General features: G+C 32.3%; 2 protein-coding genes and 1 long non-coding RNA gene across 3 annotated transcripts; 2 read left to right on the top strand and 1 right to left on the bottom strand.

The window, feature by feature from the left end:
* Positions 1–11,352: 11,352 nt before the first annotated feature.
* On the bottom strand, positions 11,353–13,501 carry LOC127737228 (mucin-3A-like). Its single transcript, XM_052247762.1, has 3 exons — positions 13,477–13,501; positions 11,560–12,717; positions 11,353–11,387 (listed from the first exon to the last, which is right to left on the bottom strand). The coding sequence occupies exons 1-3, from the start codon at positions 13,499–13,501 to the stop codon at positions 11,353–11,355; spliced, it is 1,218 nt and encodes a 405-aa protein (XP_052103722.1).
* Positions 13,502–35,939: 22,438 nt separating this feature from the next.
* On the top strand, positions 35,940–46,363 carry LOC127739374 (uncharacterized). The gene is made up of 3 exons (XR_008000420.1): positions 35,940–36,052; positions 37,230–37,310; positions 46,241–46,363. It is a non-coding gene; the product is annotated as an uncharacterized LOC127739374 (long non-coding RNA).
* Positions 46,364–46,603: 240 nt separating this feature from the next.
* On the top strand, positions 46,604–70,436 carry LOC127739372 (neuroendocrine convertase 2-like). The gene is made up of 12 exons (XM_052251072.1): positions 46,604–46,662; positions 47,085–47,173; positions 52,742–52,914; positions 53,737–53,940; positions 54,210–54,313; positions 62,993–63,102; positions 64,552–64,669; positions 65,377–65,681; positions 66,314–66,370; positions 67,566–67,814; positions 68,973–69,221; positions 70,235–70,436. The coding sequence occupies exons 1-12, from the start codon at positions 46,643–46,645 to the stop codon at positions 70,390–70,392; spliced, it is 1,836 nt and encodes a 611-aa protein (XP_052107032.1). The 5' UTR covers positions 46,604–46,642; the 3' UTR covers positions 70,393–70,436.
* The last annotated feature ends 1,653 nt before the right edge of the window (positions 70,437–72,089 follow it).

Raw genomic sequence — 72,089 nt, 5'->3', positions numbered from 1 at the left:
TATTGCAATTGCTTTTTTTAAATAAAGAATCCTAGAAAGTAAAAACATACTGTATGATAATTAGAACTTCTTTCGATGGAACACATAACTCGTTTTCCAAATAAAAAACGACAACGGTTGCAGACATGTTTGATCTTTCACCTTTTGTCTTCAATTGGTTTTCCAGTTGTCCTGTCTTATCTATATCAATTAAAAATGTTTTGATCTTATTGACTTGCCATACTTTATTCAAACAATTGACTTCACTTTTGAAAGTTCATTTATATTTTCAAAGTAATCGTTCCACGTCAACAATATGTCATTTTTCGCGACAAATCGATGATTACCATGTATAAATATGTTTACTATAACTGTAACGTGTGATTTAAATTCATTTTAATAATCATCGTTACTGATTACAATATGGTTCGATAACTCAAAACTTGATTTTGATATACTCGTTTTTGTTGACAGCTCAAACGGTTATCTTTGTGAATTTCGAAATCGATTATATCAAGAAAGTAAAGGAATAGGGTTTCCAGTATAAAGACGGGAGAAATCCAACATCCTTTTTTATGTAAATACCAAAAGAGAGAAGGACGGATTGTGATTTTCTAAATTCCATCCTTCTTGAATGATGTAGATATATATGTGGGATTTCCTTTGCGATAGTTTTTTGCTTTTGTTTTGTAATTGTTAGTTTACATTTTCTCGAACAACATCAATCAGTAACCAAATAGTGCGGTGACAGAAGTGTAAAAAATCGTCTAGATTTCGAGTTAAATCTCCCCAAATACACGCGGCTAAAAATTGTCTTAACTTAAAGACAAATATGTGTTCTTTATTTTACATCCTGTTGTAAGAATTTCGTATGGTCATAATTTTCTAAAAATCGTTTTAATGACTAGTAATATATTGGAAAGTTTGCAACTCCCCTTGTTCAAAATGAAATTTTGGAAATATTTGCGAACATTTGAATAATATATTTTTTTCCCTAGCCATTATAATATGTCAAAAAGTTTTATTCGGTATTCTATTCTATCCTAATCTATAAAATAAGTTAAGTTCTGACTGTTTAAAATTGAAGTCATTTTTAATGCAAATTCAAACACAAACTTTAGTTTCTTCTTCTTTCAATGTAGTAGTAGTAAAAACTATCCCATAATAGTTTAAGCATATAGTACTTCATAAAACTTTTACTGATAAAAATTTCAGAACCTAGTTATAAAAATGCCTGAAGATTTCAACGGAAAAAGTATAAAGTAAAAACTGCAATTTCACTACGGAACTTAATCACTTCCCTTTCATCACATTTTGTTCTATTATTTAACTCAATTGATATATGAAATTACTACTTTTTTCGCTATTATATACAAATATTTTCAATTAAGTGCACTAATATATGTAAAAAGTTTGTATATATATGCTCATATTTTATTTTTTACCATTATCCGTCAGAAACACTTGATCAGAAAAGTGTATTTATATAAAATCAAAAATAATTGGCGGATAGTTTCAGTTAAAATTCTGCGACATGTACAATTCGTCAAGTCCGTTGATGTTTTTTCTTTCAAGTCCAAGGAAAGGATGTAAGTTAGTGGTTAATTTCATGCATTGCATAATATGCCCCATAAAATCAACTGAAAGTTTGAGTACATTAACCAAGAAAGGGCAGTCGACTTTTGTTTCTGCAATGCACAAACGAGTGGATGAGTTGTACATCAAGGTTATAGATGAATTTGTTTCATTTGATAGCTGTGACTTTGGAGAAATGCAGGCAGTATACCATCGTTCATGCTACAAAAGTTACAACAGTATTCAGAATTGTTCTCCCTTTCTGAGTGAGGAAGATTCTAACCTGACGACAGACAATCATCGGACTGTTGTCTCCAAGATTCGGGTGTTTATACGCATTCTACAAGTCTGTGATTCGACTTGAGTTCTGGTACAATTTGTTGCAACAAAATGTTTCAGAAATATTTGAATCTCTGCAAGTTTGATCAGATGGACTTATTGAGAATGTTTAATCCGTGGCAGCAAGCAATTACGATAATTTGAGAGTAGAAATAGTTTATCACCCATCTTTTAAACTTCAAGCACTATATCTTTCTGGTTGCATTAGAGCACATTGGCTAGAAACGAAAACAAAACAAACATCTGAATCCCTAGAAGCAGAAATCACAGATCAGATCACGATACAGCTTTTACTAATCTTATATTGGCTATTAACAACGATTTTATTGTGAAAAAAAGCATTCCTCGTGACAACGTTACTTAATATATAAAGATATTTCTTTCCTACTGCAAGTTAAAATATTCTATTTGGAAACTACGTAGAAACACAGTTTTCATACAACCACAACAAGGTCAAAGAGAATCTAACATTATATTCAGTAGAAACACAACTACTAGGGATACCATGTCAACTGCTAGCTAATTAAATGCTGACCTCAAAATCTCTGAGATGCAGGCCTCTATTTCAACAATAAAAGACACAAATAAGGATCATATATACATTTCGCGGCATGTAAACTTAGAAATTGTTGAGTCAATTGTCACTGTGACCAAACAGTTATACTGCTTTACATTCAAGATTTACAAATGTATCATGAGTTTGGTTCAAACACACATTGTTGAAACAGTAAAAATGGCAATGGATTTTGTGAATTGTACAGTGAAGTGCGACTCTAATTTCAAGTATTGTCAACCATAAAATTGTGCGAATTCAAGATGCTGTGCACGTCCCGTGTGTTTCTTGGATGGGGTGGGGGTCTTGTTCAAGAAGGTGTTGATAACATTAATTTAAATACGGAAACAACAGATAGAGAAACACCTTTCAGTCAATGGGATGGGCAGTTGTTCAGGTCAGTAATATGGATACAAGATCATTCTTTCACATTCAGGCCTGAATTTTCATTTCTTTTCATTTCTCAACCATTATTGACTTGAAGCCGAGTTATATATCATTAGTATTTACTACCATGACATAAATGTCTATTGGACAAGATCATGCCATTAGGATCTTTGACCAACAACTGTTTGGGAAAAACAAATTCTGCATGTGCCTGTTCCAAGTCGGGACCCTGTAATTCAGTGGCTGTCGTTTGTTTCTGTATATCACATTTGTTTTAGTTCACTATTGGGTACGTTAAATCAGGCAGTTAGATTTTTGGTTTGAATTGTTTTACATTTGTCATTTCGGGGACTTTACGAGCCGACTATGTGGTATGGCTTTTACTCATTGTTGAAGGGCGTACGGTGACCTATATATATATGTTAACTTCTGTGTCAATTGGTCTCTTATGGAGAGTTGTCTCATTGACAATCATACCACATCTTCGTATCTTTATAGTGAATACATTTTGATAAAAGATATAACATATACAGTTAAGTCTGCCTCATATCATGACTTACATCTAGAAATTGACAATGAGGGTCGGTTGAAAACAAAACTTTACAACAAAAGAGATAATTTCAGCTTCCCATTGTGAACTTTCCTTTTCTATGTAGCAACATTCCAGCAGCGCCTGCATACGGAGTATATATTTCCCAATTGATACGATATTCCAGGTCTTGTATTTCCTAACATGATTTTCTTGATAGAGGGTTGCTGCTCACAAGGAAACTATTAAACCAAGAATTCCAAATGGTGAAGTTGAAATCATCCTTTTCGTAAATTTTATGGACGCCATCACGAGTTGGTTGACCGTTATGGAATAACCATTTCACAGATGATATCGGATATGTTCCTTTTGTCGTCAATTGACCCCTTTTCACCACGAATGTGACCTACCGAATTAGACTATTTATCGGGTTTGTAATAAAATGAGCAACACGATGGGTGCCACATGTGGAGCAGGATCTGCTTACCTTCCGGAGCACCTGAGATCACCCCAGTTTTGGTGGGGTTCGTGTTGCTTAGTCTTTCATTTTCTATGTTGTGTCTTGTGTACTATTATTTGGTTGTTTGTCTTTATATTTTTTAGCCATGGCATTGTCAGTTTATTTTCGATCTATGAGTTTGACTGTCTCTCTGGTATCTTTCGCCCCTCTTTTGAAGTATTCGGTACATTGCAAGGAGAAATAAGAGGCTCCAAGTAGCCTGTGTCACTCAACTGATATTTTTATTTTATTGATGCATAAATTAATGCAACCGTTATACCTTTGGTTTAGTTATAAGCCAAAAACTGCATTATATCCCTATCTTCTATTTTTAACCATTTCTGCCATGTTGGTTGGCAGGCTGGGTCATCGGACACAATTTTTAACTAAGATTGTGGCCAAGTTTGGTTAAAGTTGTTTCAGAGGGTTAGACTTTTATACAACAATTGTTAAAAATTTACTGTAAAGGGCAACAACTTCTTATGGGGTCAATTGACCATTTTGGTAATGTTGACTTATTTGTATATCTTACTTTGCTGAACATTGCTTTTACTCTTTATATAGTGAATTTAGCTGTGGCAAAGGTATAAAAACAGTCTAGTTTGAAAGGTTTTTCAACATAGAACAAAAAACCATCCAGACACTGTTTGAACTGTGCTGGATATTTCTAATGCGCGTGACCTTTTTTGGGTCGAACAACCGGGGACAAGACAAAATAACTACATCATCAATTGTGTTTATTAATAGCTTTCTCGAATCCAGAAATCTTCTCTTGGTAATATAATACATTATACTCAATACAGGGTCCTGCGTTGAAGGATACACTTTTCTGGAATTTTCAAGCTGGTGAAAGTTTTAGAATGAAACAATGCTGCAAGTTGTTTCAATGTAATATATATGGTAGTTGTACCCTACAGACAGAACCAGATATAAATGTACTTGTCTGAATGTTTGTTTTTCGGTAAGGAATCTGAAGAATAATCAATATTGTTCCCCTGACATCTTTTAAAGTGCTACTAGAATCACATATTACATTAGGAGTTGTTGTTTTCATGACAACATCCGTTTGACATCTGTGTTATCCTGGGCGACGTGTCATCCACTTTATTGGTTCTTTTTTAACTATTAGTAAATATGTAGACCACATGCTGAACCACTGTGCCCTCCTCGATTAGAATCACTTAAATACTACTCCAATTTGTAGAATTTAGTCGGATATTCAACACAAGCAACTGTCACAGTGTTAATCACAGATTGATATTCACGAAACTATCTCAAATAGTACAATTCGAAAAATACTTGAAAATTCAGGACAATAATGCAATTGTTCATAAATATATTGCATTTATTATATGACCTTAGATCATCGATTCTATTATTTCCACAATCTTAATAACTTACAAGAACAATGTCGTCTTTTTCAGAGACAGTGAACACTAGATTTGAACTAACTTGAAACGAGATAAGACAATTTTAAGTATAGGTTGGAACACATTGTAGTATTGTTTGTTTTTGTAATTCATAGGATTTCGGAGGATGTTTGACCACAATGTTAATAAGTAGATTGATTGATGCACGCAGGTGATAAATATTGAATATGTACGTGATGTACAAAGGACTTGAGCATACTAATGACATGAATAAGGAGGAGATAAACTTAGCGTTAAGTTTATCATTAAGCACAATAAATGTAAATGTACCAATTGATGCAAAATTATCGAGTTAAAAAATAAAACCCGAACGTCAATCAAATCAAAAATGACTTGTGAGGCAAAATTCATTAATGAAACGAATAATGGAGAGAAAGCTAAACATATTGGTCCACTAGCGTTTTAGGTGTAATACCGTAAGTTAGGAAATTTTCATTTGGGTCGTTTTCTCTTGAAAGGCATGTGTTTTATTTTGGTGTAATTTTGGTGCTTCGTCCAATTAAAATGATTAATTTTTGAACAACAGTAGTGAGCAAGCTCATTCATATTTGCCTTTATTTACCCGTTTATTGACAAAATATCATTGAATTTCTCAAACTAGAAACACGACAAAGTTAACTTAATGAAGGAATCGAATACAGATGCAATTGTAAATAATTCAGGATATAGTGGTTCAAAGCTGAAAGAAAATATGAAATAAGATCTTAAAACATTAAAATCACTTTTTAAATATATTATTTATTTCTGACAAATTTCATATGAAATAAATTTTAATCATATCTATTGCAGTACATGTTAATCTATTGACGATCAAGGATTTTTTTAATCCTTATGCCTCTGGCAGTATATGTTAATTAATTAAATTGGAGATACATGATAACAAGGAGTTTTTATATACTAATTATCAATAACGGCGTCTTATCAGCAATAGCCTGGCATATATATGACATGTGTGAATAAAGATTCATGTTGTGTTTTCTTAACAATTTCAGAAAATTGACAATTAAGTAAAAAATATATAGTTTTGTTGTCAAATTATACCAGGTATATATTTACAGATTTGGCTATGTATAGAATTGTAGGAAATATACGGAAGACACAATAACATAAAATATCTTCCCCAACAAATAACATTATGATATTGTTGTACCGTTACGCGATTTTGGCTTTTCTATTTTTTGTGTTTGCTTTATTTTCGTGTGTTTAATTTTGGCACTTTCATTGGAGGCACCAAATAAACCAAAATAAAACTACAACCAAAATAACACAATTTACGGTACCACCAAATCATTGTACGTCACATCCGGTTGTATACGAAAATAGGTCGAAAAAAAATATTCCCTTGAATTTGACAGTTGTAGGTAATTGATCATACATTTCATTGCAGTAAAACATTTCTTGGTCATAAACATATATCTCGGGTATTTCAAAGCACCATTATTCTTTTATTTGGGGTTTCTTTAGAATATTTTGGAAACTTGAGGTTACATGGTTACTAAAGCTTGTACACAGGTTAAATAAGGTGGGAAATTTGATTGGTTAACTTCCAGTGATGGTTATTGTCTTGTATGCAATGAAATGTAATGTGAAATTTTTTCTATAGTACTGGACAGGATAAAACTGTACTTGTGCCAGGTATTTCTTTATTTGAAGCAAAGATAAATTCTGCACAATTTTTTGACAAGTGCAAATTTAACAAAAACTGATAGGGGAAAATCAATGGTGGTATAACACCTAATAGAATACATTTTTGTCATGTTTTCTATTGATTATTGTGTTATACGTAAGCAAATCGAAAAATTAGTTTTATCACTTTTAGACCTCTACTCATGCAAACTTGAGACATAAGCATATGTTGTTATTCACCGCTGTAAAATAACTTGAAATCAAATCAAAGAACATAAACTCTTTATTAAAATATTTCAATTTTCAAATTACAATATGTATAAAATAAGAAAATAAGAAAATAAATATAAGATTGCTTAAACAAATATTCATATAAAAAAATATATGTTGATATATTTAGAGATTGATATAGAAAATACAAATGCACAAGATCACAAAAGTAATATGTATATCATTTATTTTTTTCAAAAGGCGTATATATTGTTGTTGCACAAACGTAAATTTCAAATCCTGGTAATGATTTATGTGACCAAAGAACCCAGTCGGATTGTTTTGCATTTCAAAACAAGCATAGAAAATATTGCAAATACAAGTTCTTAACATAAATACATGATCCCTTTCCGTTATAATGACGTCATCATGATCAAAACACAACGTCACAACGTCACATTCAACTTTAGTTGCAGAGTAAAAGTTTTCTCCACTGAAAATCTATCGAATGTCCCCTTTTTAAATAAAAAAAAGAATAATGTGAAAGACAACAATACAAAGTTAGCATACATAATAAAAATCAAAACAGCTTCATAAAGATGAAGATATACAATTAAATCTAGAGGTACCATAAATGCATGTATACTATGATTGAATTGATGCAAAGAGACGGTTGACCACAGTTGTCGTGGTTAATTATTTCCAATATCAAACGATACTGATATATCAGCCATTTAATATTATTATAATTCATAAGTAATATTCATTCAATTCATTGTAAAATTTTCTTCATCTAGAATACTGCAGAATTTATATTTCTACATTGTAAATGGTGTTTTAACTTTAATTATCTGCGAAAATCTGTTTATAATTTATCTCATTTTCTTTGTTAAAAAGTATATGGTTGGCTTTATCTCTTAATCAACGATGTCACCTTAATACCAACTTATCCGACTACCATATCTTGGGGTAACAGCAGGAAATTGTCTACTGTCATACACGTCGGAGAATTCTGATGTTTGCTGCTTTTGTATATCGGGTCTAAAATAGAAGAAAGAAAGCCTATTTATATTAGGACACCATGAGTACACTATAACGTTAACCAACTTACAATACATTTAGAAACTAATATTTGGTATTCTTACCAGTTTTATCTCTTACTAGTTATCTTTATAATATCTTCAATATGTTACTACATTACTCAATGTATAACATCATGGACAAATTAGATAAATTAAGACGACACGATAATGTTTTAAATTAAGCACTATCTCAATGCCAAATAAACTCGGAAGATAAATAATATGAATCTAGTTGATACAGATTTCCTAGGGTGAAACGTTTTGTTTTATCGCAACATAAGAAACAATAACAAGATGATGGAAAAGGCTCTTGGGTATTCATCCATGATATAAAAGATCACACACTCTCACCTCACTGCAAGATTAAGACGTTTACGATGGTGTGTTTTTATGCTCTTTTTCTCATAAAATATATTCAGTTAATGCATACTCTCACCTTTCTGCAATATTAAGACGTTTACGATGGTGTGTTTTTATGCTCTTTTTCTCATAAAATATATTCAGTTAATGCATACTCTCACCTCGCTGCAATATTAAGACGTTTACGATGATATCTTTTTATGCTCTTTTTCTCATAAAATAGTTTCACTTAATGCACACTCTCACCTCACTGCAAGTTTAAGACGTTTATAATGATGCTTTCTTATGCTCTTTTTATCATAACATATATTTGTGTCGTTGTTAAAGCAATTAAGAGCTGCTACTACAGAACGGCAAAAGTGAAAGTCGTTAATATCAAACTTGACCTCTATTTTGTTATTAAAAACAACAAATTAAAACACGAAAATTTGATACAAATAATGTTTGAATGGTTCCCAACTTAATCAGTGAATATTATATTCCAATCAATCAAGGATTAAAACATCTGAACTTGTAAAAAGGAACGTCGTCAATAATGGATTTGTTATTGACTATCATTTAATAGTAATAACAACATATAAAACAAATCATTTGATGAACTTTTTTTACTTCAAGGAAACGACAAGAAGTGTAACTTTTCAATCATTCAGTAGACGTCAATCTGGAACAATTTAAGTGAAAACCGTCAATAATTAACTTGATATCCATTTTGTCATAACACACAGTTGATTAAAACTTGCAAAACATTGGTTGAAAATTTTTCAAGTTATTGCACGTAATGTCAAAGTGTCCTTTTTCAATCAATTTAGGAACATGCTTCCTCAGTATTATAAATGAAAATCGATCTTGCCGGGAACCTTAACTTTTTTATCACAACATAGATAACAAATATCTTTTTTCGAATGCACCAACCAACGTTAAACATCTCTTTAAGGTATCAAATATCATGCATTTCAATGGTAAAGAGTTGGTGATGACTTGAAACACTGTACAAAACATCTGAATGTAAAGAAATATGTGTGTCCCCTTACATGTAGACCTAAGTAATGGCAATAAGTGAAGTTAAGAAGGAGTGTTAGCCAATATAATCTAATCATACATTTACAAAAGAACTGCATTAGCAAAAGTCTTTGCTTGTTTACTGTTGTGAATGCTCTTGAATTTGACGGAAATCTTTATATTCTTATATATATTTATATACTTTTCAAAAGGCGTGTTTGTCTTGTTTAGAATTTTACTTTTCGCCTTGTTTAGAACTATATCTCGTATTATATTTAAAGGATAGAGTTCATACATACTTGTTAATGCTCTGTTTTGCTGCATATGTTGCATATATTGCTCCAATGAGGGAGAGAACTGCAACTACAGCTCCGATACTACCGGCAATTATCGGAGTATTGATGTTGTTAACTTGAAAAAAATCAATTTTAGAAATTAATAACTATAATTTAAATCACCATAATTCATAAATTTAAAAGTGTAAAAAACTATACTTAAGTTGCATAGAACTTCAAATTGTGTAATTTAAACTGAAAAAGCAGAAATTACACTACCAGCTAGGATTCTACAACGTGATACAGTTCCATCTGGAGCTAATCATTAGAATTTTACATAATTATTTTAACTTTTATTATTAACAGTAATATTTTCTTCAATCAGTGGATAAAAATCAATTACTTACATTGATTTTATATGACAGTCTGAATATTTCCTTTTACTAAACATATATGCTTGGTGTACGTCAATGAGACAACAACAACACCAAAACAATACAAAAAAAGGGGGACCACGGTTTTCAGGTGTGCTTGTTCAATATCAAATAGACAAATATTCAGTACATTCGTCATTTATAACTAACTTATCTGGGTTGTCTTCCTTTAAAAAACCCGTTCTGGTTTTTTCTTAAGGAAGATTTGTAGGTTAAATTTCAAAAAAGATCTACCTTCAACCAACCTATATTCTTTTGTAACCAAACATTTAAATAAAGACAGCCATTGCGAGGTTTTCTGACTTCACATATTTAATTTACCATTTCGAGGTTACAATGAAAGAAACTGCAATTAAAATCTTACTAAATCTGTTGAATAACAGCCCCTTATTCCATTATACTACCGGTATAGTATACATATATACCAAGGTATCTGTGAACAACAATACTTAATTGCACCATACAGGAATATGATGGAGATACTAAAAAAAATGTTTAAATTCACATAACATCGAGTTAAAAAAAAGCTTGTAGTAAAATAGGCTGTTCGTTCAATGAGATATCATCAAGCAACACCATAAACAGTGCAAGAAGAAAACATGATATAAAATGCTAAAAACACACTTGAACATAATTTAAATTATGGAAAATCAAAGACACATTTCATTCGTGTTACAGAATATGGGAAAAGGCAAATTCATATCAATCCCTTATTGCATAGTGCAAAACATATACACAACACAAAGAAGCGAGCATTGCTTATTTTCTTTTTTATCTAGCCTTTATATTATGTTTTGGTATTTGAAAACAAATTTAAAAACATTTTCTGGTATTTGAACATTACCGCAATTGAAATAAAAATTCTAAATAATTTCCGTAGTTTGTCATTATATCACGTAAAAGCTTTTATCAAATTTATTAGAATTTTGAAAGAAAACACAGGATGGGAGGAGCATAGATATATTTAGATGAAATTTTTTTTTTATATTCCAGTTTAATGAATATTAAGAATTATCAGTCACACTAAAAAAAAAGATTCGAATTTAATGATTGAAGATTTAACAATATCATTTATTCATCCAAACTGTTGAAGCTTAATTTTGAATATAACTGTAAGAAGGATACATTTTAAATCTCTAGTATAGCCTTTAAACTGTTGTTTTTATCAGTTTTTTTCACTGCAAGTTATCCAAGATAATCTGCGACAGAAGACAATTACTACAGACAACCCTTGCAAAACAAAAGTATCTATAGTCATACAGAAAGCAGAAAAAATACTTACGAGTAGCTTTTGTGCCTGTGGCACCTTCATTTGATGATGACAATGTTGTACTTTCAGTTGTTGAATCTTTAGTGGTTGCTTCTGTCGTCTGTTCTTTTGTTGGACTGTCCTGTGTTGGTTTCAAAGTTGTAATTAGTGTTGTAGATTCAGTTGTATCTTCCATAGTTGGTATCGTTGTCGTAATTGGTGTTGTAGATTCAGATGTAACTATTGTAGTTGGTATCTTTGATGTGATTGGTGTTGTCGATTCAGTTGTTACTTCTGCTGCTGGTATCTTTGATGTGATTGGTGCTGTAGATTCAGTTGTAACTTCCGTAGTTGGTATCTCTGAAGTGATTTGAGTTGTAGATTCAGTTGCAATTTCTGCCGTAGGTATCTTTGATGTGATTGGTGCAGTAGATTCAGTTGTAAATTCCGTAGTTTGTGTCTTTGATGTGATTGGTGTTGTCGATTCAGTTGTTACTTCTGTAGTTGGTATCTCTGGTGTGATTGGTGTTGTAGATTCAGTTGTAGCTGCTGTTGTTGGTATCTCTGATGTGATTGGTGTTGTCGATTCAGTTGTAGCTGCTGTTGTTGGTATCTCTGATGTGGTTGGTGTTGTAGATTCAGTTGTAGCTGCTGTTGTTGGTATCTCTGATGTGATTGGTGTTGTCGATTCAGTTGTAGCTGCTGTTGTTGGTATCTCTGATGTGATTGGTGTTGTAGATTCAGTTGTAGCTGCTGTTGTTGGTATCTCTGATGTGATTTGTGTTGTCGATTCAGTTGTAGCTGCTGTTGTTGGTATCTCTGATGTGATTGGTGTTGTAGATTCAGTTGTAGCTGCTGTTGTTGGTATCTCTGATGTGATTGGTGTTGTCGATTCAGTTGTAGCTGCTGTTGTTGGTATCTCTGATGTGATTGGTGTTGTAGATTCAGTTGTAGCTGCTGTTGTTGGTATCTCTGATGTGATTGGTGTAGTCGATTCAGTTATAATTACTGTAGTTGATATTTCTGATGTGATTGGTTTTGTAGATTCAGTTGTTATCTTTGTTGCTTGTATCATTGTTGTACTTTCTGTTATAGGTTCCGTTGAAATCTCTGTTGTTAAAACGTTTTTAGTGGTGACATCTAAGTGTGTAGTTATATCTGCAGAAATGGGTGAAGTTGTTTGTTCCACGCCTACAAAAATATTTCACAAAGTCTAAAATAGGGTGCTTGTTTCGGCTCAGCCGGTTAGAAGTCGCCTTCACAAACTAGCGATACATACACGAAGACCACATAAAGGGATGGGGCTAACACCCAACCATTAACTTCAAAGGCTAGTCTGGACAAACCGCCATTTACGCTGGCATTACAGGGACTGAAGAACAGTAATTTCACAGATGAATCCCGCTTTACATTGAAGTTCGCTGATTGTCGCAAACGGGTATGTCGTTGGAACAATGAACGATACCATGCAAGCACTGTGACGCAATAGGATCGGTTCGATGACGGCAGTTAAATGGTTTGGGGAGGAATTCATTATGGTGGTAAAACAAATTTAGTGATCGTTAGTGGGACATTGAATGCCAGGAGATAGTGTGATAGCATCTTGACACCCGTTGATCTCCCCTTCTTTGTCCAGCGGAATCATAATGGATTCAATTTTCAACGTGACAATGCAAGACCACATACTACTCGCCTGACGATGAATCTGTTCCACAATTAACGTTCTTGATTTGCCAAGTCGATCACCAGACCTCAATCCGATCGAACATGTTTGGGATCTGTTGAATCGACGCATCCGTAAAAATCACGGTGATTTCCAAAATTTACAAGAACCTAAAAATAAACTGATTAGGGAATGTAATGCGATTCAACAACATTCGAAAGATACTCAATGGAATACGAAAACGCTACCAATCCGTCATTGATGCAACTGCAGTATGGACGAGATACTGACTTTTAATAACACTTTACACATTTCAACATTTTGACCCTACTGCGCTCCATACAAAGAAATTCCTAGTCAATGTGAGTGATAAACATTCATGATGCTTCTGACTTCTTATAATTCGATTTGTTTTTAATGAAAATCATATGTTGTGAAGTTTTTGTAATAAAATGAAATTTCATAATTTTGATGCTAAACATTTTTTGCTCAGTGTAGATGTTTATAACGGATCAATCAAATTGAAATAAAGATGCTCGTCCGTTTGAAAAAAAAGTAACACTGAATGACTTCTTCAAATCATTTACAACATATTGATTAAGTTTTTAGATGCATGCATGCTTTAAATGCAAGCCTGAACATAAGAATAACAGGTAATATAATTTTCTTTTAACTTTCATTAGCAAGAATATATTTCGAGTTTGTCTATCTTTTGTCAATTAATGACACTTATTTTAACATTATGGAATATGCATGCACCAATATTCAATATGCAGGTAATTTATAGCAAAATGTTTTAAAAATCTTGCACGTATTTTCAATCTAACGCAAGGAAGATACAATATTCCAAATAACAATGGGGAAAAACAAGTTTAAGACAGAATCAAGTTCGTCGAAGGAAAGTCCAATAGGTTGTTAAAATAATGCAACTAAAATTAATGCATATTGTTAAGGCGGAAATCTATAAAATCGGTAAATAAAGTTAAGTCTGTATTACTAAAACATGTTTTTAAGCGTATTAAGATAAATTATGCAGTTTAATTTAGAAACATGATAAATATATTTTGTACTTTTAAATATAATGTTTAAAGAAATTAACCAGAAATACGTTAAATCAACTAAGATGTATATTTATTAGATATAATAAGATGTGATAAGAGTGCCAATGAAACAACTCTGCGCCCAAGTCACTATTTGTAAAAAAAAATCCGTTATAGGTCTTCAACACGGAACCATTGATCACATCGAACAGCAAGCTATGAAGGGCCCTGTGTAAAACCATTCAATCATGAAAACCATTTGTCTAATCTTGTTAAAAACGAGAAACGAAAAAAAACCACTTATGAACCACATCTACAAGTGACACCCACTGAACAACAGTTTCCTGACTATAGACAGTTGGAAACAAATGCTTTTGATTTCTTGATAAGATTTCATGCACGATCTAATATCAGAAATTTCATAATCATATTGCAATATTTTACCACCGTTACTGATTCTTTCACGGTGGTTTTTTTTTGTCTTGATATACCGAGCAGTAGAATAAAGTTATACTAGCAAACATGTTTATAAAAGTCACCCTTTTCGTCATAATGAGACAGATTGCTATTTCCATACCTTTTCATGCTACTCTACTTTTCTTCAATTTTCATACTTATGTTGTCATACAGTTAACATTTGTATTTGTAACAACTAGGAGTGAACAGACATAACTCCAAATATAACAAAACATAGTCAATTATAAAAAAACCAGTTACTATGATATACTGACTGACTTTAAAAACGCAACACTCATTTTGTTGATTTTTTTTCCACATCATGTTTGATTCTCATACAATTACTATTAATACTTACCATACTTCTTTCTCTTAAGAAAAAATCAACATCTGACTTACCTGTGGTTATTGAACATACCGGGTTTTTGAAGTCGCACGAATTTCTTAAAGCGAAATTTGGAACCCATAAAAGATTGTTTCAGTTTGTTTTGCTTCGTTAAACAGTTCTTTAAATCCTTGGCCACACTTAAATCAGTTAAAAAATGTTGCATCTCCAAATTGCCAAGACTGTTGAATAAAAAACTGAATCAGCCCATAAGAATACTGCAAACAGGAAAACGTGAACGTGCTGCAACCATACAGTTTGACTTCAGAAACTCGTCTTACTGTCCTTCCGACAACGATACAGGTAGACGGGATTTGTTACTGACCACCAATGACCAGATCAACATGTAGTGACAATGCAACGTCAATAGAATTTGATTACGCAATGTCATTTGCGAGACATGTTTACGGCCGTAACGTCAACTGCTTATCAAACTGCTGAATGCCATTGCGCACAGATTCATGCCATAAACGTTTCCCATAAACTGAACTGCCAAAGAATCGACTGAAGAAAAACATTTAAAGCCGTGAAGTTTCCACCGCATAATTGCCAAAACCCATTGTAATGGGTGGAATAAACGCATATTCAGAAGGTGTAAAACAGAACCCAAAACATGTGGAACAGAATTGGTTGATCTTTCTGACAATCATTTTGGCGTTTGTTACAGGCAGTCATTGCTTTTGACGGTGCCACATTCATTCAAAAATTTAAAAAGAATAATCTAGTGTTGCGTTTCTAAAGTCGGTCAGTATACTAACAAAGTATCAAATGAACAAAGGGATCTGTTAACAAAACTAGCAAACTAAAATGGTAGAAGAAATCATAGAACTATCATAATAGTATTCAACTTACATAAAAATAAAAACGTAAAGAATACAACATTTAATGCATTTGTAATCTGCTGATAATTTTTATAAGACTGATATGCATGTCTTGCGTTCACATTTATAAATCCTTCCTGCAATTATGTTTGAATCGTCGAACCAGAAGATAGTTTAATGATCCATGCAATCTAACACAATGAATTATATATGTCAACGTACTTGCAGAACAAAATGAAACCGTAAAATCCTAGTTAGATGATGTATATTATATCAAGACGATTATTGTCCTAACAGCTTCGACACATTTACTAAAAGAGGGGCGAAAGATACCAGAGGGACAGCAACAGTCATTTGATTCAAACCAAATATATATACACAAGTAGATTTCAGTAAATTACAAGCTTTTGACAACACATAACAAGTCTATTTCTGTTTTCAACTTGACTCTAATTAATAGAACGACATATTTTTAATAGCATGTACAAATATAAACTTCTACATTCTGCAGAATTTGTTTTCAGGCCACATCAGTTAGGTCTTAATGTACAGTGATAACTTTAACCTAGCAAATTTGTTAGACTTTGAAAACGCTTTTTGATCTGACATTCTTTTTAAAAAGCTTGAAATTCATAGATTCAGTGCGGCTGTTGTTAGCTATTTGAAGTCATGGGTGAATTAGGTGAAGATAAAAAATATATACATAAACCGCGTCACGTTGAATCAGTGCCTGTCCCAAATCAGGAGAATGTATCGAGCAATGGCTGTTTGTTGCTTTTTATTTTATTTGTTTTTCGTTTATTTTTTTGTATAGCGTAATATTGTTATGTGTTGTTGTTCTGGCGCCATCTAACTAGTTTAAAACCGCTGCATTTTGAAACAGGAGTCTTTTGTTAAGTATAAGTCACTTTGTTGGAGTGGTTCATAGATGTTATCCATTTCTCTCTTTTTATATAGGTTAAACCTTAAGTTTTCCTTTTTGACTTATTGTTTATTTTGTACTTGTTTGGGTTAGGGTTATTTATTATTATTTTGATCTGATGAGTCTGGTGTATTAAATTATAAGCCTACTACCTTTGATAACTATTTACACTAGTCATTTTGGGGTCTCTTATAGTCTGCTGTTCGGTGTGAGTCAAGGCTCTTTGTTGAAGGCCGTACTTCGGTCTATAATGTTGACCTTTTTAAACATGGTTAATTGGACTGAGAGATGTCTCATTGGCACTCCTACCACATCTTCTTTTTTATAATGATGCTGTTTTAAAAGATTGAAACAGAGTTGAAGAGTAGCGAAATATTCCTAGATTAAAGAAGTTTAATTATATAAGTGATAAGAACATATAATACAATTGGTATATTCCGTCCCTTATAGACTACTGCTTTATCATTAGCAAAGAATGTAGACATTAAGGGAAAACTCAAAATAGGACAGCAAGATTAATTTAAGATAAATATCATGTAGCCCATTATTTAAAGAAATTAAGTGGATAAGTGTTGAAAACTGAATTAAATACCAGAAATATAATACTTCTTTATAACCATGATATATGTTTGCTCACAATGCATAATTCCAAAAATTACTTTTAAGGAAAGTTAAAAGAAGTACTTGACACAGTTCTGATAAATTTCAGTTTTTCTTTTGTGCATACTATTGATTTCTTTCTCATTTGATTGTGTTGATTTTTTTAATTTTTACTACAAATTCTTCTCAAACAGTTTAAGTTTATATCGTGTTTATGATAAATATACCAAACAGTTTAAGTCAAATTAGTTTAGCTTACGCATCTGAATAAAGGTTGTGTACTTAGATTACATAACACAGCGGAAATATGAGATGCTTAAGATACATGCACATGCAAAAGAATAAAAAATTAAAAAGCACACAAACATATAAGTTGTAAGTAACCAGATGTACGTTCAGTGTGTCTTACCGATGCTTACACGTTACTGCCTTTTCTTTGTTTTTTATAAATCATTTGATAATTATAATCGAAGACTCTACTTTGCATATGATATTACAAAACAGCAAGAAGTTTCATGTAATTTTATGCTTCGAAATTGGTCCATAAATAAACTCATCATAGATACCAGGATTAAATTTTGTATTAACGCCAGACGCGTGTTTCGTCTACAAAAGACTCATCAGTGACGCTCGAATCGAAAAAAGTTAAAAAGGCCAAATAAAGTACTAAGTTGAAGAGCATTATAACCCATTAAAAGTATAAACTCTAAACTATACAGTCCGCCAAAAGTTAAGCACCACCTATTTTTATTGCATCGATCTTTTCTTCATTTAAAAAAATCAGTTAATCCTCGAAAAAGAGAAAATATTCATATTGCAATTTTGCTTACATATACCATAAACAAACCGTAGACTTAAGTTTGTTCACGTATGCAGGTTCTATGCATTTGAAATTTGCGTTCATAGAAATAGTGAAAATTACACAAATCAGAAACGGAATTTAAGTTTCACTGTGATTTTATTTTTTTACAACAATTAATCACCCATTATCATTAAAAGTCTCTACAATTAATCTTTGGTATGTTCGGCAAATTTAATGTCAATATTTGAGTCAATAGGTGTGTAACACCCTCTCTTCCGGTACAGTTCCATAACACGAAGTCTCATACTCTGTACAAGCCTTCTGAACTTTAGTTGAGCAAATTTATTCCATTCAGCAACAATTGCGCTTCTTAAATCGCTAAATTTTGCAAAGGTGGATCTCTGCGATTGAGATTTCTGCCAATGGCATCCCAGACATGTTCGATAGGGTTCATGTCTGGAGACATGGAAGGCCAAAATATAGTGTCAATGGCTTCTTGTCTTTGTGCTCTTTGTACTCGGTTACAATCCTTGCCCTGTGTGGTCTAGCATTGTCGTACATGCACAAGGGTCTTGAAGCAAGAGGAGGATTATCAAATGAGGGACTTCAATGTTTCTACGCACCAAATCCCTTTATGTCTGTCCGTTTATGTTACCCTGAAGAATATGCATACCCACCTTACAACAGTATGAGGAGAAACCCCATACTGTAACACCACCAGCAACGTATGCAGTCGTTGGGCAAATGTTGTATTGGTCATTAGCAGTTTTATTTCCACGGCAAACTCGTATTCTGCCGTCTTTTGGTCGTAACAGTAACTGACTCTCATTTGACCAATGAACATTTTGCCAGCTTCTCAAGTTCCAGGGTCGATGGTCATTAGCCCTTTGAAACCTAATTATACGGTGCCTGGCTGTTAGGGCAGGTCTCTTGACAACACGACGTGCTCTTAGGTAGCCTCTATGAAGTCGACGGACCTATGTTCGAGCACTAAAATGACCACCTTGACGCTAGTGCTGTCTAAGTTGTGGGGCAGGAGTAAATGGGTTGGCTTTAGCGCAACTAATAAGGAGTCCGTCATCACGATCGGTAGTTAAACGGGGTCTTCCGGACCTTGGTCTATCATTTACAGTTCCTGTGTCAACATGACGTTGTAAAAATCTGACAATGACGGTGTGTTTAACATTGAAATGGTTACCTATGCAACTAGTGCTCCTACCGGCATTTGACATTTGTCAAGGTTCAGTCACAAATAACTTACCCCTTGACATATTTCACAGTGACTTTGTGAAGGTCAAATTTCACCTGTACGCGGGGCAGTAGGAAGATGATTTAAAGGCATCGAAACAGTGTATTCGAAAAGTGCAGATGATCTTTAATAAAAAATTGCTTGGCGTGTTGATCGGAGTTTACTTTTTTTTTGTCGTAATGAATTTTCTTAGTGTATGTTATAGGCATTTCATAACACCAAACATAAATATTTTTTTCGCAATAGTTAAACAAATATTGCCAGTTATATTTATATTAGGTGGTGCTTACCTTTTGGCGGACTGTATATATTCGTTAGTGTAAAGTATGAATGAAAGAATCAATCTCCCACTAGTGGCTTCAAAAAATATAAATAAAATAAACACCCTCATTTGGTAGATTCTTAAAGCGGCACTTACACGTTGTTTTTTTTATTATATTAAAAAAATCCACAGAAGTGTCTGTGTTGTCACTTCAAATTTCAAATTCCAATAAACATGATAAATATGGGTATTCTTATTTTCTATGTCATCTATTCAAACAGGGCTTAAATTTCACTGATCATGCACAAAGTTCAAACCTACTAAAAATCTTATTATTGTTGTCAAAACTTGTCTTTATGACGCTTTGGCGAAAATCAAAAGTATTCAGATGTGAACTTTCATATTTAAAAATGGTGTTGGTTGGCTCCCGATTCCATTGGTTAAGATAAACGCAATTATCAGGTTCCAAATGGTACTCTCAAGGTTGTAAGTGTATTGATTATAATAGTTCCTTTTCAGTTGATAGCTGGGAAATATATATCGATGGTTTATAAGTTTTCTATAATATGTATGTAGATTTAACATGTTGAGGGATTTTCTAATATAACAAATGAATGTGGTAGGTCTTAGGTACCGTCCGGACTTTTGTATACAAATTGATATGTTAAAACTTAAACCATTTTACAAAAATATTATATACAAAATGTATAAAACAACGAATACGATATTCTATATAGAAGGTACTTAACTAGGAAAATTTGCCATTTTGAATATTTCAAATGGCTGTATTTAACATGTATTCGAAATTAATATTGTCGTGCTTCTTATAAACTTGTCAAATCATTTATTTATTAACTTTTAACATCCTGACATTAGTCTTGTTAACTTATGATCATAATGTCAAATCATAATCCAGAAATTTTAACATAAACCATCCCTTGAATTCTACTTTTCGAACATGTTGAAATAGTATCTTTAAAAAAGCTAGAGTAATACATGCTTCTTTTTCAGTTTCGTATATTTCCTTGTCCTATTTTTGTTATAAATTTATATACTTAGCATAAATAAAAAACAATATGTTACCACTAAAGATTGTAAATATTGCATATAAAAGGAAATTGATTCTAGAGAAGATCACTTCTCGAACACACTGAAAAATGGTACTTTTGTATATTTTGCTGATACTGCTTGCATCTTTTAGCGAAGGTATGTAACATCCGAAATTATTATCTAATAAATTATTTAGATATTGACAAAAGGGGATATATTTCAAAGTTATGCCTTAACCTGAAATTTTTAAAATAATAAATCGTGTTCATAAATAGAAAAACTTGTTTTATGAGAGATTAATAAACAGAAAAAGTTGTTCAAAAATGTAAATAAACAGAAGAAGTTGAACAAAAACTATCTTGGAGCAGAAATTCTGACGGCTCTGATAGTTAATATGCAAGGTATTGTGTTTTTGTGGCAGACAAGACCTTAGTCTAATCATTAGTGCCATGTGAGCTGTAGTCATCATTTGGCCACTTTCGACGCTGTCATCGTTATAATGTTCAAAGATCTGCACCTCTGAAACTTTTGAATCATCTTCAACCAAACTTGGGCCGTATCATCCTGATTGTATCTGGTTAAAAACATTTATTTCTTTCATATCAGTCAACTAGCCTGGCCTTTTTGACCAAAAAAAGAACATAAGAGTAAAGTGGAGTTTTTGACATAGCTGAACTTGCCCCTGAAATAATATGTTTTATGAAATGTCTACTTGTTTGGTTTGACAGACACAAACTTGCACTGACAAACATTTTCATCAAATTAGGACATAGAAATAATTGAATTTTACCATAATTGTCAATTAAACCTTTGTAGGAGTTGGAGTTCAAATAAGTCAACTGATCAAATTCGTCCAATATAAGTAACGGTAAATGAAAATTCAAAACGGATATTCCTTTATCGAATAACAAAATCAGAAGCTCACACACATCAATCGAATGAGTAACAACTGTCAAATTCCCTTAAGTAGAAAAAGGTGAACTTAGTTTTATAGCTAGCTAAACTCCTCATTTGTATGTCAGTTGCAAAAATGCTATTATATTGACAACAATGTGTGATTTCAACAAGAATATAGGAGTTAGAACTATTTATGACTTATAAGATGATGTTGACCATTTTTGTTAGTTTGTTTTACAGAAACAATGATAGACAAATAGAATTTTCAAAAGATAAACAATTTCTTTTAAAAAAGACATGCACATGGGTTCAATACTCAAATTGTCAACAAATCCTTATATTAAAGAATTATTGCCATAAAAAAAGTCTACTTGGGGGTTACATGCGCTTAAAAGTATCTTGTTTAAGGACAGCTCATATTTGTTGACGTATTTGCTTTATATCATAATAGTGAACCGGTCTGTTTTTTTAACAGTTCCGAGGGTAAATGTGTTCCGGATCAAATACGTGGACAGGTCTGCCTTGGATTAACTATGAGTACAATTGTATTTTCACAAAGTTGACCTGAGATCGATTTTATGGAAAGACAACGGGGTCAAAATTCTTAATTTGTTAAATGCCAATTTGTAACTTGTATCTTTGTAATTTCAAAATTCCTAATTCGTAAATTGTCAATTTGTAACTTGTATCTTTGTAATTTCAAAATTCAAAATTTATATATTATCAATTTGTAACTTGTAACTGTGTGATTTCAAAATCCTTTATTGTTAAATTGTCAATTTGTATATTGATGTTTTGTAATTTATAACATGTCGATTCGTGAAATGTCGATGTGTGAAATGTCGATGTGTTAAATGTCATCGTTGTATTATGCTAACGACAGATGGCGCTCGGTTTCTTCTTCTTGTAAGTAGGAGCACCTCCATATAGAATATATACCTAAGTGATTTAAATCAATTATGTAAAGCACATACATATAAAAGAAAACAAATACATTGTTTGTTTTATATGGCATGTGTACCAGGGACTCGGTTTTATATAGAGATGACCTCGAATAAACATGTATGTTTACTGTACTGGTCACCAAACCTGGGAGGGGTATGTCACTTCCTGTATTAATATATATACAGATGTGTCGCTGGAATGGGCTTCCTTATCAATTTCGAAATAAATTACTGTCACTTGGCAGGAAATGTCTTCTTAAGATTTGTCCGGGTCAAAATTAGACTAAATACCTAAAATATAAGATGGAGCTGGAAAATTCATACTTATAATGTTCTGGGCCGCAAATCTTGGATTAAATGTATTATTCCTTAATATTATAATCTCAATATTAAAATTTTAGAAAAGAATTAATTATTAGTATTCAATGATATTTTTAAATTCAAGAAGCAAATGGACGAACAATCTTAATATATTTGGCTCTTGAGTAATGAAGTTAAAAAATGTTTTATATCATATTTGGACTTTGCAAAACAGATTGAATGAAGTATTATTTTAAATGAGTCACTTAGTTAATGTATACTATATATTAGAACTGTATTGAATATTCAATATTTTGTAATAAAATCTAAAGGAACCTGAAAACTTAACGAGGACCTTAAATGGACTACCCATATTTCTAACGTTACCAAGAAAGCAAACTCAATACAAGGATTCCTGATAAGAAATTTGAGCAATTGTCCATCACAATGCAAGAAAACCGCACTTATTTCATTGGTCAGCCCAATAATGGGGTATGGTCAATAGTATGGGACAACTACATATCTACGAACACCAACAAGCTTGAAAGAATACAGCGACAACCTGCGAGATTTGTAACAGGAGACTAAAAATTCAGAGAAGATGGTTGCGTCTCAAACACGCTCACCAAACTGATACTACAAGACATACAGACAAAACACTCAATCCAGAAGCTAATATTTCTGTACGAGGTGGTTGAGGGGCTGGTTTCTGATATATAAAAAAAAGGTCGTCCAAAAAGAACAATTATCAGTCAAGAAAGTTTGTGAAAAAAACAGGTCAAGAACTACACAAAGTGTTTTGAGATCTCAACGAGCAAAATACCACAATATTCTTACTCATTATTCGTAAAAATAGTAATCGAGTAGAACCACCTTAAAACCACTGTAGTGCACATACTGAGCGTTGACAGCCGTTCAGAAACTGCTCTCGTGTACCGTCAATACATCGGGCTCTCTACCATTGAATTATAGCCAGTATTGGTACCCACAAGGTTTTTCTACAGATACAGATATGAAATTATCATGATTATTGATCAAAATGTACTTGGATGTGACCACTCTGGATATTTTGTCAATGACCATGATCGTAAAACTATGAAACTGTTTCTTTTTTACTACACACGTCACCTATATCCGATTTTAACCAAAGTGACACCCTACCCCTTTGGCTTGTCAGAGAGTAGATCTCGCCATTTGCATCACAGAAGATATAATCTCCAATATGCTTACCCTTATTTTATTTCTCCATGAAAATCTTTGCACATAATTTTTTTTTTTTTTTGGGGGGGGGGGGGGGGAGGGTCTTGGATAATTTTGGAGAGTAAAATGGTAGCCTGGGATCTTGGCTCACTGCTCGACAGAAAAACCAGGCGGAATACAACATGGTTTCGTCAATTGAATATTTGGATGATGTATCGTGGGATAGCGTCATTTCTTGACATATGGCGGGAAATATTCATACTTTTACGCATTCATTGCAAGTAATAATTAATTTCATAAGAAATGCAAATTTCAAAAAAAATAGCTTTATTGATTACCATCGGGAATCAACTCGGTTAATTAACGATCCGATCGACGAAACATTAGATTTGATCAGTTTGCCGGACTATTATGAGGGATGGCAGCGAGTGGGGGTCATACAAGGAGTACTGGGTGTTAAGCAGCAATTGAGAGGGAATTGGGAATATTTTGGTCTTTTTGGTTGTAAATTTTTATATAACGAAAAATCAGGTAGCGGCATTTCGGAGTATGTATATCTGTCGGCAGCCCTTTTCCCTCCTGTCAGAATAAAATGGTCCGATAATAGCATTTTAGGATTAATAGAAATCGTTTATTACTAGTACCCGGTTTTTCCAGTAATGGTGTAGCCTTTTATAGCCGACTATATGTCATCGAGTTTTCTCATTGTTGAAAACCGTAAGTTGCCTATACTTGCTTATATCGACTTTATTTGAACTTTAGTGGATAGTTGTCTCATTGGCAATCATACGGTTTAATACCATATATCCCTATTGTATTTACCTGAATAATTCAGTCGTTATTTCCGCTAACCAACGACTATTTCGCAATTAAGAGAGATCGATTTCATGAAGGGACTGAACTATTCGGGATGTATTTTTATATTGTTTCCGTTCTCGAACGAAACGCCACCTGTCGTCTTCAGTAACCAAAATAAAACTGGGATCCTGTAAACATGCAATTTTTGGTTTTGCTTTCTTTTAGATGCATTTGCTGTATATTATTGATTTAAATTACTGGGTATATATTCCATATGGAGATGCTCCTACTAACAAGAGGCTTATACACCGAAGACGAAACCGATCGCCATTTGTCGTCATAATGATCGTAAGCATAATACAACGATCACCCTTAACACATCGACATTACACACATCGACATTTCACGAACCGACATGTTACAAAACATCAACATACAAATTGAAAATTTCAATCCTGGTATCTATGATGAGTTTATTTAACAATAAAGGATTTTGAAATCACACAGTTACAAGTTAAAAATTGACAATATACAAATTAAGAATTTTGAAATTACAAAGATACAAGTTACAAATTGACAATTCACGCATTAAGAGTTTTGAAATTTCAAAGATACAAGTTACAAATAGACAAGTTACGAATTAAGAATTTCGACCCTGTTGGCTTTCTTTACATTTCAATATTACTTTTATGTCCTTTTTGGTCACATAGCTTGTCATTATTTTCCGGTTTTGCCAGCCATAAAAGCAGGTTCAACCCAACATTTTGTCTTAAAAATGTTATGTACCAAGTGAGGAATATGGCAGATGCTATCAAATAGTCCGTTTCTATGTATGTTGGCGTTTGTTTTTGTTGCATTTCAGTATTTCTGTTGGTTCGTTTTTTTCTTCTTATAGTTGATTAATGTCCCTCGGCATAGTTTGTAACATGGATTTGTTTTCTCTTAATCGATTTATGACTTGTCTTGTAGTTACGACATAAGGATCATATCTGATATCATCTGTGGAACAGATATTCCACAACGGTCAACCAACCCGTGATGGTGTCCGTAAAATTTACAAAGAGATGATTTCAACTTCACCATTTGGAACTCTTGGTCTTAAAATGAAAATTTGGAAGCCGAAATCATCTCTTTTGTCGAAAAGTTTTGTTTTCAACCGACCCTCATAGTCAATATCTAGATAGAAGTCGTAATCAAATGGCAAGAATCAAAAGCACAAACACATCGAACGAATGGATAACTGTCATATTCTTGACTTGGTACAGGCATTTTACCAAAAAAAATACAGAAGTAAAATAGTCCAGTTCCTGATTAAATATACAATGATATACAGGAACCGACTTCTCAATTTATAATTAATACATATGTATTAAAGCTCAAAAAACGTTATCTAAAATGTTCTATACAATCTAGCAGTTTCACATGGCTCAAAAATCAAACTTAAAAGGCACAATAAAGATCCAAAAACTACTTGTTTATCAGTTTGATACAAGAAATAAAGAGGAACACGCGATTCTTTCGTGTTTAAATCGGTAAAAATTAACATGATACATGCATTTCAATAATCCTACTTTTGAACTGGTTTTATAAAATATTGAATATCACACACATATTTAACGAAGATAAGAATACATTCCCAATAGAACCAGCAGTGCCCCTCTTCCTGCCTACTTGTTCCTTTATTCTTATAAGGCTGACGTCATGCAGGAACTTTTCACGAAGAAAGAAATGAAGTTAGCAGTATCCTTTTACCTCACTTTCCGCTTTAAAGATGATGTCCTCTCACTAGATAATTCAAAATTATGGTGACTATGTTGAACGCTTCTTTCCATTGAACTAGAGATAACGGATACATCATATACAATTAATGCTGTCTTATGTCTTGGCTTACATATATAAATTGACAATACGGGTAGGTTGAAAACAAAACTTAAAGACAAAATAGATGAATTCAGACTCCACATTATGAACGTTCCATTTCTATGTAGCAACATTTCAGCAGCGCCTGCAAACGGAGCATATATCTCCGCGATGATACGATATTCACGGGCTTGTATTACCTATCATGATTTCGTTGATAGAGGGTTGCTGCTCACAAGGAAGCTATTAAACCAAGAGTTACAAATGGTGTAATTGAAATCATCCCTTCGTAAATTTTACGGACGCCGTCACGAGTGCGTTGACCGTTATGGAATATCCCTTTCACAGATGATATCGGATATGTTCTTGATGTCACCACAACCCCGTTCCCTTTTAACTAATATGACCTACTGAATAAGACTTATAGCCAGTTTTGTACTTACATGAGCAACGAGTGTCACATGTGGAGCAGGATATGCTTATCCTTCCGGAGCACATGATGTCACCCCATTTGTTTGGTGGGGTTCGTGTTGCTTAGTCTTTATTTTTTTATGTTGGATTTTTTTTGTACTATTGTTTGTCTGTTTGTCTTTATCATTTTTTCAGTCATCGCATTGTCAGTTTATTTTAGATTTATGAGTTGAATGTCCCTCTGGTATTTTTCGCCCATCTTTTATGACTGCGGGATACACTGTTGCATATTTCTTGTATTTCCTGTCTAGTTATGTTCATAAAACGTACAAATTCCACATGCGGCATTTAATGTCAGATGATCATATGAAATTAATTATATATATAAGTTACAAAACAAGTCAATTAGAAAAAGTTATGAGATAAGAGCTATTATTTTGTCCCTAAAAAGCAAAATAATGATAATAATAGTTTCAATTTCGATTGCCCTATAAAGTCAAAAGATGTATTCAATATTGTATATAATTTACATATTTCAACCACAGTATTTTTGAGGAAATATCAATGAGCCACAGATTTACATAACAATATATTTAAATCACATTAGTGTCTTTGTAAAAATAAAATCTCAGAAATAAAATAAATGTACGGGTAAGGGAAAGATGTTGCTCATATCTATTATCAATGACAAGATTTGAAAGGGTATATATGTTAACATGTTTTTTGTTTTGCACAAAATAATAAAGTTTGAAGTCTCAATATATTAAACCAAAACAATGATATGAAAACTGATATTCGGCAGACAAATGTCTTAAAAAAAACTAAACAAACAAAGACCATATCTATCATCATTGGATACTAACTTTCAAATATTCGTATTAGGGTTAGTATTTAGAGACGAAACTGAAACGTACCGAAATATAAATTCCAGATAGATATTAATGTCGTATATGTCTTAAATAATGAAGCCAATGACTGAGTATGTTTTCTTCTCACCGAATGTTGTGACTCATAATTATGAAGCAATACACAATGAGTGAGCTGTACATCTATAATTTAAACGTATCATTTCTTTAAAATAATAACATACAGAAGGTATCACGAGTTAATTACTATTAAACAAATTATACTTCAAACGAATGCACCATAGACGCTTTCAAAAACTACGACCAATTTGTATGTCAGATATTCATACGTGATTCGTCCAATAAATCGAACAATTGAACCACTGTACGCGTAATCCATTTCTCTGACGTCAGTCTACTATTCTTACTGTAGATTATTTTTAAAGATACACGAATCAGTTTGTAACTGAATTAAGATAACATATGACTTAACTTTGAACTTTTAACACTGATGATCTTGTATCCTCTCACGAGTGCCATATGAATATTGCGCGTATTTTCAGTACAGTCTTCAGTGATACTACGAGTGCTGACACTAATCATCATTTAAATTATACTCTTAAAATGACAAACTTGATATTATGTTTATATATACATATGCACATCCATGTCTCTACAATATGTCAAAACTTGTATCGGCATAGCACAGAGTCAAGTTTTCCTCTGTTGTTAAAGACGTCATTTACTGAATACATTGGATGTTGGATGTGTACTGAATGAAATTGTAGTCTTAGATTCATACTTTTTGTTCATAGTTGTTATTAGCTTTGAACTAGCTGTCAGTAACTGTGAGTGCCCTCATATCTGTGCCTTTTTTTTTGAGATATTTAATTCCCCTACCACGTACAAGTGTTCTCTGTGTGAGATTTTTTTCTGCTATGTATCCGACCGATGAATGATGCCCTTTTCAACTGATTTTTAAGTTAGTTATTATGTTGTACTGTTCAACCACTGTCCTAGTAAGTGCCCACCAAACTAGTTTAACACTATCTGGTTTATTGTGGAAAGTTGCCTCATGGTGTCAGGATTGCCCAAAATAAAGACATTCTTACGGTAGTTATTTCATTTGACCAATTTTGACACCCCTTGGTTTGTTATACCACAGGATACAACTTAAAATATGCATTATCTATAAAAAATACAGCAAAATAGTATTATCTTCTTTCAATATTTGCATATCCTAATGAAACAATCACATTAGAAAGGGATTTTCTGTCCTTATGCGTTTAGTTTTAAATACGCCGTACGGCAAAATGTACGGCTCATTGTTAATGTGAAATAAAACTCACTACCTAGATATAAGTTATCAAAATCTCTATTCAGGCATAATAAATAATAATTTATTATATTAACTATTTAAAATGGGATTGTATGTTTTTTTCTATGGTTCTGTGACATTTTCACCACGGAAAAGCACATTATAAAAGTATTTCCCAAAAATGATTATCGATTTTTCTCAGAATAACTTTTTTTTTCTCTTTCATTCCTCAGTAATAACATTTCTTAAAAACATGAGAATGGAGATTAAATATCATTATATCTCATCCTCTCTTCCTGTGTCTTAACTATCGTTGCTGTTCCTCTATGGAAAATGACATTATTTTGTCATTTTATGGAATAAAATGTATGTTTAAATTTTTTCAAAAAATGGCTTGAAGTGAGCACAACATTGTACTGGACATGTAACATGAATATTACGGGCGTCCATTGGAGGTTTTCTGCTATTTCAGTCTAGAAAACGGAGTAGTGATTTTCTTAAATCTGAAACAATTGTAGGTGGAAATTTGAATTGTAAATTTGGAAGCAATACATAGCATCTATCAAATGAGTTATGTGTTTTAGAATTACCGCTTGACTTCTGCATGTTCTCACCAGGGAAAATAATTACCTGACACAGAGGTCGTTTTTTTATGCCTTGAAGAACATTCCATTGAAACTTGGCATCCTCCGAGTGATTTCTACAAAAGAATTATCTTTTGTTCTGAAAGAAAATAATTCACATAGTAAGAACTGTCAAAATATGACAAAAAACTGAATATTTATCTCCATAAGAATTATAATTAGCTTCCGTAATTAATGAAATACATTTATGTATTCATACAACAGAAGATGTGGTATGATTGTCAACGAGACAACTCTTTACAAGAGACCAAATGACACAGAAATGAACAACTATAGGTCACCGTACGACCCTAAACAATATGCAAAGCCTATACCGCATAGTCAGATATAAAAGGCCATGAAATGACAAATGTAATACATTTCAAACGAGAAAACTAACGGCTTAATTTATGTATAATAAAATTAACAAACCAAAAAATATGTAACACATATTGTTTGTTCATGTTTTTTTTCATATTTGAGTGAACTTGTCTGATTTTGGTTGTTATTATTTCTAATTCAAGAAGGGAATGTTCGATATGTTAACGTTCTTGAGTATAAAAATACATTATATATCAAATAAAATACAACAATACAAGAAACATAATATCAATCAATTTCTTTAAAAAGTGTTTATTTCAGGTTTGAACATAGATATCGGAAGATGTGGTATGATTGCCAATGAGACAGGTCTCCATCCAAGTCACAATTTATTAAAGTTAACCATTATAGGTCAAGGTACGGTCTTCAACACGTAGCCTTGGCTCACACCGAACAGCAAGCTATAAAGGGCCCCAAAATAATACTAGTGTAAAACCATTCAAACGGGAAAACCGACGGTCTAATCTATATAAAAAACGAGAAACGAGAAACACTCATGATATTTGTGTATTTCTCTGTCCGTAATGTTCTTGCATTTATTTGTATTGTAGTCCTGTCATGTAATGTTATCATTTTAGTGTTATATTTAACAATGTCATAAAAGCGGGAGGTTTGGCTAGCCGTAAAACTAGGTTCAACCAACCATTTTTTATTAAAATGTCCTGTACCAAGTCAGGAAAAAGGCAGTTGTTATCTTATAGTTCGTTTCTGTGTGTGTTGAATTGTCGTTTTGGTTTTTTGTTGCACTTCAGTGTTTCTGTTGTTAACGTAATGTGTACTGTTTTTTTGTTTTCTTGTAATTAGTTTTATATAAAAATATCTAGTTACCCATATTCATGATATTATTAATAATATGTTATATTCATTAAAAAACATTAAATACGCCTTGTTTAAGATTGAAAACATAATACGACTCGTTTTAAACATACAAACTGTTCACTTAGTGTATTTGCCGATTCAAATTTGGATAATAGATTAAGATAATTAAGAAGATGTAGTATGAATGCCATCTTAACAACTCTCCATCAGAGACCTAAACAAAACAATATTTTAAAAAAGTAATATACATCAACAAACAACAACCATAGAACTCCCGACTTCTGACTTTGACCAAGCATAAACACATTGTTTTGCCTTGCTACTGATTTGAGTGAAGGGTTACTTCAGGAGAATATACGCGGCTGGCGCACCTAGTTATGATTCTTATCCATGATGGCAATTAACCGTATTACTTTTAAATGAAAATAATTGATAGCAAAACATTTAAAGTGAAGGTAGGGGTGGTACAGAATTTTAATATAAGTTTTAGCTCTTAGAAGTTCGGGGCATATAAATGTCAAAACTATGCCACACAGCCCTTAAAGGAGTAGTGCATATGAACTTACCTTTCTAGGATTCATTTTATTTTTAAAACTTCATAGTTAAAGTGTTACAGTTTTAGCCGTAAAAGGAGTCCGCATGAGAAATTTCATTGTATCCGGGTCAAAGGGCATATCAATTTTGGCGATGCTTATTCTCCTATTTCCTGTGATAATTCACGCCTCTAGTATAAACAAAAACAACTGTATTCACATTTAACTCTTTTAGTAAGAGTTCCAAATGGTGAAGTTTAAATCATCTCTTCGTAAGTCTAACGTACGTCATCACGGGTTGTTTGACCGTTATTGATTATCAGTTTCACAAATGATAACGAATATGTTCGTAATGTCATAACTGTAATTCTGTCCCCTTACCCGAATATTACCTACCCAATAAGATGTATTACCCGCGGGTTTAATAATATGAGTAACACGACGGGTGCTACATGTGGAGCAGGATCAGCTTACCCTTACAGAGCACCTGAGATCACCCATAGTTTTTGTTGGGGTTCGTGTTGCTCAGTGTGTAGTTTCCTATGTTGTGTTTTGTGTACTTTTGTTTGTCTGTCTGTTATTTTCGACTTTTGAATTTCCCTCTGGTATTTTTCGATTTTTTATTGCATAATATGCTATCTTGTCATTACTTTCTACTAAACGAAACGTGTAAAGTTATTATATTCTTTATAATGTCCACGAGACATACAATCATTTAAGTATATTGCATTGTTAATCGGATTTTCTTACTTATAAATAAAAACAGATAATTTATATATGAAATAAATGTACAAAGAGCATAATATCAAATATGAACCTTAATCTTATTTTGGATGAAAAACAAACACACCTTCAAGCTATGTAGAATAGAAAGCTGTGGACATTTAAAATCTTTACGTATAAATGGGTGCATAATGTCTATATTTTTAAATCTTTACCCATACTTGTATGTGCAAATTATTCAAAGTATTGTGAAACTCTTATAGGGAAGTGGTTTTCCACAGGTGATTATTTACAAATTTGATAAACGCCCTATATATCTGTTTCTGATTTTAACACATAAAACGTAATGTGTACTATTAACTAAGGTTTGTTTGTTTACACTATTCCAAGTCACTGCACACTAAAAGGTATACGGGTACAATGACCTTGTTTCGAAATGGTTTTTCACGGATGTCGTTCTCCAGAAAAGCCTGAATTAATGCTTATAATTTTTTTGGCAATTACATTTGCAATAAAGAATAACTCTATCATGATCATTATGTATAATCTTTATGAAAATCAGCACCAGATTTTAGATATTTTCGTGATACAATTATCATGATTATATTATTACCGCACTTTTGTTTTGAACTAAATTAACGGAATAAGAATTTCATACACCAAGAATGGTTGAACAGGAAGTCTTTTCAAAAAGATGAACCTTTTAATGAGACATTACAATTTGAATCATTAATAATTATTTAGTTCAAATTGACAACTAAATATTTGACTGTCCCTCTGGTATCTTTCGCCCCTCTTTGATATCTTGTTTTGTTACACTACAATATTTTGCAGTTAAGAAAAGTAAATCCAAATTGTACGAATGTTTAGCTGGTGGTTGGTGCTTTTTCATGTGTATACTTTCGTCCTTGCAAGTTGGTATGTTTAAAAAATTTTACTTGATTCAAAACACAAATTATACCCAGTCGTATTAGTATACTCTAGTAACCAAAATGTATTCATGTGTTAATGAAAGTCAACACCGTGCTATAACTTGGCGTTTAATGCAGAAGTTATATTAAAATAATTATGCGTTGTTGAGCAACTGTCTTAGGTAAGGAGGAAGTGAGAGCTGACAAACATGTTCAATCCATCCACTTATTTTCCTGTCCTAAAACAGGAGCATGTAGTCGATTGGTTGACGACTACAAAGTAACAAATTTATTCAAAGTTTTTTACTTTATCATGTTTATTCAGACTTTTAGTTTTTATGTTTGCTCTTCAACTTCGTACCTTTTTTTATTCGGGCGTTTTCGATGAATCTTTTGTAGACAAAACAAACAACTGGCGTAAAATATCGCAAGCCTGGTATCTATGATGAATTTTGTTGAATTGTTCAGCTTTTGCTATTCCAAGCCATAACATATTATCATACGATCGTATTCGTTATAACATTTCTAAGTCGACCTTAATTGATTACAATCTATATTTTATATTTTACTTAGTTGTCTCATTGGCAATCATACCATATACAGCTACTAAATTTATATAGCATTGCTGAAGATCTATTTATGTATTAATTTTTTGTTTGTTCTGATTATGATTTCAGACTTTTTCATTTTTGTTTACAAATTTCTTTAGTTCGTTTGTCAAAGGTCACCGTGCTGTTTTTATCCTTGAAAATGTTAAATGTTTTTTTACTTTCATGACTTCCTGATTTATTTTGTAAAGTTTTACGTTGCTACAAACTTCCATTGCGGTTACGAAATATAGATGAAGAATTGAGATATTTAAAAACTATTTTCATTAGATATATTTCAAAATAATACAAAATAGTCAGGATTGGTTCATCATCATCATTTAAATTGACGGTACAAGTAATTTTATCATTTGAACAAAAAGGACGTGAAATGAAATTATATGCATTTATAATATGTTTACAGTTTTACGACATGATTCTATGTGCATTGGTACACGAACAAGAATACACAAAACAAATTAACTCTTCCAGTCTCCGTACAGAACAAATCGATCAGTTAAAGTTTATCCGTGACGTAGAGTACACCGGTCGTATTATAGTGAACACCACGAGAACAGAGGGTTTTGTTGAACGGTTCTGTTTGGAATATACCGGATATTTATTTCGCCGACGGGTATGTTTGGATGCTTGAAATATTTATTTTACGTTTTATTGTCCGTTTAGTCCCTTTGGATTTTTCAGGTTTTTTCATTTTCTTTAACTTGTCAACAACTTATAATTTATTATAATTATTTGATGGATTCTCGATAGTATCCATACACATTTACAATATTGTTGATACGGGTTATACCTCAAATAAGAGTACAGGGCAGTTTTTAAAATTTAATAAAAAATATTTCGAATGATAAGAACAATACACATGATCTTAGTTAACATAGAACGATAGAAAATAATAATAAACATCAACAACTTACCACAGAGTTTATGCCTAACACTCATGTTGTTTTATTCACAAGTTTAGTACTTCGAAAATATATGTTAATCATTCATGTCATATTCATTCATCAATATAATTTTGAAATTATTTTAGTTATGCATCCATTCACTACAAAGGGACTGTATACAATTTAAGAAATAATCTTCATTTATTTAAAAAAAAAAACAGAAATAATCTGAAACTTTGATATCGTTATAGGTGAGGAACAACAATGCATCTTTACCTTTTGAAAAACTTTATCATTTTTCTTCCTGCCTTTTTAAAACAGCTTAATGTGTGTTACCCAGTTTGTTTAACGACATAGCGTTGAATCGTGTATATATTATGTACTCAATGGGAATAATGAATATATTTTCAAGACTAAATGCGGCCTGTTTTACATTACAAGGATTGGAAGTTGTCTTTATTTTAGAGGTTTGCGGCCTATTTTACTTTACAAGTATGGGAAGTTGTCTTTATTTTAGAGGTTGGTGTCTTTTTAAGCATTACAATTATAATAATAAATATATGATAAAATTATAAAGTGTAATTGGATTAAAATTCAGCCTGATATAAAACAATATATTCAGTTTATGTTGCACTAAAGTCGATGTGAAGCAGTTAATTTAATTTAAAAATCTTGACGTTCATATATGTAACCAGATATAAGTTTTGGTTTGGATGTTTTATATTATTGTTTTGGGGTGTGTTTTGGACTTCTTAAGTTTAGTCGTAATTATAGATATGTTGTATCTGGCTTTGTACATAGCTTTACATCCTATTTATGTTTTTGGTTCTGGGTTAATATCTCGTCTCTTGTCTTTTTGACATATTTCCCATTTCCATTCTCAATTTTATCTCTATTTATTTTTATCATATTTTTAGACACTTAACACTATAAGATTACCAAAAACGATCTCTTTTTAATTTACTAGTTCTTAGATAAATTCTCAATAGGAATTATAGAATCTGCTAGTCGTGTGTACTTGTAATGATATAACATTGTTAAAATATTATTTTACATATTATGAGCATTTGAGATGTAAACTGTGTTTTAACTTTCACAGTCGCACTGTAGTTTCAGATTGGTGACAACTTCTACTATATATTTGATATCGATAGATTGTCTAGAAAAGTAAACAAGCAAGTAGAAGACACAGGTATTAGGAAGATACGACTTGATACCGAGGTGATATATTTTTTCAACTATTTGTTAATGTATTGTTTAATCAATCATTTATTTATTCCATATTATTTTTTATAAAATTATACAGAAGTACTCAACAAATGTATTTTGTTGTTCCAATAATTTTTTGGATATCTCGTTCATAGTCGTCTATATGACGTAAAGTTTGTTGTCCCCCTTGCAATTTGGGAAGGACATAGCTTTGGCAATATATTTCATGCCCAACCAGTCAATGCAATGTAAAGTGACCGTGAGCTGCACTTTTTATGTACTCTGCACACACAAACGGACGCCTTTTTCATAGCATGCTGTTGCGTGAATATGAGACTTGATATAACCCGGGATGGGCACATTTCCATTCTTATTTCAAACCTCCTGGTTTAATGCTGTGATGACCACATTTTCCGCATTCAAACTTTCGGGTTGAATGCAGTTAAGAGCTTCAGATACAATATAATCACTTTCAGTTTTGGTTTACAAATGCATGTTGTATGTGAATTTGTTTGTCGTGTGCTTTCCCTTTATCAAGCATCAGCACGATAAGATCATTTCAAAAGATCAAATCCCCGGTGTTTTATAGCATGTCATCTCAACTTTATTGTAGAAATAACAAACTTATTATGTATAGTATAGACAGAAATTATATACGTAAACAATTTCGCACACGACGGTTGCCACATCATGCACATGTGAACATTATTCAGGTTCCTTTCCAGAATACCTGACAGCCGGTATTTGATCGGGTTTATGTTACTCCGTCTTTAATTTTCTATCTGTTGACTTTCTTTTGGTCCTTTTATGTTTTTTATCATGGCATAGTCAGTTTTTTTTTTTTGTGTCTTTCTACTCTCTTTTATATCAATTTTACTACGAGATGTTCACTACACTAATCATACTACAATAAAGACTTGGTAAACAGATTGTTTTTGCAATAATGCATTAATTTAATTTAGATGTGCTTGTTTTAAGCATACCTGAAGTTAGAAATAATAGTGTGTTGTTGATACAATTGGAAAACCCCGATCAAGTGTATGTTCTTAACTCATTATAATATAGAATGTGTTGTGGTATTTCGGAGATAGAAGATTAATCAACGACATTTATTGCTGCATTGATATAACATACCTCTATGTAAATAATTTAGTTGTTTTTGTTTCATTGTGTATCTATATCATGGTAGGTAGAGTTTGTCCAGCAGGAAGTACGTCAACCGAGAGTTCTGAAAACTGCCGATCCAGAATGGTATAAACTATGGCACTTGGTAAGTCATTTTCTTTGTACAAAACAAGCAAAACAATAAGACCATTTTGTATCCCGTTTAAGTTAATGTTATTTCAACCAAGCCAGCATTTAGAGCTTAGGAAGGTACTATTCGTTATATACTTTTTTTAAATGCCTCTCGTCTTATATCGTAGATATTCGTAAGTCTTTTGCTTCAAACTTGAAATTTGAATTATCTGAATCATTTATCTAACAACACATGTTCATGTATGTTTTGAAAAATTAGCAATCGAAACTTTAGGTTTCAAAGAATATAATCATGATAATGGAAATAAGGTACTGGAAAACGAGGGTCCTGAGTTATTGTGAATTTTCATACTTCTTAAAGTAAAATTATTAAAAATGAAAACGACACGTTATATAATTTAAGGCGTCCGAATCGCTTTTCTGGTTTTACCTTCTTCAGGAACGATCACAGCTAAATATTCGATGGCCAAGGATTTACAAATCCGAAACCATTGAAAAGCTATAGCATGACCACAAAGAAATTAAAACATAGTCAAATCTATATTTGGTCAACTTTGCCTGAGGGAGTTGAAACCTTAGTTTCTTTATAATTTCAAAATATATCAACGGAAAATTTTAGAAGGATAGTTATAAACCATATGTCAGCACCGGAGTACTGACTAATCAGCTAATGATACCCTCGGGGACTGATAGTTTACCAGCAGAGGTATTGACCCAATGCTGTAAAAAATGAAAACAACGCGTTATATAATTACAAACGTTCGACACGCTTTTCTGGATTTACCTTCAGTAGGAACGCTCAAAGTCAAATATTTGAAGGCCAATGATTTACAAGAACCGAAACATTTGAAGAGCGATATGACCAAAAAGATCATAAAAATATAGCTAAATCCATCTAAGGTCAACTTTGCCTGAGGGAGTTGAAACCTAATTTCTTTATATTTTCAAAATCTATAAATGCAAAAATTTAAGAAAAGATTGTTATAAATCCTGTCAGCACCGAAGTACTGACAACTGATGTTACCCTCGGGAACTGATAGTTCAACATGATAGGTATCGACTTGGTGCTGAAAAACACGAAAACAACACGTTATGTCCAAAGCTAAATAGATTGCCAATAGCTCAATTTAAATAATGTACAAATAATATAAATTGATGTTATGCTTTTTATAAATTCTCCATTAAAAAAATACATTTAAAAGGAACAAAGGTAAAATTGTGTGAATTTTTAAACATGTTAAGTGCTATTCTTAAAAAAAAAAGAAAGAAGTAAAATAACAAAGATACTAAACTCAAGGAAATATTTCTTAACGGAAACTCACTTAGCAAATGGCAAAATCAAAAGCTCAAACACATCTAATGAGTTGAAAACAACTTTTATATTCATAATAGGTGTTGTGTCCCTTGCTTTTAGAGTGAGTGTGTTTTTGAGCTCCGATAAATCATCGATTTTCTGTTGTAAAACAGTCTTGGAGTCAAATTATTTTTGTATGCATAGAGGATTTTGCTATGTGTTTCTTGTGTTTATAGACTTTTTCAGACAGGAGATAGTGAAATTCTATTGACATTTTATCTGTGCGACATCTGAATTCAACTCACTAGTTTTTTTTTTCAAAATGGCCAATATACAAAGAACACTATCGGTTCATTTTTATACTCGTGGTATTAAGCGAATAATACACGATCAAATAATAAAGGAACTTGAAAAACAAATAAAATTAGAGAGTGTTAAATCCATCCAATTGACCGAAAAAAGCTGTGTTGTAACTTTAAAAGACATAGATGCCAAAGAAAGGTTAGTACAGTGTGATTTAACAAGAAAAAACAGAAGCGTCAAATTTATTTTGGTAGAAAACACAATAACAAACATAACAATCAAAGACCTTCCTTATGAACTAAATGACTGCTATCTAGTTACACAAATGCTTCAGTATGGCAAAGTCGTCCCGGGTTCAGTAAAGCGGGGATATATTCGAGGAAAAAATATAGAAAATGGTTCAAGATACATTCAAATCATTAATTGTGCTCCGACAATACCAAACAAAACAACATTTAGTAGATATGATGTCCGAATGTTTGCCGACAATGGTCGTACAGAATGTATTCATTGTAAACAAAGAAACCACCCTTCCTATGCTTGCAAAGAAAAACAGATCATAGTAAGCGCTGCTATAACTGTTCAGAAATTGGGCATTTTGCACGAAACTGTCTTAACGAATCCAAATGTTCCTTCTGCAAAAAGAACGGTCATGTCCGTAATGACTGCGCTGACTTTAAACACCATACTTTGATTAAGTCTTATGGTAATTATGCTAGCGAAATTCTCAATTACAGAGAAGCTCAAGAAAACGACAAAAATGAAAGTCAGTCCATCGACCCCTTACAAGTGGCAACAAACCATCTACAAACACCTGACACATACCACACCAAATCAAAGGGAACAAATGTAATGTTAGGAGCTTCAAATTGTTTGAGAGTTGGTCGATTTGAGGACAATTTAATCAATGCCTCTATAAATGGTGCCACTCTAGAAAAAATAGATCAGTGTTTGTGTGCGGTTTTTGAAAATCATCGTGTGAAAAGCAATGGCTCAAATGTAGGCAAGGTCGTCATAAGGTAAGGTACTAATGACTTGAGTAAAAAAAAAATGGCAGTGATCAGGTGAATGTTTATGCAACACAGGCACTTGTCAAAGCTAAACTAGCATTTCCGAATGCGGATATTGGTGTGTGTGGTATATTCCGGGAAAAGGAAATAGTCACCATATTCACACAGTTAATGAAACAGCTACACATGTTAATAAATTTTTGGAAAAATTGTGTCTCAAAGATGCTGACCTATATTGTGTAGAAAATATCTTCGCAAAAAATAGTAACTTGGTTAAGGCACTTTACGTAAAAACAGATGCTAGTGGAGTTCATATCACAGTTGAAGGGGCCCAAACAATTCGTGTCAAACTACGTGAATTTCTTCACCCTAAGATGTCACCAATCCAGAACACTCCTCGTCCTGGTGACACCAAGCGCAAACTTAGTGACATATCGCTGACGCCAATGTCTGCAGAGAAAGACAGTAAACAAAATAAACCAGGTTCCTCAGATGAATATGAGTGATAATAAACAAACCGAAATTACTATCGTATTTGCTACTTTTTATGTAAAACAATAAAAACAAATAAATATAAAAATGTTATTTGTACATATATTTTATTTTACTGATTTGCAGCTTTTGAATCATTATTATAGATTATTTTTCTATCTATTGTACTTCAAACTGTATCGATGTATCTGTATTGTTATTATTTTAGGTAGACAATTTGAAATGTGTTCACTAAAAGTGTATTGTTATAATTGGTCAATGACTCGTAAACTTAAAACGGTGGCGTTGATCGTGAACTTTCAAATAAATCAACGAGGCATAGCGGTGTTAAAATGTAAATCAAATCGTGTACTTTTCAAAAAAAACTACTAAAGAATGTCGATCCAATTCATAACTTTGAATGTAAACGGCTTACGTGATAAAAAGAAACGTAATTTAGTTTTCAATTGGTTAGCTAATAAAAAATATGATTTAATTTGTCTACAAGAAACACATTGCACAGTAAATGATATAACACAATGGCAAAATGAATGGAAGATAAAAGAGGGCAATAAAAGTGTTTGGAATTGCGGAACCAGTGATTCTCGTGGTGTCGTTATTTTACAAACTAAAAATTGTCCCGGCGAAGTCGTGTTTGATAATAGTAACCCGCAAAACGGTCGAATAATAAAATGTAGCATCAAAACGGAAAGTGCGATTTATCATATTTCAAATATATATGCCAACAATAGTGGCATCGAGAGGAAACGGCTTTTTGAATCATTGCATAATTTTTTTGGTAATTTTACAGACGATAGTGTAGACCATTACAATATTTTGGTTGGGGATTTGAACTGTACTCTTGACAAAACAAATGATAGTAATCCATCTCATACTCGTGATGACATTGGTACAAAGGAATTACTTTTTTATTGTCACAATATGATCTAACAGATATTTGGAGGGACAGATATCCAAAAGATAAACGGTATACGTTTCAAAGAGGAAATTCTAAGTCTAGAATCGACTATATCTTTTGTGATAAACATCTTTCAAATACAGTTTACAATGTTGGTATCGCGCAATGTCCTTTTAGCGATCATGATCTTGTGTCTTTCAAATTAAAACTTGATAAAATACAAAGAGGTCCGGGTATATGGATAATGAATATAAATACAATCAAAAGTGAAGAATTTAGGAATGCATTTAAAATTTGGTGGGAAACCTGGAAAAATGAAAAAAATAGGTTCGAAAAAATTCAAGATTGCTGGGATGTAACAAAATCACAAATAAAAAAGTTAACGATGGAAGTAAGTAAAACCTAAAACATTCTCAAAAAAGTTATATTTTAAACCTTGAAAAGAAATTAGAAAAACTCAAATTAAATAGTACTACGTCTGGGGAGGTTGAAAAAAATTATCAGAAAATTAATCACTAATTAAAAATTACTATGAGAACAAATCTGAGGCGTCAAAAATAAGGGCGCGTGTAAAATGGGCGGAAGAAGGGGAAAAATCGTCAAGCTACTTTTTCAATCTCGAAAAGCAAAACGGAAAATATAAATTATGGAGTCGAACGAAAACAAATAATGGGCATTATAAATACAATAAAGACGAAATACTAAATGAACAAGTTAACTTTTACTCAAATTTATTTAGCTCCGAGGGATGGCATTTAGCAAGTGCTAAAGATTTAACAAGTCACATCGAAAACAAACTAAACGATGACGACAAAACATTACTAGACCGTGATATTACCGCGGAGGAAATAGTGAAAGTTCTGAAAATTATAAAAACAAATAAATCCCCAGAAGAATTTTGTACGTTATTGCAAGAAATATTTAAAGAAAAAACATTGTCGAACTCGCAATATAAAGGAGTTCTAACATTATTATTTAAAGGCGGGGAACGAGAAAGTATACGAAACTGGCGCCCTCTTACACTACTGAATTGCGATTATAAAATTATAGCTAAAATACTAGCAGAAAGATTAAAAATAGACCTTCCTAAGCTTATTCATCCCGACCAAAAAGGATTTGTAAAAGGCAGACATATAACGGAAGCGAATAGAATGATACAGGATATCATAAAATATATTGATGATGAAGATGAAGAGGGTATAATTGTCTTTTTAGACCAACAAGAGGCCTTTGATAGGATGGAATGGGGATGGCTAGACTTCGTTATGAAGGAATTTAATTTTGGGGACAATTTTCGTGGTTGGGTTCAAATGCTATTAAAACGTGCAAAGACGTGTATTAAAACAAATGGCTACGTCTCAAAATATTTTTCAATTTCTAGATCAGCCAGGCAGGGGTGTCCTATAGCCCCTTTTTTATATATATTACAGGCAGAGCCCTTGGCCTGTGCAATAAGGGCAGAAAAAGACATTCAAGGCATTATATTGCCTGGGGAAGAAAATGGGGAGCTAATAGAAACTAAATTGAATATGTTTGCAGACGACACGCAATTATTTAATAAAAATGAAAGTTCTGTTAAAAAATCTTTTGAAATATTAGACAAATATAAAAAGGCCTCGGGTTCTAAAATTAATTACGAAAAGACTAAGGGAATAAATATTGGCGCAAATAAAAGCAGACGTCCTACTTTTAAAAAGATAAACTGGACAACAGATAGCATAAAAACATTAGGTATTCACCATGGTTATAACATTGATAATGACAAAATTTGGAAATCAATATTAGAAAAAGTACAAAATTGGGTACACATCTGGAAAAGTAGAAAGTTGACTTACTCTGGAAAAGTCCTTATTGTTAAAAATTTAATTATACCAGTGTGTGGTTATGAGTTAGAAATAAGAGGCATACCTGAAAAATACAAAAAAGAATTGAATAAGATAATATGGGATTTTATTTGGGATGGGAAAGTGAATCAAGTAGACCGGAAGGTTTGTTGTTCAGATGTTACTAAGGGGGCATGGGGATGGTAAATTTAGATAGTTGGATAGAAAGTAAATATATCAAATCGTTATATTCGATATTACATAAGCCATTATCTAGTTGGAATGCAATAGGTAAATTTTGGTTAGACAAATTTTGGTTGGCGCAAATAAACGCAGACGTCCTACTTTTAAAAAGATAAACTGGACAACAGATAGCATAAAAACATTAGGTATTCACCATGGTTATAACATTGATAATGACAAAATTTGGAAATCAATATTAGAAAAAGTACATAATTGGGTACACATCTGGAAAAGTAGAAAGTTGACTTACTCTGGAAAAGTCCTTATTGTTAAAAATTTAATTATACCAGTGTGTGGTTATGAGTTAGAAATAAGAGGCATACCTGAAAAATACAAAAAAGAATTGAATAAGATAATATGGGATTTTATTTGGGATGGGAAAGTGAATCAAGTAGACCGGAAGGTTTGTTGTTCAGATGTTAAAAAGGGGGCATGGGGATGGTAAATTTAGATAGTTGGATAGAAAGTAAATATATCAAATCGTTATATTCGATATTACATAAGCCATTATCTAGTTGGAATGCAATAGGTAAATTTTGGTTAAAAAAATGTGATAAGAAATTTGCGAATGAACTTTTTCTGTGTAAATGTTCTGACCTTTCAGGTCTTGAGATAAAAAACATACCAAATTATTACAAAAGCGCTTTACAATCGTGGTCAAAATTGACAAAGATCACACAGGGTATATTTAACGAAATGGAAGTAAATAAACAGCGATTATTTGGAAACTCAAATATTTTATTTCAGGGCAAATCTTTATTTTATTCTTTCTTTTCAAAAAGTCAGATAAAAACTATTGGTGATATATGGGACAATAATACCAAAGATTCTAAATCGTGCAATGCAATATATTGACAATTAGTAGATAAACGTAATTGTATTTCGGAATATTCACGAGTTAAAAGTTCCATACCACAAACAATGATGCAGATTCTAAAAATTAACGATGATCACCCTGCTTTAAAAAGCCACAAAATCAAAATTTCTGAAAACCTTGAATTTCTAAATCCAGATAATAAAATCATTCAAATCAAGGATTTGACATTAAAATATCTTCAATTAAACATTAACATAACTGAGACCCCTAAGTGTCAAACAAAATGGGAAAATTTGTATAGCGAGTATATAAATTGGGAAAAAATTTGGCTAAATCTAATTAAAATGGATATTAATAGAAAAGTTAAAGAATTTGAATGGAAATGTATACACAGGATTATATATACAGAAAACAGACTGCAAATAATGCATATGTCAAATGGAAAATGTCACTTATGTGATGAAATCAATAATATTGAAACTCTTGAGCATTTATTTTATCAATGTAATAATGTTAAACCATTGATAGAAACGGTTGTTAGAAATTTACAACTTTGTAACCTTATCAATGACGAGGTTCTCGTTGAAAAAGATATCTTATTAGGAATTTGTACAGAAAAATCGCATAATACCATTGTTAATGCAATAATACTTTATTTTAAATGGGATATTTGGAAAATACATAATAAATACAAATTCGATAAAATTAAACTGAATATGCAGTCTATACAGGCTTTGCTAAAACTGCACATGAAAAACGAATTAATAGTACTCTTGCTACGCTCGGATATAAAGTATATATGCAGAACGAATATTAAACTCTTTATCGAAAAAATATAGGAAGATGTACTTAGTTCTACTGCTCTAAACGAAAGGTGTGTTCGATTCCATATAAATTAATCTTATTGTATCTTGGGAATAAAGTAGTGAACAATATGTTATTTTTACAGAAATAAAACCAATATTTTTATTGTAATCAATATTTGAATCTATGTCTATCCATATTAGGTACATTAGTAAATTACCACGTATATCATGCTTCTTAAAACATTAGTACTCACCACATGTGCTTTATCCTTTTTTATAATCCATATGCTTATTACAGAATAATTTAATTTTTTGTTCACTCACATCAATAATTTCCAATTCAAACTATAACTTATTTTTCGCAATCAAATATATAGTTTTTCCAGTTTAAATCAACACATGTTTGTTCAGTGAACCGGATATACGATAGTGATTTTATACAGTGATGCATATCAGGTGAAAATCAATTGTATTGGTTATTTAGATATAATTATGTATGTAAAACTATTGTATAAACTCATTTGATTTTTTCCCTGGTCAAGTGAGGCTGTTAAAATACAGGGGTCCCTAATTATGCGACCTGGGTTACTTAGGTATTTATATATCAGGAAATGATTGAATAAAATATTTGTTATCGTTAAAAAGAAAACAAAAAAACTTTCATATTCCTGACTTTGTATAGGCATTTTCGTCTGTAAATAAAGGCAACAGTAGTACACCGCTGTTCGAAAACTCATAAATCGATAGAGATAAAAACAAATCCGGGTTACAAACTAAAACTGAGGGAAACGCATCAAATATAAGAGGAGAACAACGACACAACAAAAAACACAACATTAAAATGTAATACACACAGAAATGAACTATAATATAACAATGGCCATTTTCCTGACTTGGTAAAATATGGTGGATTACACCTGGCTTTATAGCTAGTTAAACCTCCCACTTGTATATCACTCGCATTAATTATATTGACAACTATGTGTCAACAATTCAAACAGACATAATAGGTAAAAATGTCAAAAATAGGGCTACAGCAGTCAACATTGTGTTATGAGTTTAATCACTACAAATACAAGTAAATATGTCACAAAGACATACTCAATATCTGTAAATCCTGCGTTTTTGATAAAGATAAATCCAGAAAAAAAAATTTCAAAGTGTATGTTTCATATTCTTTTTTTATCTCCTAATATATATACAGGTGTGTCATGGACTTGTTTATGAATACAAAATAAAGCACGTAATCTTTTTCAGAATGGTGAAATCTCACCTTCAATGCAGATAAATGAAGCTTGGAATTCTGGTTACACCGGACGTGGTATAAAGATTGCTATCCTCGACGATGGTTTACAGACTGATCATCTAGATCTTGTTTCAAATGTAGTAAGTTACTCATATGTATTTCATATTTACTCGGCCAATAAGGAAGTACAGTGCAAGTCATCATATAGTGTAAATCAACAATTTTGACAACCGATGTTTGATGCAGGTTAACTGAGAACTATAAAGTGTGGCACATGTCTTAAAATTATATATGAATTGATTGTAAAAGTCATTATTACTGACATTTAAGATTGACAAAAAAAACATTTGTACATCTAACTTTTTCAGGACACAGTAAACGATTATGACTACATAGATGATGATAACAATCCTATGCCTCCCTATGGAAGCAGGTGAATATTTATTAGTATGCATAGTTTATATGTAGTTCACACGACACTGATGATGAATCTCATTTCATATACCACAGCAAAACATTAATTAAATGTCAGTTCTGGTGATATTTATAACACAATTGCTTCATTTTTGAGTTTTTAGTTTGTTTTTTTTTATTTGTTTTGGACAATACATGTACGATGTTTAACATGTTTTTCTTTTGTAGTGCATTTATATGATTTAGAGTTAAGTATGACGTTTATTTTCTCTGAACTAGTCCACATTTTTATTTAGCGGCCAGCTGACGGATTTTCTCCCTCTGTTGAAGGCCCGTTGTTGGCCTTCGGCTATTATCTGAACGTTGGTCGGGGTATTTTCTCTGAAACATATTTCCATTTCCATTGTTAATTTTATCATAGATTTAATTATATATTTTTAGTCATGGAACAAAAGTTGCAGGACTCATAGCAGCAGAAAAAGACAATAACGAGTGTATTGTTGGTGTAGCACATCATTCTTCTATAGTTGGTAAGTTTAGTCTCCCCTTAGTCATGTTTGTATCTTATTTCAAATAATACACTGCACGGATTTCAAGTATTTCTGAATATCTAACAGGCAAAACAAAGTTTTCGGATATTGTTTCATGTAAGAGACTCAATATAGGAATTGTGTGTAAAAGTAGTGATATTTGAATATCATAAGTTAACAAATATCCATCGTTTTCACGATAGGTAGCAACTCAGCTGAGCAAGGTTGAGTGAAATAATATTGTCTAGGTTAAGGGCATTCAATACTTTTTATCATGACATATATCTACGATTGCCCAAGTTTTTAAAAGAATCTTAATTATTCAAAATGTTCATGTCTGATTTTTTTTGTACAGTTGATTTTACGGTATATGGAATTCTCGTTGTTGACGGTCGTAATGTCGCTTATGATTGCTTACATCCAATTAATCTGAACTTTGTTGGATAGTTGCCTCATTGACAATCATACCACATCTCCTTATTTTTATATACGATATTTGAAATAATACTTGATGTCAAAGTTCTACAATAAAAGGTATAAGCCGTACACATGTAATTTGAAACATCAGACATGCGTTTCGTATACAAATAAAACTCATCAGTGGCACACAAATCAAGGAAATCCAAATGTTTTGCAATATTCAACAATATCTGTTTGTAGATATAGGAAAATGTGGTATGAGTGCCAATGAGACAACTCTCCATCCAAGTCACAATTTGTAAAAATAAACCATTATAAGTCAAAGAACGGTCTTTAACACGGAGACTTGGCAAACACCGAACAGCAAGCTATAAAGGGCTCGAAAAATTACTAGTGTAAAACCATTTAAACGGGAAAACTAACGGTCTAATCTATATAAAAAACGAGAAACGAGAAACACTTATGAACCACATCAACCAACGACAACTACTGAACATCAGATTCCTGACTTAGAACAGGTGTAAACTAATGCAGCGGGTTTAAACGTTTCAAAAGGTACCGACCTTCACTCTAATCTGAAACGATAGTGCAACATCTTAAAATAGAACGACACACTATAAAATATCAGTTGAAATGGCATAACTCAATCAACAGACATATTAACACAAATGAACATATACTAAACGAAAATATTTGATCTGTGATACAACATTTGTGTACAATGTAAAATAAGGAGTGAAAAAATAAAGGTAACAGTAGTATATCGGTGTGAGATATTAAACAATAAAAAAAAAGAATGATAACATTGATTAAAAAGCCATAAATACAAAAATATACAAAGGTAAGGGAAATTTATTTTGTTGTAAGGTCTACCATTAAAATGGAGAAAGGAAAACGTTTTTACAAAATAAATAATTTTGTTGTTTATAGTACGAAGAAGTGACAAATTATAGTCATACCAAAGACTTATCAAAGCTGGTATAATGAAGACATATTACCCTGAATAAGTAAACATTAAATAACCAAAAAAAAGCATTACAAATAGTATCAACAGGTCATATAAACAAGAAAGTACGATTTGAGATTACTCGCAGTTACTGACAGCTAGTTAAAAGCCATAACCAGCAATAACAAGTAATCCTGTGTTAGGATGCTAAAACGGCCCCAACCATTGTTCTGCCGTTTCCATGGTAACGGCAGCCATTTTGAAATTTCAAAGTCGGATATCACATCTACACGTGACAGGTCCCATTACTTACAAGTTTCATAAAAAATGGACCAATTTTCAAAGTTAGGCATTCGTGTTTCCATGGTTACGGTGGCTATTTTGGAAATTCCAAAGTCAAATGCCACATCTACGTAAGACAGTCAACATTTGTGTAAAGTATCATTAAGTTTGAAGGATTTTAAATTTTTTGACATTTTTGCAGTTTTCATGGTAACGGCAGCCATTTTGAAAATTCCAAAGTCGGATGGCACATCTACACATGACAGGTCACATTACTATCAAGTTTCATAAAGATTGGACTAAATCTAGATTTTTCGAATTTTTGTTGTTTCCATGGCAACGGCGGCCATTTTGGAAATTCCAAAGTCAAATTCCTAATCTACATACACTCGTTAACATCTCTGTAAAATTTCATTAAATTTGAAGAATTTTAAAAAAATATTCACATGTTTGCAGTTTCCATGGTAACGGCGGCCATTTTGAAAATTCCAAAGTCGAATTACAGTTACATATGGTGCTACCTGTAATAATCTATCATTATATAACATATAAAGTACATAGGAATAATTCAACACTATCACATGACTAATCACATGACTGTTGTTCTAGAATGTTCCATGAAATTGACCCCCTGAAATAATGCCAAGAGGACCCCGGGCTGAAATAAAAAATGTGGAATGGACACCTGGACATCGGTCTCTTGTATTACACAAAACTTAAAGGTTCTACCAGTAGCGAATCAATATTCGAAAAATGACCCCACCCATGTTCCGGCCCCCAAAAAGTGCCAAGTTGACCCCCATTTGAAATAAAAACTAGCGAATGCATCCCTAGGGATACTACCCCAACATCATACCAAATATAAAGTTTCCATCATTTAAGGCTTGGAAGAAAATGGTCGGACAAATTAGGGTTAAGAATAATAATAATAATAATAATAATAACAAGTAATCCTGTGTAAGAATGCTAACACAAAAGTCGCCAAAACGGCCCCCAACCATTGTTCTGCTGTTTCATCGGTAACGGCAGCCATTTTGAAATTTCAAAGTCGGATATCACATCTACACGTGACAGGTCACATTACTTACAAGTTTCATAAAAATTGGACCAATTTTCAAATTTAGGTATTCCTGTTTCCATGGTTACGGTGGCCATTTTGGAAATTCCAAAGTCAAATGCCACATCTACATAAGACAGTCAACATTTGTGTAAAGTTTCATTACGTTTGAAGAATTTTGAATTTTTTGACATTTTTGCAGTTTCCATGGTTACGGCAGCCATTTTGAAAATTCCAAAGTCGGATGGCACATCTACACATGACAGGTCACATTATTGTCAAGTTTCATAAAGATTGGACCAAATCTACATTTTTCGCATTTTTGTTGTTTCCATGGCAACGATGGCCATTTTGGAAATTCCAAAGTCAAATTCGAAATCAACATACACTCGTTAACATCTCTGTAAAATTTCATTAAATTTGAAGCATTTTAAAAAACTTTCACATTTTTGCAGTTTCCATGGTAACGGAGGCCATTTTAAAAATTCCAAAGTCGAATTACAGCTAGATATGATGCTACCTGTAATAATCTATCATTATATAACATAAAAAGTACATAGGAATAATTCAACACTATCACATGACTAATCACATGACTGTTGTTCTAGAATGTTTCATGAAAATTGACCCCCTAAAATATTGCCAAGATGACCCCCGGCCGAAATAAAAAATGTGGAATGGACACCTGGACATCGGTCTCTTGTATTACACAAAACTTAAAGGTTCTACCAGTAGCGAATCAATAGTCGCAAAATTACCCCACCCATGTTCCGGCCCCCAAAAAATGCCAAGTTGACCCCCATTTGAAATAAAAAATACTGAATGCACACCTAGGGATACTACCCCATCATCATACCAAATATAAAGTTTCCATCATTTAAGGCTTGGAAGAAAATGTTCGGACAAATTAGGGTTAAGAATAATAATAATAATAATAATAATAATAATAATAATAATAATAATAAGAAACGGGACAAAAACATAAAGTCCCCAAAACTCCGTTTTGGCGACTTAATAACAAGTAATCCTGTTTTAGGATGCTAACACAAAAGTCGCCAAAACGGCCCCCAACCATTGTTCTGCTGTTTCCATGGTAACGGCAGCCATTTTGAAATTTCAAAGTCGGATATCACATCTACACGTGACAGGTCACATAACTTACAAGTTTCATATAAATTGGACCAATTTTCAAAGTAAGGCATTCGTTTTTCCATTGTTACGGTGGCCATTTTGGAAATTCCAAAGTCAAATGCCACATCTGCATAAGACAGTCAACATTTGTGTAAAGTATCATTAAGTTTGAAGCATTTTAAATTTTTTGACATTTTTGCAGTTTCCATGGTAACGGCAGCCATTTTGAAAATTCAAAAGTCGACTGGCACATCTACACATGACAGGTCACATTACTGTCAAGTTTCATAAAGATTGGACCAAATCTAGATTTTTCGCATTTTTGTTGTTTCCATTCGAAAAATGACCCCAGGGATAAAAACATAAAGTCCCCAAAACTCTGTTTTGGCGACTTTATAAGAAACGGGACAAAAACATAAAGTCCCCGAAACTCCGTTTTGGCGACTTAATAAAAAAAATCATGCATCAGAGACTGAAATCAACAAAAACAAATACTAGGGATGTAGTATTTTAACGTCATGGACAGTCACAGAAGACATGACTAGTGCAATGCCAAAAATAAATGTATCGACAGGCAGTATGATAGTTAGAAGTTAACATCTTTCTAGAAATAATAAACGTGGATTTGTCGACATGCATTCCGTTTGAAAAGAATACAAATCTAGTTATGTTTTAATTTGCTGATGACAAAATCGATATTTGTGCCAATGTAAACTATATTTAAAGATCTAATTACAACATTGGTAAGATAAAATTTACTAATAAGTTTGTTTAAAGGTTCGATGAGTTAATACGGATCACATAAAGTGATTTCTGCGCTTTAAGTACAATATAACCGTAAAGTTTTCTACAGTCACAGGTTTACAGGTACAGTCAAATTTACTAATCAAATCTTTGTATCTATGAACGAATTTAGTAAAAGTTTTAAGTAATTTATGGTAACAAAATTCCTGACTTTATAATTTACCAGTGATGTATTGATTATGTTCGTTAAAATATGTCATCATTGGTTTTTTTTTCTTTTGGTTTTCAGTAAATCAACGTTATATAAGCTGCATCATATAGAAGTCTACCCAATGCAACTGTTTAACTTTGTACTCTTTGACATATTCCTCATTTCCATTCTCAATTTTACATATATATATGACTGATATATATGATCTATCGAATTTTAAACATTCAAATACAAAATACAAAATTAAATATGAATTTTAGTCTCTTTGTAGGGTTTTACATCAAATAAATTTTAAATAGCTACATATTCACTATTGATTTTTTTTCAAACAAAAATAGGATGCATTTGGCAAAATTTTTAGGAATTTTGGTCCTCAATGTTCTTCAACTTCGTACTTTAATTGGGCTTTTTAACTTTTTTGGATTCAAGCGTCACTGATGAGTCTTTTGTAGACGAAACGCGCGTCTGGCGTAAATACAAAATTGTATCCTGGTATCTGTGATGAGTGTATTTAATATTCATTTGCATGAGGTCGATTTCTGTCTTACGCTTTACCAACTGAACGAGAATGTTCGACGATTGATTACAATAAAACTGTCTGTGTTAACACAAACATGTTTTGGCAAAATATGCACATTCGGAAACATGAATGTTTTACTCCCCTTGATTTTTTATTTGAAAGTGATACTGTTGAAGAAAGCCTTGATCTATGAATCATTGTTTTGTATGACAACTGTCTTAAACCAAACGTAAAGTGATGTGTATCCGCTATTTTAGGCGTACGTTTACTTGGCAGCCATGGATTAACAGATTCAGAGGAAGCACAAGCTCTCAATCATCATATAAATAAAATAGACATATACTCTAATAGCTGGGGCCCTCCAGAGGGGTACGGATTTTTTGGACCTGGAACTCTAACAAAAGAAGCTCTTAAAGCAGGAGTTCAAAATGTAAGTGTAGGCAATGGTTGTTTACTCTTTAGGTGTAGTTCTCACTTTGAGTAAATGTATAGTGTATTATATAGTGCTTTGTTCTCTAAAATGTTTGAAAACTGTTCGTTTGTAAGGTAAACAAACCCTACATAATATATATTATCAATAATAATGAACAGTGTGGCACAACACATCAACTATTGCATGCATAAATAATTGACTCGTGTTCGTTCAATTCTTAAAATAGTAAAAAATTAAGTTGATATCAATCGTTGATACTTATAAATTTAATTCTCTGATTAGGTATAGTGTGCTTTATACATGTTATATTATGTTTCTAAATACTTTTTTTCAAAAAATATCATTCTCCATAAAATCAAAATGTACTTTGTATATTCTATTCGGTACAGGTCTGTCATTTTGTTTTCAAAAATATGTGTAATAAGTATGAATGAAACTATCAACTCAAAACATCAATGTCCTTTAAAAGTCGAAAAATAAGACAACTTGCACGAACGATTTCACAAATGAAATGAATAACAATATTTTCATTTGGACAAATTAATCAACCTAAAATCTGCTTCAAGTCTGCTTTCTATAATTAAATTTATTTTCGGAGCAGGGTAGGAATGGTAAAGGCGTCATATTTATATTTGCATCGGGAAAAAGCATGACAAAAACCAGGTCGGCATTTAAAAAAACGGCAAAATTAGCATAATTGAATTGTTATTAAATTAAGTAAAACTACTGACACTAAGAGAAAATAAAGGAAACAATTCATGAAAACAATTACATATTTAATCACTTGAGGTAAATTTTAATATTTTCAAAACTTTCAAGGGTAGAAATGGTAAAGGAGCTATTTATATATGGGCTGCAGGTAATGGAGGTACAAACGACAACTGTAATGCTGATGGATACGTCAATAGTATTTATACTGTGGCTGTAACTAGCGTACAACTTGGACAAAATGCGTATTACTCCGAAGTTTGTGCTCCTGCTTTGGCTGCAACATATGGTGGAAGCAAGGAAGATAGATATTTAGTTAGTATCAAAGTACTACATCATATAATTCCGACCACATATAAATACATATATATATATATTAAATAACATGTTCAGTATTCCCGGTCAAATTTAAGACTTTTTTTTATAAACGAATTACTTTATATATTCTAATTTAGTGACACAATTTAAACTCAATACAGTATTACACATTTCACAGCAAACATATTGATGAACAATAATGTATACACTGTATCTGTGTCTTTGATTTCCATCAAAATTGTTATCCTCATATGTGTTTTTCACAGACTACTACTTCAACTCCCGATGAGTGTAACACCAATGGTAACCAGGGAACATCATTCTCAGTACCAATAGCATCTGGGATAATTGCTCTTGCTCTGCAAGCAAAGTAAGTGTACAGAATATCTGCATAACAAGGTCATAGAGAATAATTCATTGTATCGTCTTCTGTTATTCAAAATGCCAATCGATTAAATATTCGTTGATTATATTTGTGTCACTTCAAAATAAAATTTTAGAATAATATGTTTGTGCAGGAAAAAAACTACGTTAAAGTAATGATCAGTAATGTTCAAATAGAAAATATTTATTCTGGGTGACAATGAAAAAGTCCAATGAGAACATATGACACATGGCTGAAGATAAAAACAGCGAAAAGGACAAAGAAAACCAATAATTGAACATCACACACCTTACATATCGTGGATGAATTCTGGTGCATTTGAATGATTAGCTGTTCTCTGTTCCTTGTGTGGCACCCTTTTTGTTGCTTATTAGTACTGCAACCAGAGCTAATTTTTTTAAACTTTAATGTACCGGAAGAACACACACCTAAATTATATATCGATGGAAAGAGAAAAACGTTTACAATAAGAAAAGTTTGGTCGTAAAATTCCAGAGTGGTCACATTTTTGTGAAATTGGGGTCAAAGGTCAGGCCTAAAGATATCAATATTTCAACCACAAGGACAAAAAGCAGAAAATTTCTGATATTTATTCATTAGAATGCTACAAAAACGATTCAATCATAAGCATATGCTGCAAAGGATGTTAAAACTATAAATTTGACTATTCATATGAAGAGCTGCTATTACAAAATGGCGTTGATTTTTAACCTTCTGATTTTTTTCCATTTATGACATAGCAAAAGTAGAAGTGGCCTTGACCTTTTTACATCCATTAACTTTCATATTTCTTATAATTTTTCACTACAGTATATTACAGAATTATTATCTAAACTATAAAACACCAGTTTATCAAATTATTTCAATATTTTTTCTATCTCTGAAAAAAAACAAAATTCAAGCGCTGAAACAGTGTTTTTAATTTAGCATCTAAAAGGTTATGTATTTTGGGAAAATTAGTATCTAGTTATAGATAAATAAATATTGTGTATTTGCAAAGTCCGGACAGATCAGTTATAACACAAAAAATATCATAGTCAACCGAGGCGAATGCGAGGTTTAAAAAAAATCATAAGTGTTACTTGCATTGATTTAGCAGTTGATTGAATGTAAAACAAACTGTAAACTCATCAATTTTTTAGGGAAGTAATGGAAAATACAATATAATGCCAATTTGCTAATGCTGTAATTTAAAATCGGCCAAGACCCTTATATAACTTGTATTTTAAAAGCTACATGCAATAGCTCTAGTCTTCATTAAATAGGGATATGGATCAATCTCTTCGTCATCGTATGCGGATTCGGTACGCGTATTTGCATTACAACACACATCCCTTTCATGACACAAGCAAGTTCGGTGAAGGACAGAGTTTGTTCAGAGCAAACTCAGCTTTTGAGCACAAAGATTTACCTTTGCAGGTACAAAGTCAATCTTGTAAGTAATCTGATGACAGTTATCCCTTGAAAAATGTTGGGGTTTATCCATTTTTGTCTTCCCGGTCTTCTTGGTCCATGGAATGAAACGTTCCTTACTATCAATTGTCTCCTTGTTGATGACTATATCGTCTGTACCTTTTTGTATCAAACACCCCCCTTGGTGTTTTGAAACAATGCCATCTGGAGCGTTTATACCGTCTCGATTCGGTCAAACTCGTGCATGGCAATGCTTGTCAGGTATAGTCTTGCCTCTGCATAGGAAACACAAAAGCCATGTGAGTAAAAAGTTTATATCAATGTTCATGACCCATATCCCAATATTCGTTATATAACTGCACGGCCAATCCCAAATGTAATGGGCGAATGTTGATTTTGCTACAGAAACGATTGATTTTGTAATAGCCATACATTTGCGAATTTTTTATCTTTAGGGTCAATATACGGTTCAGAAGCGACTTTGTTTGATTTTTCACCAATTAACTAACAAATGGACTTAAAAAGCGATGCGGACATCTTTTCCATAGAAGCACCCAACGAGGACAGAGCTTCTAAGAGCGCTAACGGCAGAGTGAAGTAATTGTTCTTCATTTAATGTATCCTTGATATCTTCAAACACACCTTGGTGTAATTCTGAAAGACAAAACATAGACTTCAATTCTCCTTCTGATATGGCATCCCCTATAGTGAGCTCAGAGCTAAACTCTATTATTGACATCCCTTGTCCCCGCTGTGTCTGAATTGTAAGGTGTCATAATAACTAGTTAGTTTGTTCTGGAGTTTGGCAGTTGGGTAAGCATCAGAGACATTCTTGGGTGAAAGTGATCGGTATATGTCGAGGATGTGCTACATGAGAAAGGCCTTTTTATGGACGAACATATCATCATTAACAATCGTTTTCAATTAATTGAAAGCAAGTTTATATTCTAATTCTTCAGTAACTGCTTTACCTGATTGCACAAGTGTTGACTTCAATAAGTACTTGGTAATGCATGCTGAAAAGTAGACTGCATTTGAAAATAAATCTGTACTCGCGATTTTTACCATGAATAAATGATTACTCACATTATCACACCTCAAAAGAATGTCAACACGTTCAGGCGACTCAATTTTGTGTAGTTTTCTGTTCTTTTTAAAGGTTTTGCTTTTACACAAAAAATATGTTTTGATATCCAAACTACAAGGAGGAAACTGAGCGCGAGATCGTATAAAAGTGTCAGGTTGTGAGGATACATGTGCATCAGATTGATCACATATTTGGCTTTCTGTTGTTTCTAATTTATAAACGCTACAATTTTGCCTTCTGGTGAAGGACTAATAACATCACTGATGATTCACAAATCTTTCGTCCAAGGAAAGCAGAATATCAAGAGATGTTAGTTGTAGCATCACCTTGTCACACACAAAATTTGTGCGAAACATCAATTGTACTTTTTTCCCCGACCGCTTGCATATTAATTGCTTTGAGGTTGAACATTGACATACAATGTATTTGTTCCACACAATATCAAGCCTTCTCCTTTTGGGACTAGTAGGACTTCCACAACTAGTCATTATACGGAAAAACATCTTATCTGAAGGATTTGGTTAAATTTTATAAAAAGTCAAAATTTTATCAACAAAAATATAACTTATTAACACAAAATACACGAAAGAACTACTATATATAATCAAATCACACTTCAAAAAACTTAGAATTATTTAACTTATCCAAGAAAATGAACATAATCACATTGAAACTATCAAATTCAATGTGAAGGAAAAAATAAATGATGGAGCTGATTGACGGATATGAAATTGCCGTAATAATAAAAGGTATAAATGATGTTTTTATTTTTGAGTTTTTGACAAAATTGTTTGGAATTTGCCCCACAAAATTTGCATGCAGTATCGCAATGATATATTTTGTCCTCTCAAATGTCAAATACTGTTTTTGAATCATATGTTTTCTCGTTTTCAAAGAAAAATGCGTTAAATTTCAATCTAAAAAACTGCAAACTTTAAGTTTGAGAGTTTTACTCGGGGATGGTGATATATTTATGTCTTCATCATTCCGATGATCCTTGATGATATGTGCATCAAAAATATTTACGAAAAGAGCCGGAAATTTAACAAAATAATTTTGTTTTGGGATTTTAAGGTAACTACCCAAAACCGTAAATTAAGGGGTACCCCATTAAAGGGTTAAAATACAAAAATGAGACCAAAGAAACTTTTTACGACCAGACGGAAATTAAAGTATAGATATTATTCTATCATTTAAAACCATTTGCAGTCGTGTGTTATTCCGGAACATTAAACTCGTTAACTAAGCGTCTTTTTCGAGGTCAGTTGCAGTACTAATACAAGTACACATCCGTAATAAGTCAAATTTTAGTGCATTTCTATCGAAACATTGATAATATAAACGGTACCATTTTTTCTGCACTATATGCGTATTTCGACAATCAATGTCTCTTCAGTGATGCTCGAGGCCAAAATGTTTGAAAATCCAAAGCTTATCAAAAGGATAAAGAGCTAAAAACAAAAAAGGACAATAAAAGTATAGCCAACACCGGGAAAGGAATCAGAGCCTTGCATGAGGGAGATACATTCTTTAATTTTAAGTAATAACACAAATTTTGTAACAGCAAATTTTAGTAACACACAATCCGTATGTATATGCCGGTACTGGCTAATGTGATGGTGATACCCTCGCGTACTATCAGTCAACAATCAGAGGCAGCGACCCAGTGGTAGTGATAACATAAACGGTATCATTTTTTCTGCACCAGATGGACATTTCGACAATCATTGTCTCTTCAGTGATGCTCAAGGCCAAAATATTTGAAGATTCATTGCTTATTAAGAATGTGGTGCCCTAACCATTTTGAAAGTAATGTTCTGGTTTGTCTATTTTACCAAAGCATAGCATAACTTTCGGAATTTTGGGTACTCAATATTCTTTAACTTCGTACAGTGATTGAGGTTTTTTCAACTTTTTGAAATGAATGTCACTGATGAAAAAAACCATAAAATCAGGTTCAATACAACCCACAATAATTTTCTTTAAAATATCCTGTACTGAGTCAGGAATATAGCAGTTGTTATCAAATAATTGTTTCTAAGTAATTTAGCGTTTGTTTCTGTTGCAGTTAAGTGTTTCTGTTATGCCGTTTTTTTTTCTCTTATAATCATGTGGTTCACTCGGGTTTAGTTTGTATCTCGGCTTACTCGATTTATGACTGTTAAACAGCGGTTTACTACTGTTGCCTTTTTTGTTAGTCTGCTTCACGTTCTTATGTTGAGTTCACTTGATGTACTAATTATAATGGTGGGGGAATAACACGATGTTAAATCATCTCAATGACATTTATTGCTCATAAGGAAGCTATTAAATCAAGAGTTTCATATGTTGAGGTTGTCCCTTCGTAAATTTTACGGTCGCCATAACGAGTTGGTTGACTGTTACGGAATATCCGTTGCACAGATGATACCGGATATGTTCGGAATGTCGTAACTTAAATCCCGCTCCCTTTTCACGAATGGGACCTACCGAATTAGACTTTTTACCGGGTTTGTAATAACATGAGTAACAAGACGGGTTCCACATGTGGAGCAGGATCTGATTACATTCCGAAGCACCTGAGATAATCCCCAGGTTTTGGTCGGGGTTGTTTTACTTAGTGTTCATTTTTCTTTGTTGTGTATTGTGTATTATTGTATTATTGTTTGTCTGTTTGTCTTTTTTCCTTTTTAAATCATGGCGTTGTCAGTTTATTTTCGATCTATGAGTTTGAATGTCTCTCTTGTATCTTTCGCCCCTCTTTTACTGCGAAGCACATAGTGAGATTGATTATCAACGTCTGAACACTTTGTTCACCATATTGATTTGCTATTTTTCATCCGATTTATTGAACCTCGTATCACTGATGCCTTTTATATCTTCTGATCGATACGCCTATAGGTTTATTTGACCGAAAAAAACAAATTGTTTGGACAAATTATTTGTCATCAGTTTTTAGATGTCCATGCTGTACGGGTACCGCCATATTAATTAGACATTTGCTACGGCATTTTTACCATGTATGTCCATTTTAATGATACTGATACATTCTTCTAATTGCTAACTTCACCACAACTTACATTGAAACGTTTAACATGAGTTATGGACTTTGCTTTATTTTCACCAATTGGTAGCAAAACATCACCTTGTGAACGCTATGTATATATATACTTTTTTTCCTGACTTTTCACTGTTATGCAAATTTATTTTTACATTTTTGGCGAAATTAACATATTATTTTTATCAACTATGTATTTGCATTGTATCACAGATCACATTTATTCGTTCATTGTGTGTTAATTTGTGTAACTACGTTTTTGATTGAGTTAAGCCTTCCAATTGATATTTTATAGTGTGTCTTTCTAAATATGTTGTGAGGTTCTACTATTGTTTCAGAAAAGGGAGAAGGTTTTGTACCATTAAACGTTTAATCCCGCTGCAATTGTTTGCACCTGTCCTCCTAAGTCAGGAATCTGATGTTCAGTAGTTGTCTTCTGTTCATATGGTTCATAAGTGTTTCTCGTTTCTCGTTTTTATATAGATTAGACCTGTTGTTTTTCCGTTTGAATGGTTTTACACTAGTTATTTTGGGTCGCTTTATAGCTTGCTGTTCGGTGTGAGCCAAGGCTCCGTGTTGAAGGCCGTACCTTGACCTAAAATGGTTTACTTTTATAAATTGTTACTTGGATGGAGAGTTGTTTCATTGGCACTCATACCACATCTTCTTATATCTATATCCCGAAAATCCTTTCGTAATGCGGCTCCTCGTGGTAAAAAATCCCTTTTGTAACACAATAAGTTCTTAAAAAATTTAATACTATGAACACATTTTATAGCTCTATAGATTTTACAAATTTATTCTATGTTCCTCTTCTTTCCAAATAAACATAAATGGTTAAGTTCAATTACTTGTTTACACACAACTTTTGTGTTCCTCAATTTGAGGCGCATTAGGGATATTGACCAATATTGAAATCCATAGTTCTGATGTTTTCAAATACTCTTGTGTGATCTTCATCTGTATGACCTTCTGAATAAATCTGTGTATTTTTGTCCATTTCTGGAAAAAAAAGTTGTTTCAGCACCATAAGGCAATGACCCTTTTAACGCTATATTTATTCATTCTGAATACAATGTGTACGCATAATTAATTTCTTACAGTTTACCTTCACTAGTCTTAATATGGACATAACATCTGATGATAACCTTTAATTACAATACACAGACCCTGTAAAGCATTTAATAACATTTTCTGGTGCCTAATAGTGCATTTTTACTGATAAATTATGCAAAAATGTAGATATAATAAAAAGAAAAAAACGTAATTAGTTTTACTACTGGAAATCTGGTATATTCAACTATAGAAACCAGTCTAAACTACTGTTATTGTTATCATATGATTAAAGTGCAATGAAGTGCAAATTTTCGAAACTGGTCATTTCACATAATTCTATTTGAAAAAAGGTTTTTTGAATTGTATTTCAGTCTAAACCCTTTATCATTGAGAAATGCACATGAGGTTTATAAGGAAACATTGTAACATTACTCGTCTTATAATGTCATTAAATAATTACCGATTAAAATATTGCTAAGTACAGTTTGCAGCGTTACAAGACGAACAGTTGCCTCAGAGTATAACTCTAAATGTCGAATGTCGAGTCGAAAAGATCAGTAACTAAGCATTTTTATATAATATCAATACCATAACAACAGTTTTCATATCAGCCTATTGTCAACATATTGACTGTAATCTCAAATGCATAAAAACCATAAATAAACAATTTAGAGCTTGCCTTATAAAACACAATTCTTACCAGTTTTTAAAGTTCGTTCTCATGTTGTACTGTTACACCACTATTCCAGGATAGGGGAGGGTTGAGATACCGCTTACATGTTGAATCGCGCCACATTCTGTATGTATGTGCTTGCCCCAAGTCAGGAGTCTCTAATTCAGTGGTTGTCGTTTGTTGATGTGTTACATATTTGTTTTTCGTTCAGTTTTTTTTTTACATAAATAAGGCCGTTAGTTTTCTTGTTTGAATAGTTGTACATTAGTCATTTTGGGGCCTTTTATAACTGACTTTGTGGTATGGGCTTCGCGCATTGTTGAAGGCCGTACGGTGACCTTTAGAAGTTAATTTCTGTGTCATTTGGTCTCTTGTGGAGAGTTGTCTCATTGGCAATGATACCAGATCTTCTTTTTTGCAGTTATTAAGAACTTTTTAAACCTCTATTTTGCCGTCTCAGGTTGAATAGTAATGATTTGTCTGAAACTGAATAAGACAAAAAATTTACTCAGGTTGTGTTGTCATTTTGATTTAAGTACATAAGTATTTTTGAGAAAGAAAAAATCCAATTCTTGAAAGTTTTATCATAAAAAAATAGAGATGCTTTCCCCTTGAGGCTTATCAATCTTCATTTAAACTTTTTGTATGAGGAGCAATAAGTGGTAGCTTAATATTGCCTTTTTCAAGTCAATAAAAAGTGATCTCGGCCCCTCTCGGGTAAACAGAGTTTTGATTGTGCCTAAAACAAGTTCTCAGCTCCCCGCCAGTAATGCATTTCAAAAGCGAAAAAATTGTTTTTAGATAATGTGTATCTAGAACCAGCTGTGATAAATATGTATATATAAAAGACAACTAACCTTCATTTTCACAATTTTTTCTGCATGGTGTACAAGGTGCAATCATGAATAAATCAGTCGGACAACTTCAAACAATTTTCTTGTAAATTGGGTCAGTATCTTTAATTGATATTCCAAAGGCGGTAATGGTAGCGTTTTTTTCCTGTAGCTCAGTCCATATCGTAAATTAAGATATGTATGATGGCTCTTTTCGAAGCTCAGACATTTTCACATATGTGGTTAAATTTTCGGGGTACAAAGTGAGATTACTTTTCCGTAAATTAGCATACCCGGAACACCCTTTCGTGATACGGCTCCTCGTGTTAAAAAATTCCTTTTTTAAGACAATACTTTCTTTGAAAATTTAATACTTTGAACACATTTGATAGCTCCATAGATTTTAATCATTAATTCTATGTTCCTCTACTTTCCAAAACAACACAAATAGTAAAGCTCAGTCACGTGTTAAAAAAAGAAACATGTCCAATATCACTACACAGAGATTTTTAACAAATGATAATTACATTATGAAATGATATTTATGTCGTTTTTTCCTTCACAGTCCTTATCTCACATGGAGAGACGTGCAACATTTGATAGTCCTTACATCATCAAGGAAAGGATTTAATGACACATATTCTGACTGGTCAGTAAACGGAGCAAACAAGGAATGTAAGTTGTTGTACATAATCTCTTTTTACATCAATAATTTGTTTTATATTATTAAGTATATTCACCCCCAGTTTTTGGTGGGATTCGTGTTGCTTAGTCTTCCGTTTTCTATGTTGTGTCATGTTTACTATTGTTTATCTGTTTGTCTTTTTTCTTTTTTGGTCATGGCGTTGTCAGTTTGTTTTCGATCTATGAGTTTGAATGTTCCTCTGGTATCTTTCGCCCTTCTTTTAAAATTAATAGGATCATTTCATTCTTGGTAAAACTCTGCTTATATGGTTTATACACTGGTTGGACGGCATATAGGTTGACATATTCGTCAACCCATCATTTCAATTTTCTTTTTTTATTCTGAAATAAGTTGTACGAATTATGTCTACAACCTGTTTTTCCGATTGTTTTTAAAATGTATCTTTTATATGATATTAAAAAACTGCTCAGATTCAAACAGAAAAATCTAAGAATCTAGCATTATCAAATTTCTTAATGTCATGATTGACAACATATTAGTCACGTTTTGAGGAGGTGCTTTTTAATTAAATAATCAGCATTTCCATAGGACACAACTGTACTCTCCTTCTTGCCGACTTATCTCTTATTCATATGAGGCATATTACATCCAATACCTTTCCAGATGAGTGTAAAACAGCTGGCATTATCACTTAACTTCAAGTTTCGGTAAATAGATGGTGTCTTCTCGCTAAATTATACAAATTTGGTGAATGTGTTGAACGTATCTATTCCGTCGACCTTGTTATGAAAGACTGATTCAACAGGACGTCATCACGATAGCGCAAATTGGTTGGCTGTTACAGAAAATCTGTTTAACAGATGCTGACGGATATTTCCAAATGTCGTTAATACAATTCCTTCGTTCTTTTCGCGAATGTGAGATATCAAATTAGACTTGGGGATTCGTACTTTCAAGAGTTACACGACGGGTGCCATATATAGAGCCGAACATGCATACAGATCCCATGCATCTGTAATAAACCACAGATTTTGTTTGTATTCGTGTTTCATAGTCTTTAGTTTTATATGCTGTGTTTTGTAAACTGTTGTTTGTCTTTAGGCCGTTTGGCAAAAAACGGAAGACGACAAAAAGACAAACAACATAACATAAAATACAACATAAAAAAATAACAACTAAGCAACACAAACCCCACAATGAAATCGATATTGATCGCAGGTTAACCGGGAGGGAAACAGATTATTCGTCTATGGTTACTTATAATGTTGCTCATGTAATTCTAGACCACAAGAGAGTGTCATGCAAATATCTAGAGATAGAACTAGTAAAAAACAAAGATCGAGGCATTTAACTAGACAACTACTATATTCTTTAATTTGTTTAATTATGCTCTCTTTAGTTTTGACTTATAGTTTTTTTTTCATTTAAAAAAATACAATTATTGTAAATATTCCAAACTCCTTAATATATTTTTGCAGTTAGCCAAGTCCTCGGGTATGGTCTAATGGATGCCAAAGCCATGGTCAATAAAGCTAAAACATGGGTTACTGTTCCAGTACAACACAGCTTTACAACGCTTACTAGGTTTCCGTTTATGTATGTATCCGTTGTCTCGTTTTTCGTTCATGTAATTAGACTTTTCAATATATATCAACAACTAAACAGATTTTCATTCTTAATCGTATCTGTATGATATCTAAGATTTAATCATATAATTTCTACATAACTTCACTTCTTGACATGAAAAAATACTCGATAGTTGTGGAAGTTCAACATTTACTATTATTTTAAAATAAGCAACTACTTATAATTTGAAATTCTTAATCAAATTTAACATGTCATATTGTCCATATTTTGAAATATAAATGTTGCACATGATATCTAAACTATTTCTGTGGCATATGACATAATAAAACAATATTTCGTACAAGCCAATTAGTCGGCATTTTTTTGGTGTTGACATGAATTATTATAGATATGGTCATAATTATGAATAATTGTTTACAAAACTTCGAATTTTCGAAATACTTCAAAGGATTTTTAACACCAAAAAAAAATAACCTTAGAAGAGATTGGGAAACACTTGAAAACTGTTTGGAATTTTTGGTCCTTAATGCTATTCAATTTCATACTTTATTTGTCCTTAATTTTTTTTTATTCTAGCGTCACTTGTGATTCTTCTGTAGACAAAACGGGCCTTTCGCGTAAAAAACGTAAAGCCTAGTAGTTATAATGAGTTTATTTGTACTGAGGTCAAATTGGAAATTGTGCAAATAAGTTATAAATTTCTTCTTTCATTTTAGTTCTACTAGTTTGTGGTCGTCAGACACAATGCACTTTTCCAGGAGTAATATTTTCATTCGTTACTTAGAACACGTTACAGTTCAAATAAAGTTCTCCTACAGTCGATATCGTGGTGAAACAGAACTATATCTTGTTTCTCCAAGCGGAACTGAAAGTAATTTACTTCATTACCGGCATGACGATGCCGGAAAACACAAAAGAAAAGGATGGTTGAAATGGACGTTCATGTCAGTTCATTTCTGGTGGGAAAACCCTGTTGGTACCTGGCGACTTAAAGTTGGTTCTTATAAAGGATATTCTATTGGTAAGTTTAACACCGTATATATCTTTTATCTCTTATCTAGATAATAGTTTTAATGATACTCATATAATTATTCATCTTATAGCTTTCATGACCTCTTACACAAGGCGGTCTCAGTAAAGCTTAATCAGCAGGTGAAATCGGTTTATCTTTGTGATAATCAATCTGCTTCGAATTCTTCAGATGTTCATTTATTGATAATGATAATTAAATTATTGGTTTCTTTTTCTTTAAAATTAATTTGAGGATGTTAATTCCCATGTTGTATGGTTTCGAAATACTCTGTTTTTAATTAATTGATAGTTCTACAAATATCAATTAGCTATCATTTTGTTTATTCCGTATTGTTAGAACTTGAGTATGTCTTTCAGAATTTGATTTTGAAGAAATAAGCAAAACGTATGTTCAGCGGACAAAAGGGCGCGTTTCTACGTGCATAACTAAAATTTTAAAACCGTTTGATGTACGCATTTTTTTGGTTAGTATGAGGTATATATAATTGACTTTTGAAATACTGATATTCAAAAGTCAATAAAATCACACATTTACCTCATCAAAAGACAGTTATTGCATAACATTAGATGAGCACTACATTAATTGGTATATATTAATTATACTGCATATTTATTTTGCAGTAACGCTGGTTTCCTGGTCTCTAACATTTTATGGTACATCACACAATCCAATAACACGTGAGTTTTGACAAAGTCATATATAAAAACAACCTACAATTTTTCTTTCCCTCTTTTCATACTCAGCTGTTATATTCATTCGTTTAAACCTCAATTGTTGTTATTTAAATAATTTGCGACCCGTCATTTGGTTATTGCTTTTTGTTTTCCTGGTTTATTTCATTACCTAGAAACATGCTCATATAAGGGATTAATAATGTTCTCAAAAATAAAGGCAACATTAGTATACCGCTGTTCAAATGTCATAAATTGATTGAGAGAAAACCAATCCGGGTAACCAACTAAAACCGAGGGAATCCATAAACTATAATAGGAAAACAACGAAACAACAAAAACACTGAAGTGCAAAAAAACGACAATACATCACACATAGAAACAAACTTTTAGAAAACAACTGCCATATTCTTCACTTGGTACCTGTTACATGACATTTAAAGAAATAAATGATTGGTTTAACCTGGTTGAAGCTAGCCAAACCTAGCGCTTTATGACAATGCTCAATATACCGTTAAATGATAACATTACATGACAGGAATACAGTACAAATAAATGCAAGAACACTCAGGACAGAGAAATAAATAAGTAATATTAAAGTACATTTCGACATTTTAACCACAGAATAAAAACGAAGACCTAAAAATCAATTTAGTACAGTACTCAAAAACAACATAATAGAATTACGAACTGTGTGTCTTGAAGTATAGATTCTGCGTTCTGACGTTGTTTATCATCTTAATAACGTTCGATAGTATTCTTGTATTTGTCTTTATTAATATTAATTTTACTGTTAAGTCTGTTTTTTGTGATATTTATTTGACGTGACTCTGTACTTATGCATCCCGTCATTATGTTATTGTTCTATAATATTTTTATTCTCATCTTTCATTTTTTGCTAATGTGCTTTTTCTATATGACTTTTTGTGTATCTTTGATACATATGACGTGGCTTTGCACTGCTTACCTGCCAACCCTCCCGTTTTGAGCTAACCGGTCTGCTCCTGCGCGGGAGTATACAATCTCCCAATTTCGGATATTTTAACCCTGATTGACCAGTCTGACAATATAATTCCGTTTTTGTGTCACTGATGAGAGTAGTTTGAATAATTATTATTTCAATTTCTTTTGTTGACTATTTGCTTTAAGTACCCATCTGTTTTCAAATAACAAATATTGAACATATATTTTTAATCAACAGAAGAGCGAACAACAGTTCCAACAACACAGTCGAAAAATACAAGCGATCGAAAGTATGTTTGGACAGCAACCAACTCAGCATCGTTACCCACATCATTCACAGAACCGACATCAACAAGCAAAGCAGCACAGCTTGTAACAGTCACAACGTCAGATAAACTTTCAACAGAAACAGCAACAATCTTGGAGTGGACGACATTATCTACTCAGCCTACAACTTCATCAAGAGGAAGTGACTTATCTTTTTTAGGTAGTTATTATTGGTTGTTTGATTATACTCAACACATTAAAATTAAACAAAACGTTGTCTCTATTGTTTGAACATCGAGAGTTTAAATGAAGGCAACATTAGTATACCGCTGTTCACGCTGAGTAAATTGATTGTTTCAGTTATAAAATGTGACCTACAAAGTCTTAGTCAGATCTAAAACGTTCGGTTTCCAATGCTTACAAACAATAAATTAACAAAAATACCGATCTCAAAAGAAAAATTCAAGTCTTTTATCAAATGGCGAAACTATAATCTGAAAACTTTTGCCATAATCCTGTAAGACAGTTGCATTAACACTCAGGACAGAGAAATAAATAAGTAATATTAAAGTACATTTCGACATTTTAACCACAGAATAAAAACGATGACCTAAAATCAATTAAGTACAGTACACAAAAACAACATAATAGAATTACGAACTGTGTGTCTTGAAGTATAGATTCTGCGTACTGACGCTGTTTATCATCTTAATAACGTTCGATAGTATTCTTGTATTTGTCTTTATTAATATTACTATTACTGTTTAGTCTTTTTTTTGGTGATATATATTTGACGTGACTCTGTACTTATGCATACCATCATGTGTCTGTTTTATTTTGTTCACTCATCGATATCGTTTTAATACAATTAAATTTGATACGACTGTCATACAAGTGAGAGGTTTAGCTAGCTATAAAACCTGGTCAATCCAACATTTTCTACATAAGAAAATGCCTGTATCAAGACAGGAAAATGACAGTTGTTATCCATTCGTTTGATGTTTTTGAGCTTTTGAGTTTGCCATTTGATTAGGGACTTTCCTTTTTGAATTTCCCTCGGAGTTCAGTAGTTTTGTGATTTTACTTTTTCACAGTGCCACAAAAAGTGGCGTCGACGGTAAATTTCTAAAAAGTAGATATAAATCGAGATTTAGTTCGTCAAAATGCTTTTTAATGTATTTTATAACAATTCCAAGAATATTAATATAGAATTGTGTTAGTAATTGTGCGACTAACTGCACTAACTAACTATGTTGGCCTATCTGAACAAGGCAAAATATGAATTAATTACTATTTCAATTTCTTTTGTTGAATATTTCCTTGAAGTAACCATCTGTTTTCAAATAACAAAAATTGAACATATATCTTGAATCAACAGAAAAGCGAACAACAGTTCCAACAACACAGTCGAAAAATACAAGCAATCGAAAGTATGTTTCGACAACAACCAACTCAGCATCAAAACCCACATCATTCACGGAACCAACATCAACTAGCAAAGCAGCAAATTTTTTAACAGCAACAACGTCAGATAAACTTATAACAGAAACAGCAACAATCTCTGATTGGACGACATTATCTACTCAGCCTACAACTTCAGCAAGAGGAAATGACTTATCGTTTTTAAGTAAGTAATAATTGGTTGTTTGAATAAACTCAACAAATTAAAATTAAACAAAACGTAGTCTCTATTGTTTGAGCATCGAGAGTTTAAATGAAGGCAACAGTAGTATACCGCTGTTCACGCGGAGTAAATTGATTGTTTCAGTTATAAAATGTGACATACAAAGTCTTAGTCAGATTTAAAACGTTCGGTGTCCAATGCTTTCAAACAATAAATTAACAAAAATACCGATCTCAAATGAAAATTCAAGTCTTTTATCAAATGGCAAAACTAAAATCCGAAACCATTTGCCATATTCCTGTAAGACAGTTGCATTAAATTCCATTATATTCACAACACTGTGTGAACAGAAAATATAGCACAAAATCAAAATGTAAAAAATGTGGTACAGCAGTCAACATTGTGTTACAATATTTAACACTATAAAAAACGAATATGCCAACAAAGAAATACAAAAAAGCATATCGATAAAATACATTAGCAAAAATACACAATAACAAAATTCCATGAAGTACCTACTGCTCATGAAAATAAGGATATTGGAGTTTGATTTTGATTAAGACTGTTAAGTGAACTCTTTTATGTAAGAAACATTCGACAAGCAAAAGAAGTTGTTCGCTTGGTATCTTTTATCTAGTAAACGGTAATTTGTTTTCTTTAATCTCGATAATTTACTCGATTCCCGCTATCAGTTCATATTCCAAATCTGTACTATATTTTTAATCGTAATACATTAATGATAAGAAAGGTTACAAAACAATTATACTCTGCAATCAAACAATGTCATGGTGACCAATGTTCGCTTGTTGAATAAAACTGTATTCGTTTTTTTTATGAATGCAAGTTTACAGGAAATTTGTTATTTGCTTAATTGTATATCTTTTCATTAAAACTCAATAAATCCACAACATTGAGCATCCTATGAATACTAATTATTAATGCAAAGCATGTACTATGATAATTTAACTGAAATATAACTTTACAGCTTTCCATTCTTAGATATTGGATTTTTTCAGCCAGCGACAATAAGCCAGTTATCATAGGAGGATTTGTAGCAGGTATCTTACTCTTAGGTGCTGTTATTGTGTTCATCAGGTGGAAAATAAATGTTGTGCGTAAAAAAGCTGTTGATTCAACAACCCCATCCACAGCACCTGCTGTGTTCACTGCTTGAATGGGAACTGTCACAGAAAGAAAAAGTAAAAAAACCTACTATAATTTCAGGGTTTAACAGTAATAACAGGCATTATTCGATGTATGCATAACTTGTTATATATATGTTCAGGATTATATGAGTATTTGGACCATATGGTCATGACGATATAATTATACCTCATATGGTCCAATTCTACGCGTTTGTTTTTATCATATTTTTGAAATGTGCACGAGAAACATTAACAATGCGCAATGCTCATGTATCCAACAATTGTATTTTTCTACAGCAAGTAAGAAACCAAAGTAGTATGTTTTGTACAAAAATAATTTCTCAAAATGTTGTATTGCAGTTGCTTTTTTTAAATAAAGAATGCTAGAAAGTAAAAACATACTGTATGATAATTAGAACTTCTTTCGATGGAACACATAACTCGTTTTCCAAATAAAAAACAACAACGGTTGCAGACATGTTTGATCTTTCACCTTTTCTCTTCAATTGGTTTTCCAGTTGTCCTGTCTTATCTATATCAATTAAAAATGTTTTGATCTTATTGACTTGCCATACTTTATTCAAACAATTGACTTCACTTTTGAAAGTTCATTTATATTTTCAAAGTAATCGTTCCACGTCAACAATATGTCATTTTTCGCGACAAATCGATGATTACCATGTATAAATATGTTGACTATAACTGTAACGTGTGATTTAAATTCATTTTAATAATCATCGTTACTGATTACAATATAGTTCGATAACTCAAAACTTGATTTTGATATACTCGTTTTTGTTGACAGCTCAAACGGTTATCTTTATGAATTTAACGCGTTATACACCAACAAAATCGATATCGATTATATCAACAAAGTAAAGGAATAGGGTTTCCAGTATAAAGACGGGAGAAATCCAACATCCTTTTTTATGTAAATACCAAAAGAGAGAAGGACGGATTGTGATTTTCTAAATTCCATCCTTCTTGAATGATGTAGATATATATGTGGGATTTCCTTTGCGATTGTTTTTTGCTTTTGTTTTGTAATTGTTAGTTTACATTTTCTCGAACAACATCAATCAGTAACCAAATAGTGCGGTGACAGAAGTGTAAAAAATCGTCTAGATTTCGAGTTTAATCTCCCCAAAAACACGCGGCTAAAAATTGTCTTAACTTAAAGACAAATATGTGTTCTTTATTTTACACCCTGTTGTAAGAATTTCGTATGGTCATAATTTTCTAAAAATCGTTTTAATGACTAGTAATATATTGGAAAGTTTGCAACTCCCCTTGTTCAAAATGAAATTTTGGAAATATTTGCTAACATTTGAATAATATATTTTTTTCCCTAGCCATTATCATATGTCAAAAAGTTTTATTCGGTATTCTATTCTATTCTAATCTATAAAATTAGTTAAGTTCTAACTGTTTAAAATTGAAGTCATTTTTAATGCAAATTCAAACACAAACTTTAGTTTCTTTTTCATACAATGTAGTAGTAGTAAAAACTATCCCATAATAGTTTAAGCATATAGTACTTCATAAAACTTTTACTGATAAAAATTTCAGAACCTAGTTATAAAAAAGCCTGAAGATTTCAACGGAAAAAGTATAAAGTAAAAACTGCAATTTCACCACGGAACTTAATCATTTCCCTTTCATCACATTTTGTACTATTATTTAACTCAATTGATATATGAAATTACTACCGTATTCGCTATTATAT

This window comes from Mytilus californianus, unplaced genomic scaffold (assembly GCF_021869535.1).
Source record: "Mytilus californianus isolate M0D057914Y unplaced genomic scaffold, xbMytCali1.0.p SCAF_4, whole genome shotgun sequence".
Classification (NCBI taxonomy): Eukaryota; Metazoa; Mollusca; class Bivalvia; order Mytilida; family Mytilidae; genus Mytilus; species Mytilus californianus.
Note: the sequence above shows the minus strand (reverse complement) of the source record. Positions and strands in the feature narration are given on the sequence as shown.

What these genes read in the sequence shown, in the direction of transcription:
- LOC127737228 (XM_052247762.1), bottom strand. Translation starts at nt 13,501, where the DNA reads ATGTGTAAAGTGTTATTAAAAGTCA. An exon ending in TAAAGTGTTATTAAAAGTCA is followed by an intron (nt 12,718 to 13,476) that starts GTATCTCGTCCA and finishes ATATTTTTGTAG; the next exon opens with GCGTGGAACAAACAACTTCA. An exon ending in CACAGGCACAAAAGCTACTC is followed by an intron (nt 11,388 to 11,559) that starts GTAAGTATTTTT and finishes TCCTTCTTACAG; the next exon opens with TTATATTCAAAATTAAGCTT.
- LOC127739372 (XM_052251072.1), top strand. Translation starts at nt 46,643, where the DNA reads ATGCCTCCCTATGGAAGCAG. An exon ending in ATGCCTCCCTATGGAAGCAG is followed by an intron (nt 46,663 to 47,084) that starts GTGAATATTTAT and finishes ATATATTTTTAG; the next exon opens with TCATGGAACAAAAGTTGCAG. An exon ending in GCTCTTGCTCTGCAAGCAAA is followed by an intron (nt 54,314 to 62,992) that starts GTAAGTGTACAG and finishes TTTCCTTCACAG; the next exon opens with TCCTTATCTCACATGGAGAG.